General features: G+C 35.8%; 3 protein-coding genes and 1 pseudogene across 4 annotated transcripts; 2 read left to right on the top strand and 2 right to left on the bottom strand.

Annotated features, from left to right (window-relative positions):
* The first annotated feature begins 4,140 nt into the window (after positions 1 to 4,140).
* Positions 4,141 to 4,776, top strand: LOC143588664 (uncharacterized). The gene has a single exon (XM_077069615.1). It carries the CDS (start codon positions 4,141 to 4,143, stop codon positions 4,774 to 4,776), a length of 636 nt encoding a protein of 211 aa, XP_076925730.1.
* A 28,483-nt stretch (positions 4,777 to 33,259) lies between these two features.
* LOC143588665 (thaumatin-like protein) lies at positions 33,260 to 34,183 on the bottom strand. Its single transcript, XM_077069616.1, has 2 exons — positions 34,115 to 34,183; positions 33,260 to 34,031 (listed from the first exon to the last, which is right to left on the bottom strand). Exons 1-2 carry the CDS (start codon positions 34,161 to 34,163, stop codon positions 33,310 to 33,312), a joined length of 771 nt encoding a protein of 256 aa, XP_076925731.1. The 5' UTR covers positions 34,164 to 34,183; the 3' UTR covers positions 33,260 to 33,309.
* Positions 34,184 to 34,795: 612 nt separating this feature from the next.
* Positions 34,796 to 36,295, top strand: LOC143588663 (transcription factor MYB35-like; annotated as a pseudogene). The gene is made up of 3 exons (XR_013145144.1): positions 34,796 to 35,268; positions 35,360 to 35,489; positions 35,682 to 36,295. The product of XR_013145144.1 is annotated as a transcription factor MYB35-like (transcript).
* A 408-nt stretch (positions 36,296 to 36,703) lies between these two features.
* LOC143588662 (uncharacterized) lies at positions 36,704 to 42,989 on the bottom strand. Its single transcript, XM_077069614.1, has 9 exons — positions 42,734 to 42,989; positions 42,134 to 42,208; positions 41,533 to 41,835; positions 39,837 to 39,972; positions 39,568 to 39,730; positions 38,554 to 38,679; positions 38,291 to 38,485; positions 37,055 to 37,177; positions 36,704 to 36,964 (listed from the first exon to the last, which is right to left on the bottom strand). The coding sequence occupies exons 1-9, from the start codon at positions 42,969 to 42,971 to the stop codon at positions 36,872 to 36,874; spliced, it is 1,452 nt and encodes a 483-aa protein (XP_076925729.1). The 5' UTR covers positions 42,972 to 42,989; the 3' UTR covers positions 36,704 to 36,871.
* Between the last annotated feature and the right edge of the window lie 26,746 nt (positions 42,990 to 69,735).

The following is a 69,735-nucleotide window of genomic DNA, read 5'->3' as shown; positions in this document are numbered from 1 at the left end:
TATTATAGAACATGTCAATAAAAGCACGGGGCGTGCCTACCTAAGCACGGGGTCGTGCTTCTTCCCCCAGACTGCATATAAATAGTGGCTCATGTTGCATTGTGTCAACGCGAGTCGCCTCATATTCGGGCGTTGTGGTGGTGAGTCGATAAAACCGTGGCGCTGCTAAAAATCCAAGCTTTTTGACGGCGGGTCAACGCGAATTTTCTTCAATTTCGTTTACATTTGTTCCGGTGTCGGAACTAAAATAAAGTTTGGTAAAGCCCTGGCATGGGTTAAACCTGAGCGTTGTCGGTATTAAACGTTGCAGCGTTGTTTGATTACATATGCTTTTGTTTCGCCGGGCAAGTCGGATCTTTTTATGCATACATACAACACATTGTAGCAATGCATTGTGAGTTCAGTTGGTATCATAATTAAACCCAAAATACAAATTCAGCTTAACATAAAAGAGAATTAAAATATTTAAAACATTTATTCGGTTGTAAAAGTCAAAGTTTGGTAAAACTGAGGGTGTAAAAACAGAGTCGATGTGAATTCGGTTAGTACCAATTACATTCATGATGGTATAAACAAAGTGGTAAACCAAAACATTAAAACCTAAATATTAAATTCGTCATTTTCATATATAAAAAGACTAACATATAAACAAATAAAATATTTTAAACGACATTTGTTTGATTGGTAAAACTATGACGTTTTAATAGTTAGATTTATAGTAAACATGTTTTATAAATAATTTAAATTTATGGCAATCAAAACATGTTTTAAAACAATTCGATAATTACAAATGAAACTGGCACAAGTTTATAAAAAATAAACATATAGAAAGTAATTTGCCTTCCTTACCCAAGAATTGAACCTGGGGTAAAAGTCAAGTAAATATCATTTAAAAACATAACCAAAGCCAACAGACCAACCCTAAATAGTTGTTTAATTTCACAAATATTTAATATATATATATAACTTCTGAAAACTATTTCAATGTCTTTTACTATATATAGATAATTCGCATGGCTTTTCTCATTATTTTCTATAAATGGTTTCGTATATAATGTTTGTATATATAAAATGTGTGTGTGTGACGTGGTTGCATTATATCCGCAACAATATGGATTTACGTAATTCATAAAGATATGGAGATGACGTAATTGCATACCAAATATTGTGCTTTTGAGTTTCACACGCACATGAACCACGACAAACTGTGTTTAACGTGTCGCTATTTGTCATAATATTAAAAGTATTATTTAAGTACAACATAATCGAAAATTTTATTATAATAATATAAGAAGTCATCAATTCGCTTGATTGCTAGCATATACGAAACACATGGGGTGACCACGTCGCTGTTTACTGTTTAATTAATTAGGCTGCTATATATTCTAACAGTTGTTATTATTATTATTATTATTGTTTTTATTATTATCATCATCATCATAACGAGTGTTTATCGTAAACCAACTAGGGTTTAAATCCTTACATTACAAGTGCAAGGTAAGATGGAAGTGTAGTATTTAAAAGATTTTGGTGTTAAAAAAACAATTTGAATGATAATATATTTTTCTAGAAGTTATATAATAAATAAATTTGGCCAAAACGTTACAAACAATCTAGCTTATGAATGAGGGTCGATTATAGATTAATGTCATATAAATGAATTGATAGTTTATTTAATGTGATAAAGCGACTCATTTGTTAAACATGAAGTCAACTGTCAACTTAATTTTCTCATCGATATCTTATGCTTGTGTTTTTTGGTTCAAACAAATGAGTCTCATTGATTTACACTTCATTTAATAGGTAACTAGAAATTTCCCGATACTCGGATATGAAAACATGAACATAAAAACATTTCATGATTACTATTAATTTGGACATAGAACCCAAGACATAAAATAACAAAAGAAAATCCAAAAAAATATATACACCTAGCAAACGGGGTGGAATTAACGCTATTGTTTCACATAGAAAATATAAATAAACTCGGAACGATACATAATATAAAAATTCCATAAACAAACTAAAATTTTGTAAAATCAACGTAAGTACATGTATGATTTCCTACGCTCTAAATTCTTGTAAACAAAAGAAAATCATTTGATAAAAGTAAAATAAATAATTAAATAATACATAGAAAAATAAATTAATAAAGCTAAAAGGTAATAACGACAACTGAGTAGCTAAAAAAAGCAACGTATCACACAAAAATAATCTCTTATTGAAAAAACGAATCACACAAAAATAATCTTTCATTGAAAAAAACGTGTACTTTAGGCTTCACAAATAGTATTGCACGACAGAAAATACATCTTTTATATATGATCCAGGACCAAAATATATTTTCGTAAAATATAAAGAGCTAAACTTTACGGTAGCAGTTCATTGTCCTTTAATATATAACGAGATTTTTAAAAATCTCGTCTGGTGCGTCAGAATCTTTACACGTGTCAGATTTTGATTGGTTAAAAAATCTCATTATTTATTTTTTCAAGTTGTCGCCTCAATACATATATTTTGGATTATTTTGGGAATCTTGACATAAATAGGATTTTTTTTTCACTCTCTTCTTTAAGATCATTTAGGGAATTTTCCTTATGAACAAACTAATCCAACAACACGTGTATAGGAAAATAACCACATATGTATTAAGAAAATGGATAAGAACATTCCGGAAATCATGCTTCAGTTAGTTGTACATGAGGCTCACTGAGTTGCACATTTAGCTACCGTACACCTCGTCTCACATTCAGGATTTGCTTTTTAAATATATATATATAATGTTATTATTATTATTCTTATAATTTATTTGTTATTATTATTATTATTATTATAATAGTGTCATAACTATAACTATAACTATAAATATGGTGTTGCAGTTGGTCTTCTGATCTAACGGCCTATAAGTGATGGTTAAAACATAGGATCCTAAGGTCACAAGTTCAAACCTGAATCAATGGGGTTATTCGACAATTGAGACAACAATTTTGTTAGATACATCTACAATTAATTAAATTTATTTTGTAAAATACTTCTCAGTTTTCACATATAACAAAATATAATATTTTATCGGTTACAAAAAGTATAATAATAATTAACATATTAAAGTTAAAATAACGAGACAAAAATGAGAAGCGTGAGAAGTATTTGTGACCACACAAAAAACTCATTGAAAAAAATTAAAAAAATAACTAAAAATACAAATAAAAAAAGAAAAAATTTTAAAAACTAAAATATTTATGCCATTATTCCCGTTAAAAAAACTAAAAATATAAAAAAAATTGACAAAAAGACACAATTCCGAAATCAAAGACACAATGCCGAAAATGAACAAAAGACACAACTATAACTAAAAAAAATACATAATAGATCGCAAAATATAACACAATGCCGAACAAAATATAACACACTGTTGAGTAATAAAACACAATATAAAGAAAAAAAGACACAATAAATGACGAAAATAAACATAAAACATAATGATAAACAAAATGACAAAATGACATTTTTCACTCACCATTGGTTTTTTTTATTTTTTTTAAGAACGAGAAAGACGGCGAAAACATTTTTATGCTTAACTTTTTTTTCGTTTTTTTATTAAATTTTAAGTTATGGTTTTTTCTATTGATATTTTTAAATATTTTCAAGAGTACAAATCTTTTTTAACATTCTCATTTATATTCCACTTTATAGAAAAACCTGAATCATATATTAATAACGCCAAGAATGCTCAAACATTCAAAGTTGTATTATTGCAATGGAATCAGACAGGGTGACCCGATGGCGCCATTTCTGTTTATTATTGCAATGGAATGCCTTCGGTGAAAGCCCGGGAGGTTGGTCTTATCCACGGCCTGAAATTGCCAAATGATGGGCCTATACTATCCCACTTGTTCTTTGCGGACGATGTAATGTTGTTGGCAGATTGGTCACGTTTAAATGCCCACAATTTTTCAAGGATGCTTCCACCTTTCGTCTGGCCTGAAAATGAACTTTGAGAAAAGCAAACTGTTGGGTATTGGACTTGACCTGTCGTAAGTATGGCTGACATTCTTAATTGTCAATCGGGAGCTGCCCCATTCACGTACCTCGGACTCCCTGTTGGTTCTAATAAGAAACTGGGAGGTAGTGGTGGAAAAAATGTGCAAACCTGTTCTTGGAAGCCTACCAACTTACTATTTGTCTTTATTCAAAGCACCATTGACTGTGATAGAACAACTAGAGCAGGTAAGAAGGGACATTGAATTTCTTTTGTTTGGGCAAGATACTTATGTGCACAATTGGTTGAAGTGGGTTCCAATTAAGGTTAATGCATTTGTTTGGCGAGCTGTTGGTAACAAAATTCCGACTATGGAGGCATTGATTAGAAGGGGCGTGCAGCTCCCAAATGCGATATACAAGTCATGTGGGAGCTCAATTGAGGACCTGGCCCATTTGTTCTTTGACTGCAGTTTGGCGAAAAGAATATGGCTTGGAATTCAACAGTGGACCGGGTACAAGGTGTCTGAATGTAACTCGCTCCATCAGTTGGTTTCGCTCCCATTTTCAGGGGCAATCAATGGAAAAATGAGAGATATAATCTATACAATTATCTTGGCTACGTGTTGGTGCTTATGGAAGGCGAGAAATGCTAAAGTTTTCAGAAGCGAAACGCTCGGAGCAGACAAGATTTTGGACAATGTTAAAGTTAGCTCGTTTGCTTGGATCAAACATAGTGCTAAGATAGAAACTTTAGAGTGGTCTAGTTGGTGTATGTTTGATTTCTCTTGGTCCTAGTTGCTGGTTTTGGCCACTGTATTTGGATTTTCCCAACAACTTTTGATTGTTTTTGAGTTGTATTTTTGTTCTGTTTGTGTTGTGGGTTGAGATACTTGCTTATCCCCTGTTTTAATATTATTGCTGTTCTAAAAAAATTCAAAGTTGTATTTATAATTTTATAACATTGGAAACGAATTAATGGTCAAACAGGCAGATTGACTGATTGACTGTTGTCACCAAGAAGTAAAAAGGGCAGTTGAAAAAGCAGGAAATGTGGTGAAAGTCCAAAATAGGTGCAATCCAATTTAGTAAAGGGTCGGATTCATTGAACTTAAATATACCCAAAGATACGAATCATCATTTAGGGCTTGAAAAACCTTAATTTTAAGTTATTTTCATCGGATCTTATATAATTATACTATTGGGATAATTAAATGGTGCACAATGCTCAACCACGTCTTAAACAATGAACTTTAACCATCACATTGTGGTTTGGCTAATCATTTAAATAAAAAGAAAAAAATATATGTGCTAGCATGTAATTGGTGGAAGAAATGGACCCACCTGTAACATTCGTTATTTTTGGTTTCATTGTACCAGACCCGTACTACAACTCGAGTCTTGAATTTATTAATAAAAGTTCATTTCATTCATTTGTCATGTGTTGGTTCCATTACAACTCGTTTATGTGCTTTAAGTACTAAGTTTTAGCACTTAGTTGCAACTTATTCAAGTTGTATGGACTATTATTGTCAAAATCAAAACTATAAACTGCAGGGGCTGTTCTTGTCAAAACAGAAATTGTTGGGTCAGTCAGTGGAGGGATTGTTCATCGAGGTCGTTTCAGCTCGTATAACCCGATTTTCAGCTCGTTTAATGCTTAATCTTCATTCAATTATCATTATAATTCAAATTAAAGGTTCTAGATTGTTACTAGATGAAATCCTATCTCAAATCAACAATCTTTATCCCGAATTATTCAAGTTTTATCTTTTATTAGTGTTTATATTATCATTTGTTCAAAGTTCAAAAGTGGTTCTCTCTAAATTCGTGATAAACACAACAATGAATCCGAATCCTATATAAACAAGGGTAGTAGGCCGTTCATAACTTGCTATACAACTCACAAATCTCTTCCTCACTCACGAAATCAAGTTATTTTTATGTATTCTTTAAGATTGACTTTCAAAGTCAAACGGGTCTAGGTTTAATTAATCAAGTTCTACTTCTGAATTCCGGGTAAGTTTGTATTTTTATGAATTGTTATAAGCCCTAGTATGAAAGCCCTCTATCAATTTCATAAGAATGGAGGATTTTCATGTTCCATTTAATCAAAATCAATCTTGGGTTTATATTGGAAACTAATTTGGGGTTTTTCAATTACACTAAGAATTGACACGAATTAGCTTATGAATTTTCAATAACTTATGTTTATAATTAAGTTTTGGACGTGTTGAATCAGGATTCAACCTCATAACGACATTCAAACTGACTACGAACCGAACACTCATTTAAAGTTCGGTTTCTTTAATTTTAAGTTTAAACTCATATTTTATTATTAATTTTGGTTCGTTTTGGTCTTATTTTAACTTTGGAATATTTACCTAGTTTTTAGGAAATCATCAAGTTCGGTTTGGTCAGCTCTCTTAAGTCGGTTTCTTTAATATTTTTATTACCTTTCACTATTCTAGTTCGTGCGAAGACCATACACATGATCCATATCATCATTATTGACGATTCGATGATGTCGCGACTTGACTAATCTCCCAGAATCTCACCCGGGATGTATAGTTTGTAACTTTTACAAATTTTTTCATGTGACTAAGAACAATATGTATAATTGTTTATGGTTGATATATGATTATTGATGTTTAGTATTTCTGTGTGTTCAATCGGTTTAGGTTTACGTTGGTCTGAACGATTTGTTACCAGTTGCTAGATAATTGATCATATGATTGTTTAATTAGATTGAATACGATATAACATATAATTTCCCTAGACCGAGTCACACTGGCAAGGACCGTTTGATAACCAGTGCCTTGTGTAAAGCAATTGTTGATGTCTAAGGTTTTATCTGATTGATGAGTCTGTAGTTAACCATTAACAATTAATCTGTTAGGTTGCATTAGATCACTAGAGGTTGTTTACATGAATTCGAGGGTGTGATTTGCTTTGTTAATTGATTGAAACTCATTTGCTCGTTTGCTTGCTTAACTCTAAATTCAACTTAATTGCTTGTGTGATCAGCACTAAAATCTGTTACTTCGTAATATTAGAAAGCTGTTACACGATTACATTGACCACATACTCATACCTTATGTACCGTATCTACTTAGGTTATTTAGGTTTTTGCATGACTCGAACGACGGTTATCAAAATGGCGCCGTTGCTAAGGAGTTACTGCGCTTAGTGTTTTTCGTGTTAATTGATTTTCGTGTTTATTTGAGTTTTTGAATTTGGTTTTTAATTGTCAGTTTTTAGTTTAATTTTTATTTTTCCATTTTACGTGGGTTGTGTTGTTTGTGCAAATAACAGGTTTATGCACACCCGCCACTCGAGCCGACAGTCACCGTTAATTTTCGAGCCCGAAATTGAGAGAGTAGCTTGGCAGAACCGAGTTCATAACCGAAATTCAGAAATGGCAGATTAAGACCAGAACCAGAACCAAAACCAAAACCAAAACCATAACCAAATGAGAACCAGAACCAAGACCCACTCCCACAAAATAATGAGTTTCACCCAGATAACATACTTCCACCACTGAACTTCAATAACCAAAACAACCAAAATAACTCAGCTCGTGCTTCCAGAACCCGAAACCGAAACCTTGACCAGATCGGACCATGAGATCCAAATAATAACCGTAATCGCAGAGTTCAGAGATATCCTGATGACGTTCAACCTTGTATCCCGACAGAAGATGAAGAATAGGAGGAAGATAATAATGGGAAGAGGGTTTTGAGGTTGAGAACGAGGTAGACCGGTGGGTTAGAAGGAATCGGGCAGTTGAGCCCGAGAACGAGGTTGTTGAGCCAGAGAATGAGGGGGATAATAATTGGGATGAAGAGGTGGAAGAGCCAGTTAATCGAAGACGGGCTGAAGCAGTTAACAAAAACGGAAGGGGTCAAGACAGGGTGAATCGGGCAAAACGGCCTGAAAGAGTTCGGAATATTCAGGTTAACCGGGGCGGTTTAGTAAACCCGGGGGGGGGGGGGGTAAAGAAGAATTATGTAGCCCCGGTTCAGGGTGTTAACAGTCGATTCAGACCGGCTATCTCGGATGCAGCCTCCCCGCTGGTCCCATAGGAATGAGTGTCGGGACAGCAAACTTTTAAGTTCCGGCCATCATACATTAACATTGTTCCTCATTTTCACGGGATGGCTTCGGAGGACCCGTATTATCACTTGACCTATTTTTCGGCTATTTGGGGGTCTATTGGTGATGGTACCTTTGATCAAGACGAGGTTCGGTTGCGGTTATTCCAGTTTTCATTAAAAAACAAAGCAAAACTTTGGTTTAACTCGCTACCCGACGAACAGTATCAAAAATTAGGCCGAGATGCAGTAAGTATTTCTGAACCAGTATTATTCACAGTCGAAGAAGAGCGAGGCCCGTATGGAAATTCGTAATTTTTCACAGTTATCGGGCGAATTATTCCATGAAGCTTTTACCAGGTTTAAGGATATGATCAAAAAATACCCACACCACCAGATTGAACTGTGGGAACTGGTAAAGTGCTTTGTTGACGGTTTGACATACGAGGACCGAAAGCATCTAAAAGCCTCGTGTAATGGTCAATTTTTGAATCAGCTTGAGGAAGATAATTGGGAATTCTTAGAGTTTATGTGTGAAGATTCCAAGGTAGAAGCAGCAGCTGAGAGACGAAGACGTGGTACTACCTCCAGGTCAGTTAAGTCAGTCACGAGTGAGTCTGAAAGAAGTGCTGAGTTAGAACGTGAACTGGCTGGGTTAAGAAAGGGTAAGAAGAAAGAAGTCAGGAAAGTTGGTGTTAAATTCTCGGTTTGTGAAGATTATGGTGAACTCGGGCATAAGGCAGAAAGTTGCCTCGAGTTTTATGATGACGAGGAGGATGATACCGAGGAGGTTAACTATGCTTACGGGGTTCCAAAGGCCAAGGGTTCAATTCGAATACATATCACCCGGGCTTGAAGAATCACCCGAACTTTCGTTACGGGAACATGTCTACTCAGTTGAACCCGAACTTTCAAGGATCGAGCCAGAACAGGTCGCGGGGTAATTGCCGCCAAGGAGGTTGTCAGCAGTAGTAGGGTTTGTATAACAAGAATCGGGGGTATAACAAAGACGGTAACCGGGATGGAAATTCTTCGGGTAATCAGGACCAGCAGAAAGGGTCTTCGGGAAATTCGGATGAATCGGTGCACTCAAAGTTGGATGCGTTGTTGAAAGTCACGACTGATCACAAAGCTAAAACGAAACAACAGTTTGAGTTACGGAATAAGTCGTCAGACGCAATGATGAAACCAACGGTCAGCTCGCTGCAGACATGGCAAAGTTAAAGAAGAACGCAGGCCAGCTCCCGAGTGACACCACGGTCAACCCGAACCATTACAGATCGAGTTCGAAAAAACACGTTAACCAGGTAAGTATTTTATGTAGTGGTAAAAAGTATGATAATAAATTTGGGGTTCCACCACCATTGGTTGAGGGGGTGGTGGAAGAGATTGATGAAAATCTCGTCAGTGATGACGAGCTAGAACCGGTAAAATTAACTGAATCTAATAAAAGTGAAACTAAAATTAACAAACCAATTCCGAAGGATGACACCAACAACTCTAAGGACAAGGAGAAGGTGAAAATCGTTCCCTATCCCGATGCCTTGTTGGCGCCATCGAAGGCGAAAATGGCATCAAAAAGGGGCCCGCAACAAGAGGAAATGTGGTATACGTTTAAACAAGTAAATATTAATATTCCTCTTTTAGATGCCATAAAACAAATTCTCGCCTATGCGAAGTACTTGAAAGAGTTGTGCACACAGAAAAGGAGTTATAAGATTTCTACACAGATTGATTTTACCGATAACGTGAGTGCAATTCTTTCGGGTGCTCTTCCACCCAAACTACAAGATCCGAGAACGCCCATTATACCCATTCAAGTGGGTGATTTTAAAATCACTCGGGTGCTTCTAGATCTTGGAGCTAGCATCAGTATTCTCCCGGGAAGTCTATACGATCAGTATGACTTTGGCCCGCTTCGGGCGGCTGCCACCACGGTTGTCTTGGCTGACCAGACACTGAAACTTCCCCGAGTAATACTGACTGATGTTATTGTCAAGGTGGAAGACTTTTATTTTCCAGTTGACTTTTTGGTCCTCGATTATGTTTCGGGTGAAAGGACCAAACAGCCTACGGTTATCCTCGGTAGACTATTTTTGGCTACCGCAAATGCCAACATTAATTGTAGAAATGGTACTGTTGACATGGCATTCGGTAACCGTAAGCTGAGGATTAATGTTTTCACACGTGGAGATAATTCTCCGGTTGATGACGAGTGGTTCATGGCCGATGTCATTGACGAGTGCATCCCGCTAACGACTCTATCGTCAGCATGGATGGCACAGCGGAGACGTGTTTTTTGTTTGACAGGTTACAGGTGGAAACAAACAAGTTGCTGGAAAAGGAGGAGAAACAAATGGAGATCGCAGCTGTACGAGGAGACCGCCCACCATGATCAGTACAGGTGGAAGCACTTCTTGAGAAGATTGATACCGGGTTGAAACCGTCAATGCTGGAAGCACCGAAAGTCGAGCTGAAAGAGCTCCCAAAGCATTTAAAATATGCTTTTCTTGGTAAGAATAATACTTTGCCTATTATTATAGCTTCTAGCTTATCCTTTGAACAGGAAAATGTTTTTATGGCGGTGCTGGTTGCAAAGAAAGAAGTAATCGGGTGGACGATAGCGGATTTGAAGGGAATCAGTCCCTCAATTGCGATGCACAAATTTTAACAGATCCGGCTGTCAAACCCGCACACTGTCACACCCGGCCCTGAGCGGCGGAAACAGCCGGGCGCGCGCGAGTGGGAATTGATACTTAAGCACGGGCCATTGCAAACATTCAAAGTAAGATTTTCATTGCGCATGAAAAGTTTAATACAAATACATTACATTGTTTAAAAATTACATAAAAACATCCAAGTATAAAAATTGTTGAAGATTTCCACGCCATATCCCCATGCGCGGCGGGAACAACCACGCGCATCGAAGGGATAGAACTAAAATCTTCCAAAAAGCTAGTTTAGAAGTTCAGCGTGAGGTGCTCTAAGTGTGACTCCATGCGCTACCTAGTTATCTCCTGAAAGACACGTAAAAACATTTGAATCAGTATAAACTGAGTGAGTTCACAAGTCTTAGTAACTTGATAAATCGTATTGCATCATAATCTTGATACAAATCATTCTGAAACATAATTCTGATAGCATCATTAAAACACATGCTTGGTAAAACATAGTTATATCAACATATTCTTATAAAATCGTTCCGCGGGTTACGCGCGAACATTTCTGGGAACTGTGCTCGTCTATGCAAAGTGGCGCTGCCACTACGAGCTAAAATAAGTAATACCGTCCCGCGGGTTACGCGCGAACGTTTCAGGAACATGTGCTCGTCCATGCAAAGTGGCGCTGCCACTACGAGCTAAAATAATAATTCCGTCCCGCGGGTTACGCGCGGACGTTGTGCCGGAAAACAAGGCGCTCGTCCATGCAAAGAGGCGCGACCCCTACGAGCGGGCTCAAACCCATAGTACTGCCCCATGACCATACTAGGCACTCGTCCATGCAAAGAGGTGCGACCCCTACGAGTGGGTGGATCAAACCAGCAGTCCCTACCCTTAGAGTTCCAATGGTAAAGTGATCACTTACTCGAGTTCTAGCGCACATACATCGAAAACCTTAGATAACCGTTTGCATTACTCATCATGAAACATAACTTAAACACATAATCGCTTGCATAGCTTGTAAGTATACCACGATAAAACATTATTTAAGTACGTGTCCCTCGCCCCGAAAACAGTTTAAAAATAGTGAAAACAGTGAAAATAGGGGCTGTGAGACTCACCTGTGGTTCTTGTTAAGGGATTATTCGAGACTCGGGTTTTCTTGGTGTTGGCCTCGGAATCGAAGGTCTAGAATACGATTAAATAACAAGAAGTATATATATTAAGATCAAGAAATAGGAGAATATGAGGTTTGGAAAGTAGATCTCAAGTTTATAACCTCGGCTTACCTAGTAACTGGAACGGAATCGAAAATAACGGATGCTCGGGAGATGATTAGTGCAAGTTTGCAGTTCTTTGAAGTGTGTTTTGAGTGATAATTTAGGTTACATATTTATAGGCAAACTCAAGGGAACACAATCCCTTGCTTTAGGGGATTGAAATCTTTTCATATCTAGGTGTAATGATGATAAAGTATGGAAATTATTATTGTTTATTGTTTACTTAAAAGTGGAGGAGTGAACAAAAGATCTTGATTTGATTTGGACAGGACATGCAGGTCTGGGGTTGGTGAGAATAGGGTGGCTGACAGTTGACTTTTCATGTTACAGTGTGCTTTTTCAGGTACTTTTATCAGTGTACAGTAAAAAGTGGAAAATCTCTGAAACACGCTACTGTTTCCTTTTGGGCGGGAGTAATCTCCTTATGCCTGGAGAATAGACTAAGTGTTCTGTGCGCATCACTTTGTGCGCATAGCTTTCTGCGTGAAGGACATTTCTTTGCTGCGGGTAGGTGCGTAACCTTCTCGCAGTTAGGGACATTGAGTTTCATTTGTAGATTCTCCAGGTGGTCTTGGTATTTCAACATAGTGATCAGTCATGTTGAAGTCAATTCCATCTTGGAGCTTCAGACAAACTAGCTCTCAATGTTCCCGCCATGCGGGGAGGTTAGTTCCCTTCCGCACGCGCATAAACGATGTAGGATGCACCCGCCTTAGCATCATGCGGGATGGTCAACCCATAGACAACATAACGTTTAAGTTACATGAAAACATAAAGCCAAAACATTCACGCATGGCGCATATAACATATGCTCACGCTGGTTCTTAACATGGTGCGCTCGCGCAGGGCGCACATAACAAATGCACGCGCTGACTAACATGGCGCGCTCGCGCAGGGCGCACATAACAAATGCACGCGCTGACTAACATGGCGCGCTCGCGCAGGGCGCACATAACAAATGCACGCGCTTAACATTTACAATCACCTAATTATTAGGTTGATTACTTAGTTTAAGGGATTGGGAATTTACCGGGTGTCACACACACGATGCTCAGCGGAGGTTGAACCCGAACATGAGGGAAGTGGTAAAGAAAGAAGTGCTGAAGTGGTTGGATGTTGACATTATCTTTGCCATATCAGACAGCACGTGGGTGATCCTGACACAGACAGTACCGAAAAAGGCGGGTATCCAAGTCGTCAAGGACGACGCAGGTAACGAGGTCGCCACCCGGCCGGTAACCGAGTAGCGCATTTGTATTGATTATCGAAAACTAAACGCGGCAACATCGAAATATCACTTTCCGCTTCTGTTTATCGATCAAATTGTTGAAAAGCTATCTGGTCAAAATTTTTATAGCTATTCATCCTGAAAATCAGGATAAGACCATGTTTACGTGCCCCTATGGCACATTCGCGTTTAGGTGAATGCCATTTGGGCTAAGTAACGCCCCCGCCACCTTTCCAATGTGCATGATGAGTATCTTTTCGGGTATGGTGGGGTAGTCTTTAGAAATCTTCATGAATGATTTTTCGAATTTCGGCACATCTTTCGAGTCATGTTTAAATCAACTCGAAAGAGTTTTGAAAAGATGTGTCGAAACGAACTTGGTTCTTAGTTAGGAAAAGAGCCATTTTATGGTCCAATAGGGAATTGTATTGGGCCATGTTGAGTCGAGTCGTGGGATCCAGGTGGACCGGGCTAAGGTCCAAGTAATTTATATTCTACCTCATCCCACCAATGTCAAAGGAATTAGATCATTTTTGGGGCATGCCGGGTTTTATAGACGGTTTATTAAGGGTTTTAGTGATATTACCAAACCTGTATGTAATTTATTACTTAAGGATGCCCCGTTTGAGTTTAATGATGAATGTGCTAAGGCCTTTGACATTTTGAAATTGAAATTAGTTGAAGTCCCGATCTTGCAATCACCTGATTGGAGTCTACCTTTTGAAATAATGTGTGATGCAAGTGATTATGCGGTCGGGGCTGTTTTGGGTCAACGGGTTGACAAGAAACCCGTTGCCATATACTATGCGAGTAAAATTCTCTCAGATGCACAATTGAATTACACAACAACCGAGAAAGAGTTACTAGCAGTAGTATATGCTCTAGATAAATTCAGGTCATATATTTGGAGAAGTAAAGTAATCATTTATTCTGATCACTCTGCAGTTATATACCTCATGGATAAGAAGGACGCAAAACCGAGGCTCATCAGATGGGTTTTGCTACTGCAGGAATTTGATCTAGAGATTCGGGACAAGAAAGGAAGTGAAAATGTTGCTGCAGATCACTTGTCCCGAATTATGGTGGAAAATGGGAACACATATGGGCCCATTAACGAGTCCTTCCCGGATGAGCACATTTTGGCAGTCTCACAAAATCCCTGGTTTGCTCATATTGTTAATTTTAAAGTTGTAGGTGACTTGCCGGAGCATTGGCCAAGGAGAAAGAAGAAAAAGTTGATGTCCCAAGCTAAACCGTACATTTGGGACGATCCAGAGTTGTTCAAAATTGGTGCAGATCAGATGATCAGACGATGCCTACCCGAGGAGGATGTCAGATCGGTGTTGGAACACGCACATTCTTCTACGTGTTGTGGTCATTTTAGTGGCCAGAAAACCGCTCGAAAAGTTTTAACGAGCGGTTTCTTTTGGCCATCAGTGTTTAACGATGCTCACGAGTTCGCAACACACTTTTAAAGTGTTAACAACTCGGGAGCATTTCTAAGAGGGATGAGATGCCCTTGAACCCGATCCTTGTAGTTGATATTTTTGATGTTTGGGGGATCGATTTCATGGGCCCATTCCCGAATTCGCACGGTAATTTGTATATCTTAGTGGCGGTCAACTATGTTTCTAAATGGGTTGAGGCGATAGCCACTAGGACAAATGATCACATAGTTGTCTACAATTTCGTTCAAAGTAACATATTTTCTAGATTTGGAGTCCCCCGAATCATCATAAGCGATGGGGGATCTCATTTTAAGAACTTTAAATTCGGGAAATTTCTTAAACGATATGGTGTTGATCATATGATAGCAACTCCTTACCATCCACAAACGAGTGGACAAGTTGAGGTTTTCAATCGGCAAATAAAACAGATTTTGCAGAAAACCGTCCGGGCGGACCGAAAGGATTTGTCAACCAAGTTGACCGATGCTCTATGGGCCTACCGAACCGCTTATAAAACGCCAATTGGAACCACTCTTTATAGACTTATGTATGGAAAGGATTGCCATTTACCGGTTGAAATCGCACAAAGAGCGTTATGGGCTACTAAACAGGTTAATTTGGATAATGATGTTGCAGGTAAGGCGAGAAAATTGGCTTTGTGCGAGATCGAGGAGTTGAGAGACGATGCATACGATTGCGTGTCCGCTTACAAGGAAAAGATGAAGAAAGTTCATGATGCTTTATAAGAAATGATTATTTATTAAATAATCATTTATATAAAAAAATTGCGTGTCCAATTACGATTGCCATTTATAAGAAATGATTATTTATTAAATAATATTGTAACTAAGACTTTACATAAAAATAGAGTCATTTATAAAAGACTTTTATTTATAAGTTTTATTTTTATTTAAAGTTGTAATTAATAGTGTATTTAAACATTTATATAAAAAAATACATTTGGTTTATAAAATACTTAAATAAATATTAAGTAAAATAATAGGGTATATTATATATTTTCATTATGCATTTTAAATAAACAAACCTTTGTAAATCATTATAAAAAAAACTTTTAACAATCTTTTAACAATATATTTATGACAAAAGTTAATTAAATCATATATATATGGTTTTTTAATAAAGTCTTGGAAAAACAACGAGTTAGTATGTCGGTTTTTATGAATACCGATTAATTAATATATATGTAATATACTTTAAATACACTTTACTTGAAAATATATTAATATTATAATTTATGTGTTAAAAGATAAAAAAAAAATCAACAAACACGGGCTGGGGGGGGGGGTTTGAACCTGCGGCCCCAGCCACCCCTCAGTCTTAACCCAACTGCACCAGCCATCCAGGCTGGTGTCTAACACGTTGTACAACTCAAAACGTATAATATATGATTAGATAGCAAAATAACCAGAAAGGGATATAAACCCTAGATATCAAAATTGTTTAAATACGTTGATGTTAATAAATCAGATGTTAGGGTTATTGATAATCAGATAGGCGCGAACTCAATACAGTAATCAATTACCTCAATTTATGATAGAATGCATGTTAATTATGAAGAATAAGAGCCGGCCAGAAACGATGATGAAAGGACAGACAAACAACAATAAAGATTCAATTAAATAGGGGGCTATTGTCGGCTAGGGTTTGAAGATCGTATATGATAATTTAATTAGGCTATTACCAACGATCTCGCGTATAGCAAGTGTTCAATAGTGTCGGCAAAGGTATAACGAGCTGCAGATTCGTTTTTTGATACATATAACGCAATTAAGATGTCGGTTAGGCCGTAAAATAAATGTAGGATTTGATTCTTGATTCAATTTCCATAAACTAGCAGAAAATTAAGGTCCAAGTCTTCCAAGTTTGATAATCGAATTCCCAGTTAAGGTCTGGATCAGGGTACGAGTTAGGGTAACACGTTTAAGTAAATGTATTATAACAACTTTTCATATTAGCCCCTTAAAGTTTGAGAATGGATACAAAAAGAGTTAAACTTTATATTTTGGGTTGAATTTGCCATAAAGTAAAAGTTACATTTTATATATTATATATTTAGTTAGATAATAATACTATAATAATAAGTTACACTCGATAAATGTGATAAACTTCCCGATCATCGAAATGGGTCGGGTATTTAATAAAAGTATTGATTTGAAAAGTCCGAGTTGTTACAATCTCACCTACTTTAGGAAATTTCGTCCCGAAATTAAAGGATATTTTAACAACACCATAAAAGTTTAAGGAAAATAAAATTTTAAAATAAAATTTAAAAATTTATCATAACACCGAACTTTGAATATTTAATATAACGCTCCAAATGCAAATCCGATAAGGGCACTTATATATAGGATGTACCAGCGGCGTATCCATCATGTCCTTACCATCTTTGCATTCGTACCGTTATCTAGACTACTTTCGGTTCTTTATTATGACACACAACTATACACATCATGATCTCCATGCGAGGACTTCGATAATTATGTTCCGGACCATAATTATTGTTATCGTCGAATGGTCCACATGATTCGTTTCATCGTGTGGGTTTACAAAACATTTGAGTAAAACATGATGTTGAGGAAACAAAAATTTAAGGAGTTTTAATTATAAAACTAGTAAACCATTAATGTATAAAAATAACTTCAAATTTGTGGTGGATTTTAATAAAGCAAAGAAATTTTAAGACGACTTTTAAACGTAAAGATATAATTATTTGAAGTTTAACAAGGGGTAGATTATATATGGTTAAGATTAATGAAGGTAAAGAAATAAGATAGAAGTAAGCTTCAATAAACAATCCATTCAATCAAAAGAAACTTTATTTATTATAGAAGATAAAGAGTCCGAATACGGAAATAAGGCCATAAAGAGGCGTTACAATATGTAATTAAGAAAAAGACAAAATAGGGTAAGATAAGATAAGGAAATCAGCAAAAATCTGCGGGGTCCTTGAGTAGTTTAATTGACGTGACTTGAAGCACCATGAGGAGTTGCAGGAGTAGGAGCATGTGAGGTAAATTGATTTGGCATTGCTTGAAAAACTGGAGCTTGCACGGTTTGCAAGAGAGTTGTTTGGTGGAAATATGTCTGGTAAACTTGAGCTTGCGGTTGTGGGGTTTGGTAGTGTTGGGTTAAGTAATGGTGACCTTGATTGATGGAAGGAGCTTCAGGGACATGAGGTTGATGGGTTTGAGTCTGGTGATCATGGGTCAGGTAGTATGGTGTAGTCGTAGATTGGGCTTGATGAGCTTGGGTAAGTTGAGGGCACGCATTTCGGAGGTGATTTGGGTTTCCACAATGGTAGCAAGCACGGGTATCAGGAACACCGGGTTGAGCAAGAGGGGTAGGCTGTTGCGGAACAGCTTGTGCAGTATGCGGGACACGGCAGGTGTTAGCAAGATGGCCATAACGGTTACATTGGCTGCAATGATAGGACAGAGATTTAACCGAGTGATGATGATTACAAATGGAGCATAACGGCGAAGGACCGATGTAAGGTTTCTTATTTGAGGATACTTGCGGGTAGGATTTGTTGCAGCAAGGTCCTTACGTTTCTTGTTGTGAGGGTGAATGGAGGTAATTGGTTTGTAGTCACCAGCAGGGGAATTAGTGGGAAAAGTTGAATCGGTTGCATTGATGCTTTGAATTTGCGTCACTATCCTAGGGATCGCAGCAGCTATATATTTGTCTATACAAACAGCTATACGGTGGTCGTGAGAATCAAACGATTGATGTCGAGGATAACGTTGGTTTGTTGAATGAGACATTCTATAGGGACCAAAAATGAGGATTTATAAAATGAAGGATAAATTGAGGAACCATAAGAATAGTAAAATGTTTAATTATGTGAAAATAATAATGTTGTTTTAATAAGTGAGGAATTGCGTCATGAGGATTAAAAGTAAAAGTTTATAAGATGAGGGGGGTACGTTGCGTAAATAGTTATTAAATGATGTAGTCAATAAGATTAATGTGTAATGACTACATGAGGAGTTAAGTCAGTTTAAAATTTAGATTATTAAGTTTACAATAAACTAACGAAATATAAATTACGGATGTGTGGCCTCCCATGAGCTTTTCATGGCAATTTGAATGGCCCAACGAACTAACGAAAAACAACTGAGTTGGACAGCCCATGAGCGTTACATGGCAATTCGATTGTCCCAACTAATTAACGAATTAACAATGCAATGGAGTGTGTCGGCCCAATGAGCGTTACACAGCGTTTTAACCGACCAAACTAAATAACAAACTATCGAAATAAATAATAAATATGGGTAGTCGGAGAATCTTGTGAATCACCACGTTGATTACTCCAACAAAAATACGAAATCAAGTTAAGAAATGAATAGTATGAGTGCCCATGGGTTCCATGGATTTTTCACCCAACTAACCATTTAAATAACGGAACACAATAATCGGGAAAACCGAGTTTAGCCACGAATCACCGTGAATTCGGTTAAAATTAACCTAAGGTGTCGGTCATATGGCATTTATGGGTTTCGCTCGGGTCCATAGGGTTGAGTACTGTGGTTAGGTTATCACCCAGGTAAGGAATAGCGTCGCATAACAATAAATAATAAATAATTATCTAAGAAAGCTGTAAACAATTTAAAATTGAACACATAAAGGTAAAAAGATAGGCATGTATACGGTTCCTAAGCATGTGTCTAAGGCAATTTTTTAAAGACCTATCTTAAACCTTCGGCTCTGATACCAATCTGTCACACCCCAATCTACGGTGGAAATGTCGGGGCGAACTAGTTGCTCACAGCTTTTCAAAGATTACTATTAAGCAACATTATAAGTTTTAATATCTATTTAATAATTTCAAACAAATATTCATGTACATCAATGTTATAAATAAACAATTATATTAAACATCCAAAATTAAGTTCGTGTATCTTTTCTCTAACATGCATCCTAAGTTGCTTCAAACAATCTTGATAATAACGTCACACGATAACCTGCATATGCATTGAAAATAATATAGTTTGTCAACAAAAGGTTGAGTGAGCAACACACCACTTTAAATACACATATAGTATATAAGAAAAATATGTAGTTGCAACAAGTCATATGAGAATAACAAATTAACCAAATGAGCAAGTATAACTGAGATTTCGAGAAGCACAAAGGCTAACGACTGGCGTATGATCATACTAGACTGAGATTATGTTGGACCACTCCGAATGCGGAAGCATACAAAGCAAATAAGCGTGTAACAAGTAAGGTATAAGTTGTTAACACATAAGACAATTGTTGCAGTTTTGAGTATAAGTATATATATGAGAAATAAAGTTTACGCATATGTCCCCAAAACGTGGAAAACAAGTAAAATAGGGGAATGTGGTACTCACCTCGATGATTAAGCAAGAGATAATAAATATGTAAGAAAGCGGTAACGAAGCTCTTCGGGAATGATATCGACGAGAAGTCCTAAGTAACAATAATTACGGAAATTAAATATGGATTGAATATGAAGCTAAGACTAGATAAAGGTTCGGTACTAGATAATCGAATGGGTTCTTAAGAAATAATAATCTATTCAAAGTATATAAGAAATGATTATTTATTAAATAATATTGTAACTAAGACCTTACATAAAAATAGAGTCATTTATAAAATACTTTTATTTATAAGTTTTATTTTTATTTAAAGTTGTAATAAATAGTATATTTAAACATTTATATAAAAAATACATTTGGTTTATAAAATACGTAAATAAATAATAGGGTATATTATATATTTTCATTATGCATTTTAAATAAACAAACCTTTGTAAATCATTATAAAAAAACTTTAACAATCTTTTAACAATATATTTATGACAAAAGTTAATTAAATCATATATATATGGTTTTTTAATAAAGTCTTGGAAAAACAACGAGTTAGTATGTCGGTTTTTATGAAAACCGATTAATTAATATATATGTAATATACTTTAAATACACTTTACTTGAAAATATATTAATATTATCATTTATGTGTTAAAAGATCAAAAAAAATGAATAAACACGGTCTAGAGGGGTTTCGAACCTACGCCCCCAGCCACCACTCAGACTTAACCCAACTGCACCAGCCATCCAGGGTGGTGTCTAACACGTTGTACAACTCAAAACGTATAATATACGATTAGATAGAAAAATAACCAGAAAGGGATATGAACCCTAGATATCAAAATTGATTAAATACGTTGATGTTAATATATCAGATGTTAGGGTTATTGATACTCAGATAAGCGCGAACTCAATACAGTAATCAATTACCTCAATTTATGATCGAATGCATGTTAATTATGAAGAATAGGAGCCGGCCAGGATTGATGATGAAAGGACAGACAAACAACAATATGGATTCAATTAAATAGAGAGCTATTGTCGGCTAGGGTTTGAAGATCGTATATGATAATTTAATTAGGCTCGCGTATAGCAAGTGTTCAATAGTGTCGGCCAAAGTATAACGAGCTGCAGATTCGTTTTTTGATACATATAACGCAATTAAGATGTCGGTTAGGCCGTAAAATAAATGTAGAATTTGATTCTTGATTCAATTTCCATAAACGAGCAGAAAATAAGGTCCAAGTCTTCCAAGTTTGATAATCGGATTCCCAGTTAAGGTCTGGATCAGGGTACAGGTTTGGGTAACCCGTTTAAGTAAATGGGTTATAACAACTTTTCATATTAGCCCCTTAAAGTTTGAGAATGGATACAAAAAGAGTTAAACTTTATATTTTGGGTTGAATTTTCCATAAAGTAAAAGTTACATTTATATATTATATATTTAGTTAGATAATAATATTATAATAATAAGTTACACTTGATAAACATGATAAACTTCCCGATAATCGAAATGGGTCGGGTATTTAATAAAAGTATTGATTTGAAAAGTCCGAGTTGTTACACGGCCGGTCCGGTTTAGGTTTCAAAAAATTGGCGCAAACCAACTTGTATGATATCCAACGCATATCAACGGTGCACGGTGAAAAGCATGGTTTCCCCGAAATACTCGGTAGCATCGATTGTATGCATATTGGATGGGATATGTGTCCTTCGGCCTAGCGAGGTGAGTTCCACCGGGGTGATCACCCCGGCCTAAGTATTATACTCGAGACGGTGGCCTCCCAAGATCATTGGTTCTGGCGTGATTTATTGTTGTTGTCGTGTCAAATAACGACATAAGTGTTATCGAACAATTATCGATATTCGATGGCATTATTGACAGGGTTGAGCAAACTCAATCATGTTTATGTGAATGTGGTTCAATTCAAGTATGGCTACTACCTGGTTGATGGCATTTACAATGAATGGTCGACGCTTGTTCAAGCTTATTCATCTCCTGTTAAAGACAAGCGAAAGTACTTTAAGAAGAAGCACGACTCGACATGAAAAGATAATGAAAGGGCGTCGGGAATTCTAAAGATAAAAATTCATTTGATTTCGAGGCAAATATGGATTTCAAGAGAGAAACTTATGGATGTCGTCTCACTTGTAGAATTCTTGATAACATGGTTCCTGAGGACCAGTGTATGGCTATTTGTCAAACTACCAAGGTGATGTCTCACGGCCCGAATCGACAATCACCAATTATGAAAAACTTCAAAACGTCATATATCTCAAGAATCGCGAGATCCATGGAACCTTCGTCATGAGTTGGTCGAGCATTTTGGGGCTAGACGCCTCGATGATCTTGTCTAGACTAGCATAATTTGTTGCTTTTAATATTTTTATTTAATTGTAATATTAGTTAATTTCCAAATTTAAAAAGGTAAAATTAAATAAATAAATAAATCATATAATTCTCCTGAACCACAACGGGCTGAGGCGGCTTCAGCGAGTGTCCAGTCAGCATACAGTCAGCAATGGCACAATATTATTGAATGAATTCGGAGTCCTGATTCAGCGACAACATATAGTCTTACCCACTACTCATCCCACACCCTCCCCACCGTGACGCCTTCGCCCCTATGTACGGTGTTCCGCGTTCAACCCCCTTATGTGAGAGGAGACCACGCCCATAAACATTGCTTGGAAGTTAAAGTTATGAAATATTAAATTTTACTTTCTTGGAAAGAAATGGTTAAATATAAATAGATAATGTGCGCATGTAGTTTTTATTAATTAACGTCGCTTGTATTAAAACTATTTTATAAAACACTCAAACATGTTACATGGATAACATCTAGTTTATTGTAAAAACGGCTAAACTAAAGGCTAGGGATGAGCATTTTGTCCCAAATACTCGTATCGTATCCATATGGTACACGTACCGATTTAGTCTATTCGACACGGGTATTGGTACTCATTTTGGTTGAATTTTGGTACAGGTGAAATCGGGCAAATATACGGGTACATTTGGTATTTTGTACATGTTTGGCGTATATAATGGTTTAATTGGGATTCTTCATATTGAACATACATAATAATTTCTCCAACCATGTTATTACTGAACAAGTACCAAACGTTTCTTCAAAATTAAATAATATAACATCCAAGACTCGAACCAATAAACAAATCACTTGAAGTTGGCGACCGCATTAGGGTTCTTTAATACTATCTTATCATTAAATTAATGGCCTATTTGGTACATGTTCTAATTTGGTACCCTTCATGTACCAGTGCAAGTACCGATACTCGGACTAATTCAGGTTGTATGTTACTCGTATCGGTAATGGTTTCAAGATCTTTGAATATTTAAAAATAAAAATGCGAAGTGGTACAAAAACGGGTACTATACCAAAATACCCGTACCCGTACCATACCGAAAAATTTGGTACGAGTATTGGTACGCGTTTTTATTGATTTTTTGTACGAGTACAATCAGGTACAGGTATTGTCCCAAGTCCATCCCTACTAAAGACTAATCAAAATCTTAGCGTGACAAAACACCATCATTTTTATACTAAATCGTGGCTATTTGATATAATGAGACAATGTATTTTTCTCTTTTTACAATTTTTATATACTTTTTTTGTTTTAAATCATTTTTTAGCCGAATATAAACTAATCTATATGAAAATTTTAGCATATGGTTTTCTTCGTATAGGATTATGAAGTAAAGTAAGTTATTAAAGTTGTATAATGTGTTATAGGGTGAGGTTACAGTACAATAATGTTTAATCGTACTTTAAGCGTCCGAAAAAAATTAAAAATTATGCGCCTTAATTCTTCTAAAAGGGTAAGATCGTCAAATAATCTCCCATAAACCATCCCGAAAATCACTCCCAAAATCAATTGAATCTCTCTACAAATCAAATATCTTATAACACGACAACGATTCAGTTATATATTTAAGCATAATCAGAAAGTACTAGGCACGGAGAAGATGGAGAAATTGAAGAACCCTAAATCATCTACTTTGGGAACGAAACGAAGATCGAAAGAAAATCATGATAGACCTCAGATTACAGTGAGAACAGGTGTTTTTTTATGATTCATGTAAGCGTTTTAGGTTTAAACATTGTTAAAATGTAGCCGTTGTTTATTTAAGAGTTTAACTATAATTAAATACCTTCTTGAGCCCCCTCAAACCCTATAGTAACAACTGCATCAAGGTTATTATTATTTCCTTCGAGTGATGTAACTATATTTTCTTCATCAATAGTTGCATCTCCAACGACAGCCACGTCTTTTTAATATTAAATTTAAAATGATAATATGAGCGTTTGTTGAGCTTTTAAGGTGTATAAAAAAAGTTTGACTTTAATTAAATACCTTCTTGAGCCCCCCTCAACCCCTGTAGTAACAACTGCATCAATAGTTGCACTAGATTCTTTGTTTTCTTCAGCTGCATCACCAACGACAGCTACCCCTGTCATATAAATCTTAAAATAATAATATGAGCGTTTTTTGAGCTTTTAAGGTGTATAAAAAGAAGTTTAACTATAATTAAATACCTTCTTGATCTCCCTCAACCCATGTAGTAACAAATGCATCAATAGTTGCATTAGATTCTTGGTTTTCTTCAGCTGCATCACCAACGACAACCACCTCTGTCATATAAAATTTAAAATAATAATATGAGCGTTTGTTGAGCGTTTTAAGTGTAACTATAATTAAATTAGTACCAATACCTTCTTCACCAACCACAACATCTGAATAAACTGAATCAACTGCGGCAGCTGTACAAGAAGTGGGAACTTTCAAAGATAAATATATATTTTTAAGAAGTGTAGATGGTGAAATTTTAAAGAGAAATAGATGTTTTTTCCACATAAATTAAAGAGTGAGTTATTTTTCATATTCTTGTGTTTTGGGAACCACATTATTATTGAATATGTCTTTCCATTCACAACACCTAGCAAAGATATTGAGATTTGATGGTTGTTTATCATTTCCTTCACGTACCAATTCATTGATATTTGAGCAAAGTTTATCTAATTTTTTCAACTTTGTATCCATTGCCTTATTCCAAGAATGTAAAAAGAAAATATTGTTATTAGTTACTTTAAGATATTCAATTAATCAAATATCTCACCTTGTCTTCCTTTGTTTCTTTTGGTGGTTGGTAAGCAGATATCCCAGACAACTAGCTCTTGTGTGTGTTTCCAATGGCATTTGCAAACTCAAATGTGAATAAATATCATCATCATCATCATCAAAATCTCCTTCTACAGTTTGATCGACATTATCTGTTTCAGTTTCACTTTGCCCATATGTTTGATTATATACTAATGTTGTTATAAATGTAGCATTAGATGAAATACATATGAGAGAGTTTTAGATGAAAATAACAAGAAATTTCTCACCATGTTTTTGTTTCTCACAGTCTGCATCAGCCTGATGCATTCTTTTCTCACCAGCAGCAGCCTCACTCATTAATTTGTTTGCATATTTCTCTTTATCTGCAGGCTTACCAACAGCTGCAACACCAACTGTACCACCAGCAACAGCCTCATCAATCCCGTTGTTTTCATTGGTGTCACACCCCAAACTGAGGCAGAAATGTCAGGGCGCGAACTAATTGCTCACAGCTCATAAGGTACTATCATACAATTTAAATATGGCAATATCTGATTTATTTATTTAACTTCAATCAAATACACATCGTCTCAATTTGTTACAAATAAATTAAAAAAAACAAATAAATCAAAATAGTTGTCTTTTTATATTTAACCTAAAGCCAATTTGTGTGACCTTCAATCTTCACTACAAACCAAAGAATAACCTGCAATGCGTTTAAAAAAAATATATAATGTCAACAACACATGTTGAATAAGCAATCACAAAATTTTGATAATAAATATATTATATATAAAATATGCAAATCAATATCATGAGTATCAATAATTAAATGAAAACAAACAATTAGTGTTAGTTGACCATGCCTCACAAACAGGCTATGGCTACTATTAGGACTTGCTAGAATCAATGATGGACCCCTCTGAATTGCTAGAATCAAATAATCAAATAATCAAACAAACATTTAATTTATCAACAACACAATAATCATGATTTGCTAGTATGGATAATATGTAGTAGGAATAATAAGATTTGATATGCATAAAGTCCCCAAAATCATTGAATACCGTAAAACAGGGGAGTGATTACTCACCTTGATAATTAAGCGAGTAAACCGAGAGATAAAATAAATGAGCAAGGTTATCGCATCAAGTATTTTGATCCAAACAGACCTGAGACTTATAAAAGTAAAATATAATAAAAACCGAGAACATAGCCACTGGAATCAATCTAAATGGATGTATAGAAATCCGGTTATAATATTTTTAATAATAAGCGAGCTGGTACTAACCAGAATCCGAATAGCGAGTCAGGAGCCGAGTTTTGGTCAGTACACTCAAAATATCAAAATAAACATAAAATACTTCTTACCCGAAAGCTAATTTTGACCAGAAGTAGTAGTAATTGAAAAACCTTTGAAATTAATTGACTTTTATAACCTAAACGGGTCGGAGTCCAATTGGCATGGTAAATCCCCTCAATCTCAGAAATTGATTGAGAGTTTTTGTAAATGGGATAAAAAACCTACAATGTTGAATAAGACAACTTACCCAAACAAGGATTGGAACTAAGAGAAATTTGTGATCAACGAAATCTTGAAAATCAAAGTCAACTATTCTTGAATGAAATCGACTAAATCGTGAAGAATTTGATGATGGGGAATGGGATTTCGTGGGATGCGGGGAGGATGGCTGGAAGTCAGTAGTTTTTAGGGTTTATAGATGTGTTTTGATTATATATTAAGTGTTATAATGCATTTATGAAGTAATCCACTCGATTAGGAAACAAAATAAGTTATTAATATGAAAATCATGTACAATAACTAACAAAATTCAGCTTGGACATCAAGAAAACTATAACACCCCAACCCGAAACAGGCTGGTGTGTCACCATTACAATATCATAAACCAAACACAATCCATTTAAAAGAAGAAAATAGAATACAAGGACAACCAACGAGTTAAAAACAACCAAAAGAAATTCTTAAGTCAAATTTTATTAAATCTTGAAATAAACGAAATAAATAAAAGCCTTTATTGCCGAACTTCATTTTACTCTCATCACTGATTTCCCTGATTTCTCATATTACCTGTGAACAAATAAGAAAAACATAGACAAAGAAAACACGACTGAGCCAAAAATGTCAAAATAACGGATAAAACAATAGTACATGTAAAGACGAACTTACGAAAAAGCAAAAGAATAAAATTGGCACTAGAACCATAATTGAACTAACGGAAAATAATACATATACTAAATATAATACTAATACAGATGTTGATATAACCAATCTACTAAATAATACTTAGATACAAAACAATAATAATAAACGTATACAGAAACAGATGCAGAAACATATATCAAACTACAAAACAAAGATATATCCACAAATAAGTCGTGTAAACAGAAGCACCCAGATCCAGAAACAGTGGGGTACACAGTTAGCTAATCTATGCACCTTCGAGATGGTACGAGTGGCGTACATGCATTATTCTATCCTCCAAAAATCAGAAGTCATAAATCATAAGAGAACTAGGATCGATCCATACGCCCCTAAGTGGCCCCTGATACTGCACAAGTACTAGTTAGAGATGCCGTAAACTTTTATTACGCACTTTCACGACAAGTCAGAAAATGCTCGGGTAACAGAGTACTAAAGCTAAAAGCATATAACTAAATATTTTCAAACTGGAACATGCAATAGAGAGTACAAAATAAATAATCTATTACATGCTACAAAAATATATTATATAAAATAACTGAACTCAAAATATAACGGACGCGTAACGAAAATCCGTACTACAAAGTGACGGAATAGAGTCAATACTATGAGTAAACGAAAACAGAAACTGTACTACAATGTAACAGAATTTAAATAATACGATGAGTGAAAGAAACTGTAAACCGTACCTTAATAAAAAGCGAAAACAAAAGTAAAGTTAACGTTGTCCGCCAATTGTATGAGAACCAACGGTTTAGTTTCTAGTAAGATTAATTTACATAACTTAATTTATCATGTTGGTGATAAGCTAACTTGCGGATTCCCCGGCGACTAAACATATTAGATTCTTAATTGATTATTTAGTTAGTTTAGGATTCAAGTGACTCTTTAATTCAAAGTATTACAAAAATTGAATTTGTTTAAGAATAATAAGCATGCATATTCACTTGTTTAAATCTATAATATATATAAACGAAAATCCAAAAATCCTATGTGTCGCAATGTGGTCGCTCCCCTCTTTTTTGGAGTCACCATATTTGTTTGATTTTTAAATAAAGGCTTCTCATGCATTTGACCCAAATTCACGGGTATGAGTCTTATCAAACCCAAATATTTCTTAAACGGGTTATAACATATCATTAAATTAAAAACAAATCTCACCAAATATTTGATTTAAAAATCCTATAAAGTAGGGACATACCCAAAATTAATATCTGATTTATTTAAAAAAAAGTTATATATTATTTATAATTAATAAACCAAATTTATAGTAAAAAAATAAACGGGTCTTGGGTCTCATCAAACCCATATAACTTTTAAACCGGATTATAACATCTCATTTATTTATGAAACAAGTTATCATCAAATCATAATTATATTATTAACTTTCATACAATAAAAAAATAAAATTCAAAAAATAAATAAATATTATAAACAAATAAGATAAAACAACCCCCGTAATACGGGGGATAAAAACTAGTTATTTATAAACAATGTCTTTAAATATATTAGATAGATTTCCATAACTATTAAGTATACATGCATAAGTACTGGAATGAAAACAATTTAACTAATAGACAAATTTGACTTCGATTAATGATGTGCTAAAAGTAGTCAAATAAAAATACGCTAAAACTATACACTAAGTGATACTCTAGACTCTTAAACTTAACTTAAACTACTAACCGGTAAGTGTACCGGTCGACTCTAGTATAGCTAAGTAAGTCTGGATATCGAATCCACGACACTCTTTAAATTACGTAACTAACAATGAGTTTCTACAAGTTTTAAGACACACCGGTTTATATATTAAACTTCCTTACGGTTATTTAATTATCTATGTTTAAGTATCTTGATGGTGAAATCCTACCTTATAGCGCGGAAATCAAAGATAGCTAAGTAGACTCAATTGACTTAATAGACTAAGTTGACAATCAAACCTAGACGGGCTCCTTACGAAAAACTAAATCTAGCAATCCTGACCAACAAAGATCTATAAATAACCTATCACTTTACAGCTTTCTAGGCTAGCAGCTCACTTTTATTTATTTAATTAGTTTTATTGTTTTTATGATCTTATTCGAATTCAATCACAAACTAGTCAAGAACACACAGTAAATAACCTAACAAAACCTTGTCCAATGAAACAATCAACAAGGGTAATGTGAAACAATAAATCTAAACAAATAAAACCAAGTAATCATATGCATCAATTTCATCAAACACAACAATTTACTTAAAACATAAAATCCATAGCGAAAATAAGTCCTAATCAAAATCAAACCAAACAAAGGTTCATCACGGCCTAGGTAGTATATAAAGTTTAGCCTAACATTATGTAATCAAAATCAAACAAAGTAGATAAATAAGAAAACATGGCGACAATATAATAAAGAACGGGAAATCAGTATATCTCTTGAACGTATATCTCTTCACCGAATGTTCTCTTGCCTTCATAACCGCCACGAAACTCGAATAATAGCTCTCGTATACTCCAAATTCGTCTGGTGGCAGTAGGTTATTCTTCAGGTTAAGGTTAAGGGTGTTTATATAGTGAACCGGGCCTTAAACTGACCAAAATACGAAACTTTCTGGAAGTTTTGGGTGGCCACGCCCCGTGACTATGAAAGGCCCCCATGGTTGCGCGGCGTGGAGGCAAAACGGTCTGACCGGTTCTCCATCCGGTTCATTTCCTGATGCGTTTCGGCTTCTTGTTTTGGCTATTTTGACTCGTCATTTGCCCTTTTCGACCATAATCAACTCTCGGAACCTACAAAACACAATAATGTTAGTAGTATACAATCCTTGACTAAAAACGAACAAAAAATAATTAAATATTAAATAAAATATACAAGGAAAACATATATATTTAGCATTATATCAATTAAAATTTCCTTCTGATTTCACTTCTTCACCGACTCGGTTTCACGGAGAAGCACATCAAGCCAAGCAACAAATTACAAGAAAATTGATAGTCGGCGAAAAGATCAAACGAGTGTGTGCGCAGAAGGTCAAAAGAGAATGGTCACAGACTAAACCAATGACTAAAAGGTTAGAAAAAAACAAAATCACTTGATCAAAAAAACATGCTTGATTTTACCGAAAACGTTATTACTCGTTCATCTTGTTGTTATTTAAAGATATATGGTTTCGAGTTAGGTGTTTTTATTGGTTTTCATCGCCGGAATAGTTAAGGATTAAAGTCGCGGTATTCCGAACCAGTTATCGAGAATAACCAGTAGCAAGGAAAGAAATGATTACCTCAATAAACAAGCATAAAGAATCACTGAATCAGACGGGTAGATACTCGCAGCGGTAGTTCATCTTCGTAGTCACGTACTGGCCGCCTGGTTGTGACTCGGAACTTATCTCTTCGGTGTTCCGATAGTAGTTATAGAAGGATTAAATCTCTAGTTCTTATCATATGGTGAACCAAGGTGGGTTGCATACGTGAGTTATATAACGGACTGAATCATTGAAACCCCACCTCGTCTAGTGGTAGTTCATTTGTAAAGATTAGGATTGAGAATTTTGAAAATCTCATGTTGATTTTTTTTTTTGAACGGCCAGCTAAGTAACGCCGGGTACTCCGTACGCGGCCCCCATTAGCTAAAGGTAGCCTGAGTCGACCACTAGTCCGGACGGACGGAGCCCCTAGCGGTCCATCTGTTGAGGGATTCACCGGATAAAACCCGACCCCCACGCCCGCCCAACGGCATGACAGCGAAGAGCCGGTAAAACCGGGTGAGATTAGGACTCGAACCCTGGCAAGCCAGGGTCATCCCTCATATCTTCCATATAAGTTGATGGTAGTGAGGTTTGATTCCTCTACCTCTCACTTATAAAGTGAGTGCTCTACCAATGAGTCACAACAAAATCTCACGTTGATCATATGACTTTTTTGGATCCAGGTTTCTATACACATTATTTTATGTAACTTATAATATGCATACTTATTCTAACCAAATGTTACAAATATTAAAAATCCAAATAAAGTTTGTATTATCCCGAACCTAATTTAATTATTGTGATTATTATCTAAAAAAAATAAACTTCGGGTTATTATAAAAATAAAAACAAATTGGTATGTTTTAAACATTAATTGACGTATCTTGAAGCTTAAGTATCGTTAATTTAGTCGAAAATAAGAAAGATTTGGCAAACTTATTCCATGTACTTTCATAAACACGATTTTTAGCCGTTTTAAGCGATTTTTAGGGTTTCTAAGAATTGTTTGACAAGTTTAAAAGTTATCAAAATATAGTTAAACCAAATTAAATACTAATAAATACAAGTTTTTATTAATATGAAAGATTCGAAATATAATCCCGAGTCGCGTAAACGAATACGAACTCGAATACGAAAAATCCGAGATGTTACAATTGTTTTCATCATTTGTAGTCTCACCTGTAGCCGCAACAGCAACTGTACTAGTAGCAACAACCTTCTTTGCATATTCACAATAAAAAATCATATGCTTGATCTGATGATGAAAACATCATTCCTTTAACAGGTTTGTAAGAAGAAGCAACTTCAGAAATAATATCATTTCCTTGATGTTTTGCTAAAATACTTGCATCATCTGCAGTATATATATATATATATATATATATATATATATATATATATATATATATATATATATATATATATTAGACGCTCATGAAACGATCATACAAATACTATCATGTTAACTATGCTCTTAAAATACTCATATACTAAACTTAAATTACTATCATGTTAAATACGCTCGTAAAAACGCTCACAAATTAAACTAAATATACTATCATGTTCGTAAAACGCTCATATACTAAACTTCAATTACTATCATGTTAAAAACGCTCGTGAAACGCTCACAAATTAAACTAAATATACTATCATGTTATATACGCTCATAAATGCTCAATAATCTAAACTCACATAACACTAACATGTATAAGCATGTCCGATTATTTATGAAAACAAAAACATGATTTACCATAAAAGGGGAGCATCAATATTTGAAACCGAATTATCATACTGTACAAATAATATCAATTATTTCAAACAGGACAAACTTACATTCACGATCGTCCTCCATTTCAAAACCCTAGATCAAAAATCAGTTCAAAATTGGTTCGTAAACTCAATTGATTTGATTAAGATATAAATCGCTTCAAAAATGGTTCGAAAAAAATAGATTGATTTGATTAAGATATTAATATAGGATACGCGTAACCGTTTATACGCAAATTACTTAATTTAGATTACGTATCAAAAGACAACCGTACCCTTCTCTCTTAAAATAAACTGAATCTAATCAACTGAATGTAATTGAATCTAAAATTGAAATCGACGCTCTATATCGTCACGTATGTTGTGTATGATAAGGTATTACTGTATTCTATCTTTTCTCATGTGTTCTAAATCAAATTAAAAATGTCAAACCACAGCACCACCTCACCGAGTCACCGGCCGTTGAATATAATTTCATAGTGAAATTACATTTTTTTAAGTTTTTGGTTATTAGTATTAAGAAATTAAATTCTTAATCCAAAGAAACCGAATTCAAATACATTGGGGCTTGGGCTATTGATTTTTGTATTTATGCAACCCATTAACGTTTATCTCATTACGAAATAGAGTAAACTGAATTAAGGATGCAAATTTATTTTTACCTAAAATCATATATACCTATCTTTTGTTTTAATTTCATAAATAATAATGGTAAATTGCTAAATAACTATATACTCCTCACATCTGAAGAAAATTGGTTCCATTATGACTTTAATTATTTTGTTACAGCAAAAGCTTTCTCAAATTTTTATTATTTTAAATCAATGTTTATACAAATATAGGTAACATAGTAACATACATACATACATAATCACCCGTATCAAACTATAGTCGAACCAATATTTCATAACAGAATCATTAACAACCCTACGCAGATTCTATTTCACTAACCCGTGTCGACGGACAAAACGTTATCAAATAATCATCCGAAACACAGTTAACCAACGGTGGCGGATTGTCAAAGGCGTAACTATAATAAGATGGGCATGCTTCCTTAAATATCTTGGAATACACCGTCGGCTTGCATTTACTAGGTGTCCCATACGCGTTCCTACAACAAAACTTGTCATTATCAAAAGCCAAACACGCGCTTTTGCAACCCACAACTTCACCCTTATCGTTCAAAAGCGCGAGTTCTTGAGGACAGCAATCATTGATATCCTTGTTGCACCCTCCAATATAACATTTGGATGAGTAAGGTATAGTTGATACTGAAACAGGGATGTTATAACCGTCAACTAAACTAACGTCATAAAAATTAGATTTACTTTTGTCTGGTTGTAACGCAATCTGGACCAATGTGGCAGGTGGGGCCCCGATCAGCCCGTTACACATCAATTTTCCACCACAATCGCCTGTCTCACAGCCACAGGCGGGGTTTTTATCTGGACCTAATGTGCAACCTGTTCTGGCCCATATCCGCCCTACCCAATCAGCCGGGGCTTGGATTTTCTTTTGTTCGCCGGGTGGAAGATAGAAGCCACCGTTGGCTAACACCGAGTGGCCTTCGTTGGCTGCGTTTGCGGGCCATATTGGGTATGGGCATTTGTTGCTAATGTGGAAGTGACATGATTTGACTAGTGTGTTTCCTGTCAATTGTTTTTAACTTTTAGACTAACACAGACATAATACTCTAACAACATATATCAAACTACAAGGGAAATTACCTTACCTGACAAGAAGAAGGCAATGGAAAGAACAAATAAACTGGTGACCTTCATGTTTTTGCATTTAATTTGAATGGTTTAAAAATATTTATACAAGGTTTTGATGGTTGAATTGTTGCCTAAGTATTTGGATTTGTGGCATAACCTTCCTTTAGAAGACAAGCAAATCCCATTACTTAAGGGATAAGGTGATGTAAACAAATGAATAGAAAATCATTTTTTTAACTTTTTATGCTTCTATCAAATTAACTTTTATTTTATATCATATTATCTGGTTAAAGAGTAAGCTTTGTTTTTTACAAACTTGAGCTTCTGTTTGATTCTTAGCCAATGCTGATCGTGTCGTGTGAAGTGGGTTATTATTTGATGAATATGATTATGAGTTCAAATGATATCTTTCTAAATAAAACAAGTCACAGATTAACCCAACTCATGTTCAACAGACAATTTGGACGGTGAGGTACATTTAACCGATACCTATATTACACCTTTAAGTTTTACAATACGTTAACAAATCAACCCTACCGACCGACCGACCGACCGGAGTTTGGTGTTTTGCTTTAACTCGTTGATAGGCTGTCATGCTAACCTAATATTTATTTTTGACATAACCATCCAATCTCACCCTCATTGAGTCATTTCATTGCTTTTCACACAAAGCATCTTCTTGATATTTTGAATCTTCATAACAAATAAACAAAAACACACAACTTATTATGCACAAAGTACAAGTTACTGTAACATTATTATCTTGTTTTAGGATTTGATCTATAGAGAGGAGCCAAGCACATGAAGAAAGAGAGAGAGAGAGAGGAGTGGAGAGTATTATTTTCATGCTATTGTTAAAGAGTGAATGAAGAGATCATGCATGCAATATGTTCATTAATGAGCCACTATCTACATGCTTTTGTTGCCTTGCCACTTCTTAAATGTTCTCTCCCCCATTATATGAATGCTTCTAAAACTTGCCTCACCATAACCATCTACTGTGTGTTTGTATGTGCGCTTTTACCATATCGATCAATGGGAAGACGACCTCCGTGCTGTGACAAATCACACGTCAAGAAAGGCCCGTGGACAGCTGAAGAAGACGCAAAGATTCTTGCATATGTTGCTAGTCATGGCATCGGTAACTGGACTTCGGTTCCTCAAAAAGCAGGTAGTTTTATTCTCCCGTGATGCTAATCTTGATAACCATTTGTTTTCATAATGACCTGACCCGTATTGTGTGTGTGTGTATGCTTTAACAGGTCTTAACAGATGCGGAAAGAGTTGCAGATTGAGATGGACCAATTATCTAAGGCCCGATCTCAAACACGATAGTTTCACCTCTCTTGAGGAAGAGCTTATTTTGAGGTACCATCGGGCCGTCGGTAGCAGGTAAGTTCACAATCCCCTGTTTACATGGCAATTTCACCCTTTAATATTATACATTGAGAGTTCCCTTTCATTATAATTTAAAAATCTCGGTTAAAATGTAGTAACGTACCCCCATTACTTTTACAAAAGATGAAAATTAGTCGATTTTTCGTATAATTTTAAATCTAACCGATCAAACTGTTGAATCTTGAGGTGGTCGTTGATAGCAAAGCAGCTCCCAGGAAGAACCGACAATGATGTGAAGAATCATTGGAACACAAAACTAAAGAAGAAGCTGCTTAAATTGGGAATCGACCCGATCACCCATAAACCTTTAAGTCAGCTTCTTTCTGATTATGGAAACATCAACGCCCTAATCCCACAAAACACGAGACCTTTAGATCAAAACCACCATGACCCGTACTCTGATTTCTCTCAGGCATTAACGACAATGGGCCCGTTTCAAGAACAACCCGCTCCAATGAGTTTCATGACTGCACCTTTCCATGTTATAAATGAAACAGCTTCATCTTCTACATCATCCCACGAATCTAAAGTTCATGTGAATTTACCATCTTCTCCCACCACCATTTGGAGTGATTATCTTGTTGGAGACCAAGAACAAGAGTGTACCAACAAGCCCGATACTGAGTTTTTACCCACCGAGGGTGAACGCCTGAATAGTTGCAACAGGTTGGGGGTGGATCTAACTAAGCACGGCTTAGGGATTGATACCACCTCGGTTACTTTTGTTGACTCAATTTTAAACCGAGACCGTGAAATGCAGTTGGACTTCCCTACTTTTGGACGGATATTCCGAGTTCTAAACAAACCTTAGATCTTTAAAAACGGGTGTAACGGGTTCCAAATTGACCTATGTTCTAGCTCAGTTATATGTTTTGTTTGCTAATTTTTGTTTCATATTTATGAATTTATGAATGGTAATATTGGAATTAATGAGTCGGCCAAGTTGGGTATCATGTTACAAGTCACTTTGGGTTGTGTAATTTCTATACCTTTTTAAGAGAATCAAAGTATTATTACAATAACTATTGCTAAATACATGTTAGCAATCTTTCAACCCGTATGACTAGTTTACCTTTTAGCTAAAAAAGTTCATTTGACCCACTTAAAATAAAAATACAATCAAGACAGTTAAAAGTTTCCAAGAAAACTACCATAATAACAATTTTCTATTATAATGTTAAAATGATTATAATATATTTATTATATAAAAAAAACGGAGGAAACATTTTGGATTTCACAAGAGTTTAAAGCTGTACACTCAGGAATGTATATTCTAATTCTTGATGTTATTTCATATAGATGTGTACCGGAAATAAACAAGAAAGTAGTTTATGAACTTTGAATATTACGTTTATGAAAATGAAGGGTATTTGAATTTAGAACCCGAGTCGGTTGTAATTGTTGTAATTGATCTCTTTCAATTGAACGCAGCATAAAATACATTCGGGCAATTCTTCAGCTTTTGTGCCCTGTATCAATATTAACAAACATCATTTTAGGCCACGAATATAAAAAATAAATATAACTGGAGGAATGATCGATCATATATGCTTCTGAACCTGGATAGTGAGCCCGAAATCGAGGATACAATATTTTAATCTCTCTCGAAAAGCATCGAAACCTTTTCTAGAAATGTAACTGAATCTATGCATGTTCAAATCAATTTCAAAGTAGTTTTCTCCCTGCATGATTTCAATCATTAAAGTGTATTTATGTATCTATGATATGCACAGAAGGGTTACATAATAGAAAAGTAAAATTACTGTTTTATTTACTTTTTTTTTGGTCATTTCTTATCTATTATACTACCTTAAAAGATCAGAAATTGGCAGCCTCAAAATTGGTTATTACATCTTTAAATAACAAAATCACATCCAGGCATTATCTCATGAAACAACAATTAAAAGTGATTATCTTGTATTGATTATTCAGTTTCACATAACAATTTACAAATTTCAAATTACTCTCTTACCCTTTTTCTGGTCATTTTAAAATTCTTAAGTTATCTTGTGAATTGGATGGTTTGGGTTGTTTTTTAGCTTTAGCTGGTCAAAATAAGTCAAACTAAAAAATTTAGCTAAAATGAAAACAAATCAAACGGGTTAGACGTGTTGAAAGTCAACCAAACTCTATTTTGAATGCATACAATCTCCTCAATGGTTTTATTCAAACACTTAAAATCATTAATTACCAATTACAATTGTTTTGTAAACATAATCAACACATTCAGTATTCAAAAAGATATATAAATATAGACAAAGTGTTGACAGGTCAACCCAAACTGACCCGACCCGCTTCAACATTACTTAAATGTTTGACCCTTTACAACCTGACCCCTTTTTGACCTGGTACCCTTTACAAACACTTAAAATCGTTAATTACAATATTATTGTTCTTGTAATATTATTATTCATTATTCAGAACAATATATAAAAATAGACAAAGTGTTGGCTGTTCAACCCAAACTGACCCAACCCCTTTCAACATTACTTAAAAGTTTGACCCTTTTTGATCAGTTGAGTTTTTTGTGTTGGTCAGAATGGAATTTAGGGGCTGTTTGGTATCCTCTTAATGATTCCATTAAGAGGTTACCTATAAATTGGTCAGAGGCAGAGTGTGTTTGGTTAAACCCCTTAATGGCTCATGGAACCTCTTAATGGATAAGCTATAGAGACATGCTGAATGATTTAGAGTCTACCTCTTAATCATTCATACCTCTTATTGATTCATCTAGATTGCCAAACAGCCCCTTAATTTCAAAAACATATATTTGAAAAATTTGTAAAAAAAATTACCACATAAAACTCATGTTGGGGACGTGAAAGAACAGGCTTCTCGTTATAAGCAGTCATAAGCTTCCTTTCAGCTGAACTCAACTGAAGATCCTCTAAGTTTGCGAGTCGGCCCAAAATCTTCAATCTTTCTCTGCAGGGTGCAATGGTATCCACTGGGAAAGCTCTAACCCTTTCCACCTCATCATCAATTATTTTCTATTGAAATCATAAACAAATAAATTATTTTTTATATGAAGCATGAATGATGAAAATGACCATCTTACCCTTAAATTTTCTTGAAAATGGAGTGGAAGTTCATCATAATTATCAGACAGCTTGAAGTACAATACAAAACTCATCCCTTCTCCATCAAATTCTTGTTGAAATATTCCAGGGGGGTATAAAGGTATCTGATTTATGGACAAATAAAAAACCCGGTTAAAAATACATATAGGCAAATAAAAAAGGGTGTTTTTAACCTCATTTTTGGGCCTAGAACAATCAAAGTCATATTGTAGATAATAATAATAATAATAATATTATAAGTATTATTAATATTATAAGTAGGCAATTTCATTGTGGAAATTGAAACTTATCATTACAGCTTGAACAATTAGAATTAGAATCAGTATGAACCGAACGTTCAGTGAACCATTCGGCAGGAAATTCGTTTAATTAACAAATGAGCGACCATGAACAAAACTTTTTGTTCATATACTTAAAAGAACGAGCGTGAACACATGTCTCATTCGTTCTTTTATGTTCGTGAAAGTTCGCTCATTTACGCCTGTTTATTTCCGCCCGTTTATGTTCATTAGTTTAACTAATATTTAAGTCTGTCAATTTACAACTGTTTATATATTCACTGATCCATTACAGTTTAGTCTAGTTTTATGAAATTAAAAATATCACCCATTATAACTTAGTCTAGTTTTATTAGTTTTTAGACCCAACAGATTGACAATGACGTTTAGTTTTAACTGGTGTTCATTCAGTTATGTCCATTTGTTTGTGGGCTTTTGCGTCCGTGAACCGTTCTTCAATAGTATTAACAAACAAACGTAGATGAACATGAACACAGACAAGAAAACCATGCTCATTTAATTGTCTGTGTTAGATCATTTGTCCGGTTAAAAAAATACGCGAGCGAACACGAACATGCCCCATCCATGTTCATTTGGTTCATCTAGAAGCCTACTTAAAAGTTATCTAAATTTTATGGCATTCAATAAGCTTGACCTTATGACTCACTTTTATTTACGAGGTGAAATAAAAAAATAACGTTTGGATGGACATACTTGAAGATTTACAACAAGCAAAGACGGGATCTTTCCAGATGATTCAACTTTTGGAAGTTCAAGAAGACGTGCAATATGATCAATCTTACGGGGAGATAGGAATACATCAACACCAATAGGGTAAAAAGCAGCCTGACTTGACGCCCATTCTTTCTTTTTATCTCTGTAAAACAAAAAGAAAAGCATGCCACTTTAGTAAAACAAATGCAAACCTCTTAACAATTAAAATAATAGAATAAATAAATAGTTTAATGTCAAGGTTATTATACTTCATATAATTATGTCCTCGCACTTTAAAGGTACTTGGATCAAGTGGTGACCAAGAATCTGTCATTTTCTTCTCTAACGGAACACATGGAACTTGAGAGCCTGCAATGGGTCTTTGCAAAATAGCTTTTGGGGACACTGAAACAAATATAATGAATGCGAGGTTATATTATTATAACCATGACATGACAAAATATGTCATACAGCCTAGAGGTAAAAAAGATTGGGCAGGTTGAGTAACGCATCAAAATGGGTCACTGTTGGTACTTGGAAGGGGTCAGTAGGCCTGTAACCAAACCATACGTTCGGTGAATAGTTCATGAACTGTTCGATGAGAAGTTTGTTTATGTTTAACAAACATGGAACAGTTTTTTGTTCAATTAGTTAAACGAGTGGAACATGAAAACGTCTCATTCGTTCCTTCACGTTCTTTCATTTGAGTTCGTTCGTTTTATGTCATTAATATATTCATTTAAAAGTTCAGGCCCGTTACAATTTAGTCTAGTTGTACCAACTACCAACTTTTTAGGCCCAACGGCCAATAGATTGGTGTTAACATTTACTTTTAATTGGTATTATCTCGGTTATGTTAGTTCATCTATGTTCAGTTGCGTTCATTCGTTTATGTTCTGTTCGTAAATCATTCATTTATGCTGTTAATGAGCAGACATAAACGAGCATGAACACGATCACACTCATTTTCTTAAAGAATGAACACGAACACACTCAATTTCTTAACAAACAACAACAAACAAAAAACCCCGTTCGTTTAGATGTTCAGGTTCTATCATTTGTTTGATTCAAGTTACACGAGCAAACACAAACATGCGCCGTTCGTGTTTGCTCGGTTCGTTTACAGGCCTAAGGGTCAAGTTGACACGAAACACATATTCTAAGATTTACTTTAATATATAATTAGTGTGTTAAACATGATTACAAGAGCTCCAGTAATATAAACCTATAGTGATATCATGTTTTAATAGACGATCCAAGAAGTTATATGCATTTAGAATACATCCTGGGTAACTTCAATCCACAAGACTCGTTCGATTTTAAACTGGTTTTCTTAAATAACCCATTTGACCCATCAATTGCGACTGGGCCTGTAAACAAACCAGACTTCAGTAAACCGTCTGTGAATCTTTCGGCAGGAGGTTCACTCATGAACAAACATGAATAAAATTATTTGTTCATTTAGTTAAAAGAATGAACATGAACACGTCTCATTCATTCATTTATGTTCGACATTTATCCATTACATTTGTTTATGTCCGTCATTTACGTTCATTTATGTTTGTTAGTTTACATTTATTGAAGTTCGTTCGTTTATATATTCATTTAAACTTTTAGGCCATTGCAATGTAGTCTAGTTTTATGAAATTATAATATCACTCATTATAATTTACTCTGGTTTCGTTAATTCTTTAGACGCAACAGATAAATGGCCACATTTACTTTTAATTGGTGTTCGTTCGGTTATGTTGTTTCATCTATGTTCACTTATCTTTGTTCCTTTACGTCCGTATGCTATAAACAAACGAACATAAACACACTTACGTTCTTAACAAATAAACACAAACAAGAAAACCATGTTCGTTTAACCGTACGTGTTCGACCGTTTGTTCAGTTAAATTAAACGAATGAACACGAACATGCCCGTTTAAATGAAAGGACATATGTAGCAAGCATGAGTCTTACGTATGGAAACACTAGATTGACCTTCTCTCCATTTAAACGAAAGTCTTGAAGAAATTTTCTTTTTTGCACTCGGAGGGCTTGAACATGATGATTTGCTCTTGGCATCCGTGGAGGTAGTGCAAGTAAGACAAGGCAGACAATTGTTTATGTCAATTACAGCAGCGGTTCCGTGTGTGGTGGGAGGTGGCACTTGCTCATTGGGTTTCATTATTGAGTCGGTTGTTGAAAAAGAAGAACCAGGAACATGATCAGACACTCTTGGAGTTACTGACGCACTAACAGAACTGCTTTGAGATATAACATCTGTGAAAATTTAAGAAACACTCAGTAAATGTCAAAAATATGATTACAAAAACAACATTATTACAATTATATTATTTTTCTCAACCCTTTTGAGCTTTGACCCGTTCACCTTTTAGCTAATTGTTTTTATTTGACCTGAGAGAGATGGAAAGCCTTTTGAGCTTTGTCAGTTTTTAAGGCTTCCATTTTCTAAACATAATATAATATCATCAGTTAGATTTTGGTTCACAACAACAAAACTAAAAGGAAAGCCGAATCATCAATTTTATTCCCCATAAAACACAGAAAAACTTCTTACCATCCTGAATGCTGTAAAACTCTTCATCACAATCAGACTCAACCCCTGTTGTAGTATCAAACCACTCTGTACTTCCTGATACAAATCATATACCGCATAAACCGATAAAACCAGTATAAAAAGGAAATATAACACATGATAAATGGTACTCCTAATGTATACATTTGAACCAAATACTTCCGAAATACAAACAAGGCTCAACCTTTTAACTTCTAAAGGTTCAACGTACTTAATTAGTTGTAACTTCAAAACAAGTGTGTGTATAAATGCCTAAAGTGATTTAAAATATCTGATTACATAAGGTCAAAACTCAAAGCAATAAATTTGCAGAAGCATGGATTATTGAGATAAATGTAATCACTACCTCTTAATGGGACACGCTGAATGATTCCGAGACTACCTCTTAATCAGTCAGACCTCAACTCATATAATAATTGTTCAACTTACAACAATGCATCGAAAATTAAAGAGTCAAGACAAATAATGAATCCTTTAGAAAGCTAGGGCATGTCATCATCACAATTACCAAGCAAATACAACATTCAGTCTATTCTATTTAAACACTGAAAGCATAAAAGCTACTAGTGTTTGTGAAAATACCGTGAAAGGTGGGGTTCGGATAGGAGCGATCCATGGAATAAGAAACATGAGCAGAAGGATCGACTTTGCTGCGAGAGGAATAGCGATTGCTGCCGGCATTTGGCTTCTTCCGACCCAAACGACGGCGTCTCCGTCCTTGAACTCTGGGTGTGGGTTCAGCGTCAGCTCCTCCTCGATCCCCATGCTTCTTCCCAACCGGCACGCAGCCACCTCGCTCCTTCGATCCACACACTCCCATGGACACACCACACCTAGACACGCAGTGCACCACACAGGTTATTATGAATTACAGACGATTTGACCTAATTGTTGAGGATCAAATAACCAGATGAGATCGATTAATGAAGGCAGAGATTTATAACTACAACAACAACAACATCATGTGTTTCCACACTGAATCAAATCGAATTGAATAAAACCCTAAATAAATAGTTGAAAATTGGTTCAATCTACGACTCAGGAATCGAGTGTGCAAAGAAAGGAAGGAAAATAATAATAATAATAATAATAATAATAATATATACCCTACTCCACCATTATTATTATTGTTATTATTATTATTATTATTAGGTTCTGGATATTTGTGGGGGAGATGATATTGATGATGGATGTATTTAGAGGTGCACAAATCGGTTTTTTTGAAAAAACCGGTTCGGTTATTAACCGGACCGGTTTTTTTTATCCAGAAAAAAACCGGTTCGGTTAATAACCGGACCGGTTATTAACCGGTTTTTGTCAATGAAAACTCAAACCGGCCAAACCGGTTTGGACCGGTTTAGAAACCGGTTAGAACCGGTTATTAAACCGGTTTTTTTACAACCGGTTTTTAATAACCGGTCTAACCGGTTAACCGGTTTTTTTTTTTTTTTTTTTTTTTTTTTTTTTTTTTTGCTTTAGGGTTTAGGGTTTAGGGTTTCGTTGTTAGCATTCTTTGCTTGGAAGATTAAAAACACATAACTTTCATTTATAGCTTTTACATTAAAAATACAAACATTAAATCGTTATCGCATATTCGTAACTCAAAAATACAAACATTAAAGAATGCTTAGACACGATTACATTAACAAGTTGATGTTTGTTACTCATTTTCTTCGCTACCCGATCCCGAGCTATTCCTTAGGTAATCGTCGTACGCGGCTTCTTCATCGGTCATTGGTTGAGTGTGTCCTTGATTGACCTCGTCTTCATAAAAGGCCGCCTCATACTCCATTTCCCCCTCGAGTGAGCGTTGATGTTGTGCCCTATCTAAAGAGTCCAAGTAATCCTTGTAGCAAATCGACATCTCTACAGCTGGTGGAGTGAGTCGAGTCCTCCTAATCGATATAACCCTGCCAGAAACAGAAAAAGCAGACTCCGAAGCTACCGTGGAAGCTTGGACCGTTAGTAAATCTTTGGCCATGGCGGCGAGGATCGGAAACTCATCCTCCTTACCTCTCCACCAAGCCAGCATATCAAGACTTCTAAATTCATCCGGAGTCATGTGTTTCACAAAGTTGGTACCACCATACCTTCCAAGTTCACTGCTTGGGGTGTTTACCCTTTGACGTTTACCGGCGTCTTCCCAAATCATGTAGTACATCCCCATTTCAAGGTCGGTTTGGGATTGGGATTGGGCAACAGCTCTTAACGAGTCATGAATTTGGGAAGACGACCCGTGTTTTGTAAGGTAAACATCATACATGTTTGCCAAGGTGGTGTTGAAAGCATTCTTTAAAGTTTGGTTATAATGGGGGTTTTGATCGTCGTTTAACTCTAGCTCATCACAAATTTTTTCTATTAAAGCTTCAACACCACCAACATTGATGCAAGGGTTTAACGCAGCCGCACAGGTCAAAACAGCGGGTAGTTGTTGAAAATATTTTCTAAATTTTTATTTCATTTTTGCACCCATATCAAAATAAGGTGCACCCCTACAATGAATTTCAGTCAACTTTGTGCACATGACAGCAATTTTTGGTAAAGCAATGGGGCTTGTTGGATAGTAAACCCCGGATAAACTAGTTGTGCAAGATTTAAAAATTTGAAGAACCTCCGTAACGATCTCAATCAATAACCAGTTTCTAGGATCGTACGGTGCACATTTACCCCTATTTGACAAAATTTGATGAAACGCAATTAACGATTGTTTTTGTTGGATGGCTTTCTCAAACATTTCACAAGTCGAGTTCCATCTTGTTGGACAATCCCAATTAGGCCCCAACCATTGACAGTTAGCTTCTTCACAAAATTTTTTGTATCTTGAAAATGTTGAATTGTTGCTAAAAACATCTCGTAACATTCTTTTAAAATTGTTTCTTTGCGTTTCGATCACGTTTAACCCATCTTGCACGGCCAAGTTGATAATATGTGCAATGCATCGGCTATGAAAAAACGCTCCATCACAGATAGGTTTATACTTTAATTTTAAATGGCCAACCGCGGCCGTATTGTTGGACGCGTTATCAAACGATATTGAAAAGATTTTATCTTCAATCTTGTATTGTCGAATGACTTTATCCAAGAGTTTAAAAATATTTCTACCCGTGTGCGGGTAATCAAACAATTGAAACGCAACGGTTCGTTTCATCATTTGCCACGACCGGGGGTCAACCCAATGAGCCGTCACACAAATGTATGAGTCGGGCGAACCATTAGGTACCGACCACACATCCGTTGTTAAGTTCACACCAGTTTGTAAGTTTGAAAAGTATGAAATTAGTTCGGATTTAGCGTTTTTCCATGCTTTAAGACAATCTCTTCTAAGGGTCGAACGACTTACGTGTTGGTAGCGTGGTTGAACATACTTTTGCATCATCTCCGTGAATTGAGGGTTGTCGAAGTGGTTGAAAGGAAGTGATTGTTGAATCACAAAGTTGCCAAACTGTTGACGTACCGCTTCAAGGTCGTACGTAAACACCGTTCCTTGATTCGTCATCTCCGGCTGCGAACTACTTCCGGATTCGTCCTTCAAGACCTTGCAAGAGGGCTTTTCTACATGAGCTCTTAAACTGGAGTTTGCTTCTTTGTTATAAAACTTCAAACAATGTTTGCATCTAGCTTTTTGGGTTCCGTTAGACATTTCGCATAGGTCGAAATGTTGCCAAATATCTTGGTTTCGTTTCGTGGGGATGACCCGAACGACGGTTTCTCCCGTGTTCGAGGCACCCATGTTGACCGATGAAGCAGCACTTTGGGAGGCCATGATAATCGACTACGAATTAAGAGTGGTATACTCGAGTATGAAATAAACGACTACGAAAGAAGAGCGTTTGGAGTTGTATAATCGCGTATGAAATAAACGTTTAGAGCGTTTGGAGTTGTATAATCAAGTGTGATCTAACCAATACCCAACCTAAACTATATATAGATGTTTGTGGGGGTAAAATGGTAAAAAAACAAAAAAAAAACAGCTAAAAAACGGTCAAAAAAAAAAAAAAAACGGCTATAAAGCCGTTTGGTAACGTTCGAAAACCGGTTTAACCGGTTAACCGGTTATTAAAAAACCGGTTAACCGGTTTTTTTTTATAACGGTAATAAACCGGTTATTTTAAAAACCGGTTAACCGGTTTTTTAATAACCGGTTATTAAAAAAAACCGGTTATAAAAAAAACCGGTTATAAAACCGGTTTTGGCTCCAAAACGTATAACCGATACGTAAACCGGTTACGTAAACCGGTCAAACCGGTTTTTAAAAAAACCGGTTTTTAAAAAACCGGTTTTTAAAAAACCGGTTTCCGGTTGAACCGGCCAAACCGGTTCCGTAACCGGTTTTTTTGAACACCTCTAGATGTATTACCCCAACTTTTTTCAATCTTAAAACGACTTTGGAGCAACCTTTATTATCACTCAGATTTTCATTTTTAATATTATTATTATTTCATTAAATATCTAAAATAATCCACTTTCTCACCTACGATTACTTGAAGATAATGAAATATTAAATAGTATAGTATATACCGTTTCTCAACTTCAATGTAACTTACAATACCAATATAACATTGAAGAAACACTAAGTGAACCCTGGACAGATTATAGATAATCTGGACAGATTATAGATAATCTGGGGGTTAAGTAATGTTTCCCACGGATGAGATCTAACTGAGAAGGCTGTTCTTCAAGAGACCTGCAAAACAAACACCGTAAGCTCGTCACTGAGAAGAGGGGGGTTCCTCCTTGTGACCACCCTCCGGCGTGAGAATCAGACTAGATTGCTCTGAATATAAGTGTATATTAAGAGATTGCTAGATAACTGGGTAGCAGATGATCTTACCATTCCAAGATGTTGGAGTATTTATAGCCGAAGGTAGGTTAGAAGGTATAGCCGGCTGAATAGTATTCCTGTTCTACCAACAGTGGACTATGCACAAGCCATACTGGTTGGTGGATAGGTTACGGCCAACAGTAACTATGTCGGCTGCACTATTCCTCCAACTGTAGATTATGCACGTCCTACCTACTGTGGATTATACGCAGGCCATGCTGGTTGGTGAATAGGTTACGGCCAACAGTAACACTATTTCACCAACTGTAGGCTGCGCATGCCCTGCAGTAAGGGTTGGTGAGTAGGCAGCGGCTAATAGTGACAAACAGTACTAGAGGGTGCTCCTCCTCGTACTGTTGTCGGTGAGCTGTCACCCTGTGATTGGCTCATGGGCTGTTCTGGTCAGATTGTCTGTCCTATCCATACCTTGGTAGGTATAGTACAGAAGATCTTTCAGAATCATACGGACTGGCTCATTTTGGCGGGATTGTTCCCGTCTTGCTCATTCCTTCATGTGACTACTGAAGTATCTATTGTCTTGTGCGTGTAGCCCTGCTGTCTGCGGGTAGCCTTCCCTGATGGCTTGTATCCGCAACTGCGGGAACAGGCGGGGTACTTCACCATTGGGAGGCTTTCCCTGCGTGTACAGCTTGCGTACTGCGCGTAAGGTTCTCTGAGCATGGTGGGTCCTGCGAAAGCAGATGGCCTTTGCGCAGACGTCCCTGTTCAAGGTGAGTCTTGCGGGACCAACTGGGCTCTGCTGGGACCTACCTCTTCAAGTCCCCCCAGTCCAATGTTCTTCTCATGAATGTTTAATAAAGTGAGGTGAACTTTTGGACTTTGAGCAAGGGGTTTTGAAAAGGCTTTTTCGTTTTAAGGTTCTCCGTGGGGATTCTTCCCGCGGGTTTCCTAGTGTCACTTGCAAAAATTCCCGATTTTTTTGCTTGATCTTTGGGTATGATGCGGGTAGGTATGTAACCTTCTCGCAAGGCAGGAGCGTTGAGTCTCACTTGTATATAGTCTCCATGAGGTTCTGGTGGTTTTCAACATAGTGATCAATTATGCTAAGACCACCAATTCCATTACGGAGTTTCAAACAATATAATTCTCGACGTTCCCGTTATGCGGGGATGTTATTCCTCTATCCGCAAGCATTGCCTAGAAGATCCTTCTTGGTTTCAATTCTCTGCGGGTGCTAGGTATGTGAAGGGTTTTGCCTTAACACTGTACCCGCACCTGTCTTATAGTTACTTGGTTGCCAAGGTATTCTTGGCTTCAATTCCCTGCGGGTGCTAGGTATGTGAAGGGTTTTACCTTAACACTGTACCCGCATCCGGCTTATGGTTACTTGTTTGCCAAGGTAAGGGGTGTTTTCCCGCTTACTTTTGAATCTTTTTTGAATTTTGAATTTCAAAATTCGAAGAGTTGGTAGAAAGATAGGAACAGTCCAAACGTCTGAAACGTCGTGCGACGGTTTCTTCTGACTGTGTCAGGACGTGCAGGAAGTTATGGTGACGTGACATTATATGGTCATTCCAGTCTCTTTTTCAGGCGCGTGGGCGCGATTTTTCGGGCGCGTGGGCGCGAAATTACTGGCACACGTCGTGTCAACAGCTGTTGCCAGCCTGCTTTATGCCACGTGTCATAGTTTCATTGCACCTTCGATTTCTCTCTCCTCCGCATTAAATTCATCGCATTAATTGCGATTAGTATATAAAGGGGGAGAGGGCTGTTTGCAATCCACACTTTCACCCTTCTCTTCTTCTTCTTTAGCGATTTCCGGCAAATACTCCCCTTTTCAGGCTAGCATTTTCCCGAAATCGCTTTCTTTTTTCTGCACAATGTCTTCTCGTGATCTTGAGTCTTCGGCCGATGACAAGAGTACTGCTGGTGAGTGCCAGTGTGCTCTGCCCGGCGATCAGTACCGGTATGTTGTTAGGAAGTTCATGCTCGATCCTCTCGAGCCTGAGTTTCCTGAACCCCACCAGACCGTGTACGATGCCCCCAGTGGCAAGATCGGGGTATATGCTGCATTCTTTGTTTATGGGAACCTTAGGTTCCCATTGACAAAGTTTGTTTACCGTGTCCTCGAAAGGCACGGTGTTCATCTGACCGAGCTGCACCCAATGGCGATCGCGAAGATTCGCCACTTCGAGTGGGTGTGCCGGATATTGGGTGTTGAGCCCTACGTGGACCGCCTGATGACCTTCTATACTTGGAGGTGCATCCAGGGGTGGTACACCCTGACAACCCGAATCAAGGGTTTGAAGATTTGCGCGACAGAGCGCAGTCTCCGATCGTGGAAGCGGGAGTTCTTCTACATTTCTGCTCGCGCCGTCCCCATTGCCATGAAGTTTAAAAATGGCCAAGCCATTCCGAGCCACCACGCCACAAACTACCAGGAGGCGGAATGGTTTGCAAAGATATCCCTGGTCCAATCTCCGGTTTTCCGGTTTCCGGAGTCCGGGATGGTGATGTTGGGGATGAGCCGAGTGTGGAAAGAGGCTGACGCGCAAAAGGTTCCAATCGTCCTCGAATACAGTTCGAACTCTATCCCTTACGGTATGCTCCGTTTCTCTTTGCTTATACGAGTTTATCTTCTAACTGTTTATTTTCTTTCAGAGGGGAACAACTTGGAGTCGCTCCTGTACCCGCGGGAAGCTGACGGTCCCGCGAGAAATCGAAGTTGTTCCCCTCTGAAAGAAAATAAACAGTTAGAAGATAAACTCGTATAAGCAAAGAGAAACGGAGCATACCGTAAGGGATAGAGTTCGAACCGTATTCGAGGACGATTGGAACCTTTTGCGCGTCAGCCTCTTTCCACACTCGGCTCATCCCCAACATCACCATCCCGGACTCCGGAAACCGGAAAACCGGAGATTGGACCAGGGATATCTTTGCAAACCATTCCGCCTCCTGGTAGTTTGTGGCGTGGTGGCTCGGAATGGCTTGGCCATTTTTAAACTTCATGGCAATGGGGACGGCGCGAGCAGAAATGTAGAAGAACTCCCGCTTCCACGATCGGAGACTGCGCTCTGTCGCGCAAATCTTCAAACCCTTGATTCGGGTTGTCAGGGTGTACCACCCCTGGATGCACCTCCAAGTATAGAAGGTCATCAGGCGGTCCACGTAGGGCTCAACACCCAATATCCGGCACACCCACTCGAAGTGGCGAATCTTCGCGATCGCCATTGGGTGCAGCTCGGTCAGATGAACACCGTGCCTTTCGAGGACACGGTAAACAAACTTTGTCAATGGGAACCTAAGGTTCCCATAAACAAAGAATGCAGCATATACCCCGATCTTGCCACTGGGGGCATCGTACACGGTCTGGTGGGGTTCAGGAAACTCAGGCTCGAGAGGATCGAGCATGAACTTCCTAACAACATACCGGTACTGATCGCCGGGCAGAGCACACTGGCACTCACCAGCAGTACTCTTGTCATCGGCCGAAGACTCAAGATCACGAGAAGACATTGTGCAGAAAAAAGAAAGCGATTTCGGGAAAATGCTAGCCTGAAAAGGGGAGTATTTGCCGGAAATCGCTAAAGAAGAAGAAGAGAAGGGTGAAAGTGTGGATTGCAAACAGCCCTCTCCCCCTTTATATACTAATCGCAATTAATGCGATGAATTTAATGCGGAGGAGAGAGAAATCGAAGGTGCAATGAAACTATGACACGTGGCATAAAGCAGGCTGGCAACAGCTGTTGACAGGACGTGTGCCAGTAATTTCGCGGCCACGCGCCCGAAAAATCGCGCCCACGCGCCTGAAAAAGAGACTGGAATGACCATATAATGTCACGTCACCATAACTTCCTGCACGTCCTGACACAGTCAGAAGAAACCGTCGCACGACGTTTCAGACGTTTGGACTGTTCCTATCTTTCTACCAACTCTTCGAATTTTGAAATTCAAAATTCAAAAAAGATTCAAAAGTAAGCGGGAAAACACCCCTTACCTTGGCAAACAAGTAACCATAAGCCGGATGCGGGTACAGTGTTAAGGTAAAACCCTTCACATACCTAGCACCCGCAGGGAATTGAAGCCAAGAATACCTTGGCAACCAAGTAACTATAAGACAGGTGCGGGTACAGTGTTAAGGCAAAACCCTTCACATACCTAGCACCCGCAGAGAATTGAAACCAAGAAGGATCTTCTAGGCAATGCTTGCGGATAGAGGAATAACATCCCCGCATAACGGGAACGTCGAGAATTATATTGTTTGAAACTCCGTAATGGAATTGGTGGTCTTAGCATAATTGATCACTATGTTGAAAACCACCAGAACCTCATGGAGACTATATACAAGTGAGACTCAACGCTCCTGCCTTGCGAGAAGGTTACATACCTACCCGCATCATACCCAAAGATCAAGCAAAAAAATCGGGAATTTTTGCAAGTGACACTAGGAAACCCGCGGGAAGAATCCCCACGGAGAACCTTAAAACGAAAAAGCCTTTTCAAAACCCCTTGCTCAAAGTCCAAAAGTTCACCTCACTTTATTAAACATTCATGAGAAGAACATTGGACTGGGGGGACTTGAAGAGGTAGGTCCCAGCAGAGCCCAGTTGGTCCCGCAAGACTCACCTTGAACAGGGACGTCTGCGCAAAGGCCATCTGCTTTCGCAGGACCCACCATGCTCAGAGAACCTTACGCGCAGTACGCAAGCTGTACACGCAGGGAAAGCCTCCCAGTGGTGAAGTACCCCGCCTGTTCCCGCAGTTGCGGATACAAGCCATCAGGGAAGGCTACCCACAGACAGCAGGGCTACACGCACAAGACAATAGATACTTCAGTAGTCACATGAAGGAATGAGCAAGACGGGAACAATCCCGCCAAAATGAGCCAGTCCGTATGATTCTGAAAGATCTTCTGTACTATACCTACCAAGGTATGGATAGGACAGACAATCTGACCAGAACAGCCCATGAGCCAATCACAGGGTGACAGCTCACCGACAACAGTACGAGGAGGAGCACCCTCTAGTACTGTTTGTCACTATTAGCTGCTGCCTACTCACCAACCCTTACTGCAGGGCATGCGCAGCCTACAGTTGGTGAAATAGTGTTACTGTTGGCCGTAACCTATTCACCAACCAGCATGGCCTGCGTATAATCCACAGTAGGTAGGACGTGCATAATCTACAGTTGGAGGAATAGTGCAGCCGACATAGTTACTGTTGGCCGTAACCTATCCACCAACCAGTATGGCCTGTGCATAGTCCACTGTTGGAAGAACAGGAATACTATTCAGCCGGCTATACCTTCTAACCTACCTTCGGCTATAAATACTCCAACATCTTGGAATGGTAAGATCATCTGCTACCCAGTTATCTAGCAATCTCTTAATATACACTTATATTCAGAGCAATCTAGTCTGATTCTCACGCCGGAGGGTGGTCACAAGGAGGAACCCCCCTCTTCTCAGTGACGAGCTACGGTGTTTGTTTTGCAGGTCTCCTGAAGAACAGCCTTCTCAGTTAGATCTCATCCGTGGGAAACATTACTTAACCCCCAGATTATCTATAATCTGTCCAGATTATCTATAATCTGTCCAGGGTTCACTTAGTGTTTCTTCAAACATGTTTATTAACACCACAAATTTTATTCCAAAGACCATGATTAAAATACAATAACTTTAGTAAACTTAAATATATATATATATATATATATATACACATGTCAAGGTACTAAAACCTGTTTTCTACCCCTCACACAAGGATGATACATATATGAGTCTCACCTATCTTAGTTTTTGTTTAAATTTTTTAATCCTTACTTCTAAATCGATATTTGTGTGTTATGTTATTGTTGATTAATTCTTTTTAACGGCTTTTTATTGATGAACTACGCATGAATAATTAATAATGATACTATGATAAGGTGGATTTGAAAATAATTGTAATTTTAATTTACATAGGGGGTTTTCAGTAGGACTGGATTTGTTTTTTAAAATGGGGTTTTGACGCATCTCGTTGTCAGTTTACATGTATCTCTATTGTAATTAGATCTTTTTGTTTCATTGAAGAAAAAAATAATTTACCTGATAGTGTACCATTTGGATGCATCGTCAATTGGTCATGCTTCTAGAAAAAAAAATAAAAAAAATGAGTAGATTATGATTTACGAACATATTAACGCTTATAGTTATTAATCATATCACATGTCTATTAATTCACTAGTAGGTGGCCCGCGCGTTGCAGAGGAGACACAATGGAGATTCGGTTGGTATGAGTTCGTTTTGTGGCAGAGACGTGACAGAAATTCATTGGCATTGGCCCGGTTTGTAACCGAACCCTAATTCTATACAGGTTAAAGCAAGAGATCTTAGTGGAGGTTGAGTAAAAACGATGGTAATTAGACATAGAGGTTGAGTTGTTCTTAAGGTCAAAAGAAGACAATTTTGAAGGCAATACTTTTTTAATAGAAAGATATGTAATTAGTAGTTTAAAGATGGTCCGTTTTATACGAATAGTAGCTTTAAGGCAAGATATCATTTCCCTTCATATTTATTTTAAAAGTTCAAAACACTAACTTAATGATTTATAATAACTATATTTATAAAGCATCACACATATTAACAGAAAGACATTGAATTCATCAAGAAACCACCACAAGCACAAAGTTCTACCTGCCAACTCTTCAATTGTTGGCTCATTTCTAACATTTCACTTGGCATTACATTTTTTCACCATGGAACTAACACAAGCATGATTCCAAATCTAGAACATAAACATATATGTAAATATAATATTTGTGTTACTTCATCTCTTCATACGCTTACAGATTAACCATACAAAAGTATATTACCTACCAAGGAGGCTAGTAGGGGAATGAGTGGGTCATCAAGATTGAACAACTTGAATGAAGAAAAAATAAAAACTTTTACAAAAGAAACACGATGTTAAATTTGTACCAAAATTTCCAGGGTTGACACGGATTTTGTCAAAACATTCAGCAACCCGCAGTGCAGGTGCAAAATGAATGTTTGCCACTAGAGCCCAGAGGAATGTTATAGCTACAAATGTTCACGATTTATGAGATAACATGAGCCAGAAGAGAAATACAAATTCCTAAAAAGTATAAGTAGACCTACTTTTTTTTTGAACAAGGGTGAAGAAACACTAAGTGACCCGGGGCAGATTACGGATAATCTGGGGGTTAAGTAATGTTTCCCACGAGTATGAGGTCCAGCAGAGAAGGTTGTTCTTCAGGTGACCTGCAAAACAGACACCGTAAGCTCGTCACTGAGAAGGGGGGGGATTCCTCCTTGTGACCACCCTCCGGCGTGAGAATCAGACTAGATTGCTCTGAATATAAGTGTATATTAAGAGATTGCTAGATAAGATAATGAGATATCAGTGATGTCCTTACCATTCCAAGGTGTTGGAGTATTTATAGCCGAAGGTAGGTTTCCTAGAAGGTACAGCCGGCTGAATAGTATTCCTGTTCCACCAACAGTGGACTACGCACAGGCCATACTGGTTGGTGGATAGGCTACGGCCGACAGCTACAAGGTCGGCTGTACACTGTTCCTTTACTGCCGGCTACGCACTGTTCCACCAACTGTATGCTGCGCACGTCCCATCGTAAGGGTTGGTGAGTAGGCAGCGGCTAATAGTGACAAACAGTACTAGAGGGTGCTCCTCCTCGTACTGTTGTCGGTGAGCTGTCACCCTGTGATTGGTTCATGGGCTGTTCTGGTCAAATCGTCTGTTCTGCCCATACCTTAGTAGGTATAGTACAAAAGATCTTCCAGAAGCATACGGACTGGCTCATTTAGGCGGGAGTATTCCCGCCTTGCTCATTCCTTCATGTGACTACTGAAGTAGCTAGTGCCTTGTGCGTGTAGCCTTGCTGTTAGTGCGGGTAGCCTTCCCTGATGGCTTGTATCCGCAACTGCGGGAACAAGCGGGGTACTTCACCATTGGGAGGCTTTCCCTGCGGGTACAGCTGGCGTACTGCGCGTAAGGTTCTCTGAGCATGGTGGGTCCTGCGGGAGCAGTTGGTCGTTGCGCAGACGTCCCTGTTCAAGGTGAGTCTTGCGGGTCCAACTGGGCTCTGCTGGGACCTACCTCTTCAAAGGGTGTTTTTAATTTCAAAACATGCATTTGCCTCTCTTTTTCCTTGCACTGTGATTCTAATAATATCAGCTCCTCTATCAGCTACGTGCATGACCTGTCAACACAGAAGACAAACCAACTCAGCAATCATTACATTGGCAAACTATATTTAATATCTTCCATATTCGTTAATCCTTAAGATTTTTCTGTAAACAAGTGGTGTGATACATCGAAACTGTATTATTTTAGAACATGAATATACTTTCATCAACATTAATAAAAAGTAAAAAAACAACGAAAAACAAGAACATGTTCAACAGTTGCAGCCACATCCTTAGTATCATATGTGGTCGTTGTTTGAATTCTTATGGGGTGATCACTGCCAAGAGCTATGTAACAACTCGGGTTTTCAAACTTACACTTTTAACCGACTCGGTTCGATGTTTGAATTATTTTATTAAATATATTGGGTTTATCGAGTTTAAATTTGTTTAATTATTAATATATTATTATTATTATTATCATATTATTTAATTATTTATAATTAATCTTTATTGTTTTTACACTTTTAACCCAAAGTATAAGATTTAAATCTTTTTGTATCAAACTTCAAACTTCAAGGTCCAATCTGTAAATTTTGGTTATAACCCATATTAACAAATCTTGATATCCTTACCCAAACCCGTATTCACTTTGTTTTTTTCTTGAACCCGGATCCAAAATCATAACTTGGACCTCAATTCTCGTCACCAACATGGAATCAAATCAAAATCTATGTTATATATACTAAAATCGGCCTAACTGTTCATGTAATTATGCAAACTCGATCTCGTTGATTCGTTTTACCATAAACATCTTAGCCGACCTTAACCTAGGGTCGATATGCATATAAATGATCGTATAACTTCAATTAAATGCGCAGTCTCAATACGTGAACCCTAGCTATCGTTTACCCTCAATTTAATTTAAGTATCGTCGCAACCCATTTCTCAAGTTGTTTAGGCCGGCCATTGTTCTATCTCGTTAACCCACTTCTGATCTTCGTTTAAGGTAAATAATTATATGGTTAGAATCGCGTTTTCATGTCGATCAAAAGCCACAATATTGATTTGGTTAATATCATCGGGATTAATCAATTTGATTGCTAGAGTTCTTGATCAGAAACTGTTAAGATCTGCTTGTGTATTTATTTAATGGAAACCAACTTTGTTTGCAAGTCACTGGCAGCCCAGTTGGTTAAGATCCATGTGTTACGAGGTGGAGGTCGCGGGTTCGACCCCCTGCACCCGATATTTTTGGGACTTTTCGTTATTAATTCTTTTTAAACAATTAATCATTTAAATAATAATAATAACTAATAATGATTATTTTAATAAAAACTAACTTTATAATACTCGTTTAACCCACGTTTTCGTTCATGTATACACATGTGTATTAACATATATATATATAGGATTAAGTTCATTTCAGAAGTGTTTCTTATTGCGAGAAGTGCGAGAAATGAATCCGACGAATCATATTTTTTCTTTTATTTTGTCAGCTATTTAATAACAAGGGTGTTATAGTAAAAGATGCATCTTTTCAAATTTGGTAGGTCATAATGTATGGAGAAGTTACAAATAATGTTTCTTTTTATTTTTTAAAATATAGCCAAATCAACCTATATTAAATTCTATTTTTTTTGTTATTTTATCAAATTCAATTTTGTTGATTTATCAATATTATTTTTTTTTCTCGTAATTTGAATTTCTTACATTTATCCAGATAATAGTTCTTAAATTCAATAGCGTCGACAAATTACACACTACATAAATGAACATACACATGAATAAAATTACACATACACAATTCGAAATACCACCTACATAGTACATATACGAGCCTATACCATACATAAATGAACATACACATGATAAAAATTATACATACACCATTGGATTACCACATGCACAGTAATATATGAACCTACACAATTCATAAATAAACCTACACACGATAAAAGTTATACATACACAATTGGAAATACCACATACACAATATTATATGAACCTATACATTTCATAAATGAACCTACACACGATAAAAATTACACATACACAATTCATAATATTAGATACATAATACATATATGAACCTAAAAAATAAATTATTTTTTTTATTTTTCATATTATACTACGTATAATAAATGACAAATCATGTTAATAGCCTACAATTGTAAAATTTTCACATACGAATTCGTGATTCCATCTTCACAATAGGCATGTGTTTATAATACATAAATTTGCGTAGGCAATATATAATATTTAACGCATTTGAAGAAATATGATTGAAGATATTATAATACCTTATTAAAATTATATTTGTTTAACATTACTTTGATTAACAACATCAATTAAAAAGTAACAATTAAAAAAATTTAAAGGTAATTTTCAATTAGATAGTAATAATAACAAATTAATGCTATTAATGACTTAAGTTTAAAAGTCTAAACAACAAATACTAACCTACCCTTTTTAATTAAAATATTAATAGATTAATATCTTCACAATTACAAGTTTCCCATAACTTTTCTAATCCATTAATTAAACATAATCAATGGTCCAGATTGATTTCTCTCACTTCTAGCTGTAACTTGACTTCTCGCATGATCCATCCCCTATATATATATATATATATATATTATATATATTCTAATAAATGTATACCACTTTGTGCCACTTGTCATTCTCTCAGCCCTCCTCACATTTTAAACCCATTTTGTTATTTGAATCCCATGTGGGTCATTACCCGATCCAAAATAGTATTATTCGGATTTATATTTCTATAACTCTGTTTGTTTTTGTTTCTAAGGGGCGTTTGGGTAAGCTTTTAAAATTGCTTTTTGCTTATATATGTCTTTTGAAAATCAAAAGCAACTTTTGAAAAACTTCAATTTGAAGGTTTTTGAGGAGCTTTGCCAAACAAAATTTGCTTTTCAACAAACAAATAAGCAAATTTTAAAAGCTCACCCAACCACCCCCCTAACCGAATCTTAACCCTAGGTTTTATGACTGCCAATTTTGAAGAACACCCAAAGAGACCCTTCATCCCAAATGTCGTCGATGCCGATTAGTTCACTACTCCATTTCTTTTACCATATAGATGGAACAAAGATTGAGCTTCTTGATTCCTCTAAGTTGTTGCAGAATCCGAAGGATCTTCTTCACATCAGGTACCAAATACCTTTTAATAGATTTCGGTTTGAAATTGAACTGTTTATTAGGTATATTGAATTAGGTTTTTGTTTTACCGGTTGTGGTTTGAGATTGAAGTTTATTGCCTTTTGAGATTTGAATTAGGGTTGATGTTTATTTGACTATTAAGTTTGTTGTTTAAGTTCAAGTGTTTTAATTGTTTTCAATCTCTACTACTGTAACATTCGTTACTTTTCAAACCTGAAAATCTGACCCGTTTTAAATTTTTGGTTTTGTTTCTATTTAAATTTATATATTTTTATAATATTATTAATTAATCTCAACTTTTGTTAATATATTTTATGTGATCATTTCTATGTAATTATACTTTTCACCACCCTTGTAGTATTACATACAAATTTAAAACATTCATAATCAAGATCAATTATTTATGTACATATCCCATGCAATTTACTAGAATTATTATTTAAGTACAACAACTACTTTTATTATTTATATTAATTATTATTAATATTATTATTATTATCATCATCTTTTAATATGCTACTTAACTAATAAAAACTAATGAATGTTTTAATTCAATAAAATTTATTAAAATAGTAAAACCTTTTGAATACCCTATTAAACAATTTTTAATTTGTGTTTTAATTATATTAAATATGATTAATTTTCATAATTTCCTTAAGACATAACACCTTTATATTTTCAATATAAAACGAGGGCAAATCCTTCATTATTTTCACACCTCAATCCATTCTGTTCTTAAGTTTAAGAGCACTAAAAAGTAAGTTGTTACCATTTCAAGCATTTTATAGCTTTTGTTTTGATTTTATCTTGAATGTTCATACTTGTTTATAAGTTGTTCTTCATGATCATGTTACTTTTATCATAAAAATATTATATCTTGGTTTTAAGAATCATTATGATCATGGATATCCAAGATGAACACTTTGATTTTTCTAAATCTTGGATCAAGCCTAGTTATTTTGCAAGAACAAACATGAATATATATTTATCTAAATCTTATGATTCGTTGATCATCATAACTTATAAACTTTATTTTAAATAAGATTATTTGTAAAAATTTCTTTTATTTAAAATATTTTACAATAGATATAACATACTTTATATCTTTGAATTAATAATTGAGTAAATTAATTATTGTTTATTTTATTTCAATATAACTACTATTTATAATTTTCTTTAAGAGAATTCATGCAAAACATTTAAGTTAATTAATTAATTATGTTACTTGGAAACAAATGTTTAATCATAAATTGTTATTAATATTATTATTTAATCTTATATTAATAAGTTATAATTATTTGTCTACAAATCATTCTTCAACTAATAAACATCAAATGATTTATATACACTTTATTCATTTTTGTTAAACTCATTAAAAACCCCCAAGTCCCCATTTACCATAAGTTAATTAACTTTATAATTCCAGTAGCTAGTCCTTGATTTTTGTATATTCGTTATTATTTATAATTTCATGAGATTCAATTGCTTTGTTTTTTAACTCGCTTTCGGTTATTATTTCAAGTTGTCTCCAATATCAAAGGTGAGTTACTCACACCCCCTTTTTACCCTTTTTGGACTTGTGTTTATTTGTTACTTGTTACAAATTACTTGCTCATGGATTACTTCAAGATAGTATGATCATACGCCCCACCTTTGCGCTCAATACATTTGTTGTTATGAGTGGAAAAGGGCCTCATTATCCGAGTACGTTGGTGCACAATCCCAACTGGAAAGGACCTTACTTGCGCTTATCTGAGTACGCTGGTGCACAATCCCAGTTGGAAAGGACATTACTTGCTCATTTACACTTGTTCATGGAATTGTATGATTTTTATGTACGTATGTCAAAACTTGTGTGAACTCACAAACTATTCAATTATTTGACTTTATTTTATATATATGCTACAGGTACCTTATTTAGAGGATGCTTCCAAGACAAAGACATTAGTAATTAGGATATTCAACTTAAATGGACGAATTGCTTAAATGTGTATTTCCTTGTATTTTTCTTACTTCCAAACTTGTGTACTTGTTGTTTAAATAAATTAATGATAATATTGCCACTTAATAGTGTCACATGTGTTTTGAGAAATCTGTACGTCACACTTAGGCGTATTCCTCTTTAGCCGGGGTGTTACAACTACATGGCTCAAAAGAACATATCTTTTAAAATTACAAATAAAATTGTTGCATTATTGTGTTTCTTATAGGAAGACCACACTTCTACATCGTACTTTTCATATCAACTTTAATGAGATGAATGCTTAATTACAGAGGTATGTTTTTAAATTTGGTCAACTTTACAATGCTTTTTTAAACATATTTATGTTTAATGTTATGTGGTAACATTACCGTACATTTGTTCTTGATTATGTATGCATGGGAGGCAATTATCTTGATTGAACTTTTAACTTATGGTTTTGTTTTTTACTTTATTTTTTTATTTCGTTTTGCTCTTCTTCTTTTCCAGTAATATCAGGCAAAAGAGACCAAAAACAAAGGGTATAACTCATGCTTCCTTTTAATTTTGTTTAGATCTCCATATTATTTTGAAATTGGTATTAATATTCTATCTATTCTAATAAATGAATACCACTTTGTATCACTTGTCATTCTCTCAGCCCTCCTCACATTTTAAGCCCGTTTTGTTATTTTAATCCCATGTGCATTACCCGATCCAAAATAGTATTATTCGGATTTATATTTCTATAACTCTGTTTGTTTTTGTTTCTAAGGTGGTGTTTGGGTGAGCTTTTAAAATTTCTTTTTGCTTATATGCCTTTGAAAATCAAAAACAACTTTTGAAAAACTTCAATTTGAAGCTTTTGGAGGAGCTTTGCCAAACAAAATTTGCTTTTCAACAAACAAATAAGCAAATTTTAAAAGCTCACCCAAACACCCCCTAATCGAATCTTAACCCTAGGTTTTATGACTGCCGATTTTGAAGAACACCCAAAGAGACCCTTCATCCCAAATGTCGTCGATGCCGATTAGTTCACTACTCCATTTCTTTTACCACATAGATGGAACAAAGATTGAGCTTATTGATTCCTCTAAGTTGTTGCAGAATCCGAAGGATCTTCTTCACATCAGGTACCAAATACCTTTTAATAGATTTCGGTTTGAAATTGAACTGTTCATTAGGTATATTGAATAATGTTTTTGTTTTACCGGTTGTGGTTTAAGATTGAAGTTTATTGCCTTTTGTGATTTGAATTAGGGTTGATGTTTATTTGACTATTAAGTTAGTTGTTTAAGTTCAAGTGTTTTAATTGTTTTCAATCTCTACTACATGGCTCAAAAGAACATATATTTTAAAATTACAAATAAAACTGTTGCATTATTGTGTTTCTTATAGGAAGACCACACTTCTACATCGTACTTTTCATACCAACTTTAATGAAATGAATGCTTAATTATATAGGTATGTTTTTTAAATTTAGTGAACTTTATAATGCTTTTTGAAACATATTTATGTTTAATGTTATGTGGTAACATTACCGTACATTTGTTCTTGACTGTGTATTCATGGGAGGCAATTATCTTGATTGAACTTTTAACTTATGGTTTTGTTTTTACTTTATTTTTTACATTTCGTTTTGCTCTTCATTTCTTTTCCGGTAATATCAGGCAAAAGAGACCAAAAACAAAGGGTATCAAACTAGTATAGTATATTATGACTTAAATACTAATGTTTTAATATATATAAAAAAATCAAGTAAACTAATTTTTATATTTATTTATAAATTACAAATAATATTTATTGAGTTATGTTTTTCATAAATCAAAATATTTGTTTTATATAATAAAAAATTTAAATATGTAATACTATATTAACTTGATATTATTTAACTAGTGTTAATAATGAATCTTTACTTAAGCATATCTGTTACTCTCGTTTCTCTTAGGCTTTAACGTTCGTGTGCGACTTTTCCCGTCTTCTCATTATCTAAATCATTGTTGTCCGTCTTTGAGGTTAGTATCTCACTCCCCCTTTTAACTCATTTTTAACCATTTTGGGGACATATGCGTAAATTATATTTCTCATATATACTTATACACAAAACTGCAATTATTATCTAATGTGTTAACAATTTATACCTTACTTGTTTATGTGCTTACATGCTTTACGTGAACCGCATTTGGAGGGTCCAACATAATCTCAGAATAGTATGATCATACGCCAGTCGTTATAGCTTTGTGCTTCTCGACATCTCACTTATACTTGCTCATTTGGTTAATTTGTTATTCTCATATGACTTGTTCCAATTACTTATTTTTATATATACTATATGCACATTTAAACTGGTGTGTTGCTCACTCAACCTTGTGTTGACAAAACTATTTTATTTCCAACGCATATGCAGGTCATCGTATGATGTGAAGTAATTGAAGTTAGAAGATCACTTAAGGATTTATACTAGAAGAAATTAAATGAGACAATATTAATTAAAATTTATGTTTGTTTGATGTTTTTATTTGTTTTTGGGATATTGTAATGAATATTTGTTTCATTCGAAATTATTAAATAGATATTGAAACTTATAATGTGCATGATAGTAACCTTGAGAGTTGTGACAATTAGTTCACGCCCCCCTGCATTTTCGCCGTAGGTTGGGGTGTGACAAGCTGCATCTCCAACCATTACTATTCGGGTTTCCTCCTGATGGTTTTATGTGTGGATTCACAATACTTTTGTACAGGAACTACCAAAAACAAAGATATAAAGATTAGTAATTTTTACTTTTTATTGTGATATAAGTAAAAAAAAATGCTTGTTAATGCTAAAAGTACACGCAAAATCAAATTTGGGTAATTAAACAAGTAAATTCACATTCACCCAAGCTAATAAGTACTAAGTATCTTATGAGCCTTGTGAAAACTATTTCCACCCATCATATAATATATGCTGCCATAGTGCCATTTACTTGCTTTGTATTTAGCGATATACAAAGTTATAATAACACATTTAAATCACTATGATTGTTGCGGAATTATATCTGTATGTACAAGAGTGAAGCATGTACCTAACAAAGGGCTCCCTTCAGAAGCATGTCGGAATTCTGCAACATCTGAACCGGGGTTTGAATTGCTTATCACAAAAACTTTGGTTCGTTGAAACTTAACCCTCCTCATGTCTGGAACCTTGACAAAATTAGAAGTTTTCGCAAATCCTAAACCATCATTCCTGCTCTTTAAACTCATAAAGGAAGCTGGAGCAGCTCATGTCGCCATCGTTACAAACAAAAGTCCACAATCCTATAATCCTGAGGCATAATAGACCACTATAATATTAATGTCTCAAAAATATTAAATTCATACCAATTATTGTCTCCATAAAAACTGATCAAGTCAAAGCAATACCACTCGCACACACTCCCTTCTTCACGCGGAGTATGTGATCTTTCTGCCTCTACTTTACATTTTGTTTACCGAACCGAAGCGGCTCCAACCCGAGCTAGTGTAATATTAGGAACAAGTTTGTGCACCTAAAATGAAGATGGCATAAAAAAATTTATTCAAAAGAAACGAACCATACTAAAATAGAAACTTAGTCAACAAAAAAATCCGTCAAGGTAATTTTTGTCTCCATAAAAACTGATCAAGTCAAAGCAATACCACTCACATGCACTCCCTTCTTCACGTGAAGTATGTGATCTTTCCGCCTCTACTTTATATTTTGTTTACCGAACCGAAGCAGCTCCAACCCGAGCCAGTTTAATATTAGGAACCGGTTTGTGCACCTAAAATGAAGATGGCATAAAAAAATTATTCAAAAGAAACGAACCATCCTAAGGTAGAATGTAAGGCCCCGGTCCTGGTGCCCTACATTAGCGTTGGATTTACTCATAAACACGGTTCTAAATATCATAGTTAATTAAAACTTTCGCGGAATAAACAAAATTTCAACATTCATTACAAAACATTAATAACTTGTCTTTAAAACATAACTTAAAACATGTCTTTTATTTCAAACATTAACAATTGAGTCTTTAGATGCCAGCTTCTTTATTCATCTGCCATGTGTCCCCCTTCAAGCCACCTGTCCCATCCTACTCACCTGCGTGCATTCTAAAAGTCAGCTACGCTGAGCGAGTTCTAGTTAATCAGGAAACACACAATACATTCACATATTTATATCTACGTATCCATAGATACATATTACATACTTAGCCTGTTATATTTCTTTCATTCGTACATACATACTTTCTTTCTGTCTTTCATACTTACATACATTCATAATAAATACATAACTATCTTTACCATCTCAGATATTTTTAGGGTCTGGTCCCTTCCTTCTCTATCTCATATATTATTAGGGTCTGGTCCCTTCCTTCTCTATCTAATCAACCATTCCTATGCTTCTTCATACATACATTCTATTATATACATTCATATATATTCTTACTCATTCATACATCATTCACGCATCTTATATAAGACACACCTTTCCTGAAGATACGTGCAATATCAGAATATCGTTCACGTATTGGCAAGCATACATTCATAAAATTCATACATACTATCAAACATCATAGCATACACTTACCATTTAAGGTACGTGTATTAACATTCACATTGAGTATGCACATAGCCCCGAAAACATAACAAGGAAATGGGGCTAGAAACTCACCTGTGTTCTGTTACCTTCATTGTTAATGGTTATTCCTTTCTTTAGCTGTGCGTGACTAACTGTATTACAATTACACGTATCAATTAATTATCACTACCCATATCGCATTTCTAGTCTAATTATAACCCTCAACGAACGGGGGTACGGGGGTAGCGCCCCTGACAGCGGGGTTCTAGGGGCGGCAGCCCCTAGCAGGGTCCAAGGGGCAGAGACCCTGGCTGGGGTCGAGCTGCCAGGTCAGCTTGGAAAAATTTTACTTCCATTAACTGTCTTACACAATTTTCCATTAGAATTATTTAATAATATTTTATTGTTAACTCGCTAATAATTTAAAGCATCTTTCATCAATTAATAAAGTCTAAGAGCTATTATGTAATTAAATCATTCTTTTCTAAGTCCAGGGACCTTTATGTCATTCTTTCAAATTCTAATTCGTTATCCAGCCCCTTAACGAATGGGTTCATTCGTTACTCTTAACTTTATAACGAATTGACCCTCATAACGAATTGGTCTTTATAACGAACTAGTCTTTATAACGAACTGGCCTTTAACGAATGATCATAACGAATACTGCTAATTCGTCATTTTTCCTTAACGAATGGGCTTAACGAATTACTGATAATTCGTTATTTCTCCTTAACGAATGGGCATAACGAACTACTGATAATTTGTTATGTCTTCCGTTAATGAATTAGGGTTAGGTCAGAGAATGTCAGAACATTTTCTGACATTATCTTAACCTCATACCCATTTTCCGGCGCCGCCTTTTCGGCACCGTCATCGCTGGAAAACCGGGATCTCGCCGGAAAAGCGAGATCTCAGTCGTTTTCCACCGTTTTTCACCGTTTTTCATCCCGTTCGATCCAGATCTGAGCTAGGGTGACCCCTAAGCTCATCTTTTGATTGTTTTATACCCGATTCCATCCGGATCTCGTGACTTTAACGGTTTAAGGGTTCTGGCTCATCGTTTCGTAACTTGATCTAGCGGGTTTGGATCCATACAATATCATACTATCATTACCTTGGGTCGGGATCGGTTCTTCTTCTTGGTTTCGGCTAGAGAAAGAGGTAAAGAGAGAGATAGAGAACTTAAGTGTGTGTTTTTGATGGTGTAAGGAATGAGTGAAATGAATGGATTATGGGTTAATTAAGGTTTATATATCATGGGTCATTGGCTTAAGCCCATGGTCTTTCTTCTTTCCTTATTAACCCAAGTCCATTACCCATATTAGTTAACCCAACACAAGTCCGACTCATAATAACTCATACTTTATTTTATTAACCGAAACAAGAAAACGGGATGTTACATAGAATCTTAGTCAACAAAAAAAACCTCCAAGGTATGCCCAAAATCCAAGCAGGCACTTTAAAAGAGAAAATAAACTTATGCAGCTGCAGTTCAAAAGGTACCTTGTATTGGAATCATTTCAGTTCGTTACACTTCACGCAATGTGTGTGAACTTCCAGTCTCTACTTTACATTTTGTTGATCGAACCGAAGCGGCTCCAATCCGAGCCAGTTTAATATTTGGAACCAGTTTATGCACCTAAAATGAAGATGGCACAAAAAAACTACTCAAAAGAAACGAACCATCCTAAAATGGAAATTAGTCGACAAAAAAGCCGCCACCTTTATATGTGTAAAGAAAAAAAAATCCCCTGCTTTGAAAACTAAGGTTAGAGAGCTATATACAACTCTAAACTACATAATTTCATCTAAAAATAAGAAAAAAATAGACAAGTAACCCTCAAAATTTTCCGCATGCCATGAGAAAAACTTTTGGGTCCGCCACTGCCCACTAAACCGCTTATGACATGTTTAATCGAGCTTGACTCGTAAAAAGCTTAATCCTGCTAAGATAACCCAACAAATGTTATGACCAAGATACTCTGAATAACAAAAAAAAAGAATTTCTTCTGGTAACTTATCGCATACATTTTTAAAATGGCCTGTTTTGACAAGAACCAAGCCAATACCCTTTCAAAAGGGCCCGTTTTTACCCTAACCAAACCAAAACCTTTTAAAAACAGCATGCTTTGACATGAACCAAACTGAGAAAAACCGAATTATTAAACTCAACCAATATGCAAAATTGAATAACTGAAACAGACTTAAATGATACCAAAGGGTCATGGTTGTTCGGTTAACCGAAAGTTGATTATAGTTACGATTTTGGGTTAAAAAACCCTACTTTGAACCAAACAGCGCAAAGCTGAATAAATGAACCAAACCAACATGCATATGTGTGATATAAAACTTGAATAATAATAACAACAACAACAACAACAACAACAACAACAATAATAATAATAATAATAATAATAAAAATCACTGGATACAAGTGGCCTCTAACAAAGGTTACACCAGCAAAGCCCAACGATCCTCACACTACCATAGTTGATTCTTGTTATAACCTGCGCAAGCATAAAATGTTAAAATTAGGAAGCTTATACCAATCATTTCAATTATTTGTCAAAATTCTTTTACATAATCTCTATTACTACATTATCTACATACCAGGTGCAACTTTACATTAGCCATCGTCTATTCATCAAGATGCAACAATTGCAATTTTACATTAGCCATCTTCTGTTTAAACTCATACTCTTTAACTGGTACTTTGTAGTCTAATAACCAAAACACCAAACAACACATATTAGAAAACAGATTGGTTGGTTCGTATACACACCACAATAAAAAAATATAAGTTATAAAGCATTGATTAAATTATTATTACTATTATTTCTCAACACAAAACCTTAAAGTAACAAAGAATGTAACTCTTCTAAAACCATCCTTTGTAGCATCATCATAATCCCCGAATCTTGGTTCCAGTATGAAGATCTAAACTCAAGACCAAAGTTGCATTAGTTGATAGTCATATGAAATAATGTTTATAAATTTCTAGTACAATATCTTGTTGGCTTCAATTGATTTAACTATGTATTAAAAAAAGTGAAAGAAGAAAGGTTCATTTCATGATACCCTCTCTGAAACTGGCAATTCATTTTTGGACTCAAAAGAAGATCAACGTGTATAGTCTATACGTAGCATGTTGGGATTTAATTTTACCTAATTGTGCTCCATATCTTGTGTCGTAAGAATAAGCTTGAGCTTAAAGAAACGCTAAATTGTTATTCTAAAGAGAATATATAAACCATAAAAAGAAGATTGAAGCAAAATAACAAGATCGATGACAAATAATTTCTAAAAAACAGAATATAAAAAAGAAAACAGTCAAAAAAATGTCAAGGTATCCAGATTAAAGACGTAACGTAGAGAGACGATCATCGTTAGAGGTTATGGTGGGTGGTTGTTTCTTGAATTGCATCAATCATCGTTGTTGTGATTTTTTTATAGGTATAGTTATGTTTGTAGAAGGCATTTGTGAGAGCGATGGTGGAATTCCATTTGATTCCATCTTCAATGATAATAGGGCAACCGTCTGCAAGGTTTGATTAGGTACTATACCAGTGGTTTGTTTTAATTGATGGCATATTGATTGCAATTGATGGAAGCAAGCCGGAGATAAATCGAGGGTGGGTTGCAATAAATGGTGACCGGAGTGAATTGATGTTTGCCTGAAACTGAAGTTTGAAGTCGCCGGCTGTGAACCCTAATAAATACTATGGCGTCTCAAGAGAAAGAATAAGGAAGGTGAAAAGTTGCCTATATGTATTATAATGTAATATAGATATAGATTAGCATAAAACATATTGGCATTTATCATAAAACATATTTTCATTTACACTATACTAGGTGGTTTCACGTACTATATGAATTGTAGGTCTATTCGAATCTATATTCTTAACTTTCTTTTATTTACATAGGGATAACAACATGTTTAGTTTTGTGTTTTACTCCTAGTTTATAGGATAGTTGTAGTTTAGATAGATGGTATAAGGATAAAGATGGAGTGGAACAATGGATATAGTAAATGGTTTAGGGGTTGTCTCTTGCAACTCAATATGATTTTTATTTTTGGTAAATTACGTGCAATACCTAGTATAATTTGAGTGCATCATATACATTGATTGACTAAGTAGTTAATGTTATACAAACTTGAATGTTTGATATATGTTATCGAACAATTGTAACTGATTTGTGAGATTTAATTGGTTATATTTGTAACATACAATCTCTTGTACAAATTAATCTCGTTGTTTTGCTCATTAAAAGCCACGACCTCATCTAAGCACACTTAACCATATAGTTCTATTCTCATCCATAATTAACACATTTAAAACATGTTGATGATATTTAAGTCAGAGCATTACTTGTGACTCATTATTTCTCATGTGGATATAGCATAACAATATGGGATTCAACTATAAGGTGTCATGAGCACCCCTTGGGACTCATCATCTTCGATGAGACTTGTCTCATCATTATAAACTGAGAGAACGTCATAGAAACCAAGATCTAGCCGCTAATACGATACATCAACATGAAATCGATACTTTAAATATATACATTATTGAAAAATATGGATGAATACATTAGAGAGAATAATAAGTTATGGAGAGGATAACTTAGATCTATGTACAAGTTCTCTACTAAATTATGAGCATGAGCTCCCTATTTATAGGCTATTTTACGATATACATTAAATACACATACTAGACCGCCTATAACTTATTCGATCACTACGGACACCAAAACCGTGCACTAACAGACTCCCCATTTTCCGTAGCTATCGAATACTTTATCCTTGAATACTTTAACTGCAAATCACTAGTCACAAACCATGCACTAACATAAACAAAACAACAAAGGAGCTACCCTTATACCTTTCATATCAACCTGGGAGCTTATGAATTTGTGTTTTGTAGAGCAAATGAAAA

This window comes from Bidens hawaiensis, unplaced genomic scaffold (assembly GCF_021521415.1).
Source record: "Bidens hawaiensis isolate Kalapana, Puna unplaced genomic scaffold, B.hawaiensis_p1.1 tig00036681_1, whole genome shotgun sequence".
NCBI lineage: Eukaryota > Viridiplantae > Streptophyta > Magnoliopsida > Asterales > Asteraceae > Bidens > Bidens hawaiensis.
The sequence above is the reverse complement of the archived record's forward strand: the minus strand, read 5'-3'. Positions and strand labels throughout refer to the sequence as shown.

Coding starts and splice junctions, on each gene's coding strand:
- LOC143588665 (XM_077069616.1), bottom strand. CDS start 34,163: ATGAAGGTCACCAGTTTATTTGTTCTTTCCATTGCCTTCTTCTTGTCA. Junction 34,032..34,114: donor CATTGCCTTCTTCTTGTCAG/GTAAGGTAATTT, acceptor AACAATTGACAG/GAAACACACTAGTCAAATCA.
- LOC143588664 (XM_077069615.1), top strand. CDS start 4,141: ATGTGCAAACCTGTTCTTGGAAGCCTACCAACTTACTATTTGTCTTTA.
- LOC143588662 (XM_077069614.1), bottom strand. CDS start 42,971: ATGGGAGTGTGTGGATCGAAGGAGCGAGGTGGCTGCGTGCCGGTTGGG. Junction 42,209..42,733: donor TCCGAACCCCACCTTTCACG/GTATTTTCACAA, acceptor GATTTGTATCAG/GAAGTACAGAGTGGTTTGAT. Junction 37,178..38,290: donor CCCAACATGAGTTTTATGTG/GTAATTTTTTTT, acceptor GAAATCATGCAG/GGAGAAAACTACTTTGAAAT.